The sequence below is a fragment of the Pseudophryne corroboree genome, unplaced genomic scaffold (genome assembly GCF_028390025.1).
Source record: "Pseudophryne corroboree isolate aPseCor3 unplaced genomic scaffold, aPseCor3.hap2 scaffold_841, whole genome shotgun sequence".
Taxonomy (NCBI): domain Eukaryota; kingdom Metazoa; phylum Chordata; class Amphibia; order Anura; family Myobatrachidae; genus Pseudophryne; species Pseudophryne corroboree.
In genome coordinates this window covers 52,872-124,960 of record NW_026970420.1, presented here as the reverse complement: position 1 = coordinate 124,960, position 72,089 = coordinate 52,872, and the positions used below count along the sequence as shown (strand labels likewise).

Here is a 72,089-nt window from a genome sequence, read left to right as displayed (position 1 = left end):
GGGCCCATAACCCAGAGGTAGGCAGATTGAAACTATCCTCTGCTATATGCATTTTTTATTGTTAATTAAAGTAATCCAAAACTGGGATTGATATTTTTGCTCTTTTATTTTTACTTAAAGTACAATAACTTTTACCATTTTAATTTGTTTTAATAGTATATTGACAGTATTGTTTTCTTTCAAAAATCCACTTAATTTTCTTTACCCTATTATTATAATGGTAATTGACAAAAACAAACTACATTGTCACCAGAAGAGCAATACAAAATGTACAAGTGATATATTAAAATCATCTTTCCAGCTTGAATTTCAATGATGCATTGGGGCAACGATTTTGTGAGAAACACCTTCACCCTTAAATAAAGATTTTCTTAATTCCTTACCTGTGTGCTAATTAGATATCACCTTGTTTTCACATTAAACAGACTTCCACATGCGAAAGCAGCAAGGATGCAGTGGCGTTAATGTTTCCTGGTGTCAACCTGTATTATTTCAGTAGACATTGAAATGAGGATGCATCTTGCTGCCTTTCCAATGAAGCAAGTTTAATTTAGTAATAGGTGAAAAACCATCCCTACAAAGATGTTAATCAGATACTTGGCTTTGTGGACACTTTTCAGAGAACAAATTTGTTAGCATAAAAATAAAGCCAGAAAATGAAGAGCTGTTTAATCACTCAATTGGATTTTTTTGCCAGCATATTTCTTTTTCTCTGCAACTCACTGCTAAATTGTGCTTCCTAGCTGTTTTTATAAAATCACTAAATCAAATCTAACTCTGATTACATCAGAGAAGGCCAGGTACCCTACACCATAACAGGGGGTTTGAAATTTTGACTTGTCTACTTAAAGATCACCAAAATCTGATAACAAGGTCAATTAAGTCCCTGGGTGGGATTGAACCACCAACCTTTTGGTTAATAGCCTCACACACTAACTGATTGCGCCACAGCGACACTTTGCAAAAGTACTTACTGACAAAGACTAATAAGCATTCATCTAGAACGATTCCTAGAAACATTTTAAAAAGTCAATAATGTGGAGAGTTTTTGTAAGATGTTTCTTCCATCAACCAATGAAGAAACACATTGGTACTTTCCCATGATGAGTGAGTGCTTCAGGATCTCTTGCACTTACATGTGCAGCAGAGTACTGTAATGGAAGCATGCTGGGTCCATAACCCAGAGGTAGGCAGATTGAAACTATCCTCTGCTATATGCATTTTTTTTGTTAATTAAAGTAATCCAAAACTGGGATTGATATTTTTGCTCTTTTATTTTTACTTAAAGTACAATAACTTTTACCATTTTAATTTGTTTTAATAGTATATTGACAGTATTGTTTTCTTTCAAAAATCCAATTAATTTTCTTTACCCGATTATTAAAATGGTAATTGACAAAAGCAAACTACATTGTCACCAGAAGAGCAATACAAAATGTACAAGTGATATATTAAAATCATCTTTCCAGCTTGAATTTCAATGATGCATTGGGGCAACGATTTTGTGAGAAAAATCTTCACCCTTAAATAAAGATTTTCTTAATTCCTTACCTGTGTGCTAATTAGATATCACCTTGTTTTCACATTAAACAGACTTCCACATGAGAAAGCAGCAAGGATGCAGTGGCGTTAATGTTTCCTGGTGTCAACCTGTATTATTTCAGTAGATATTGAAATGAGGATGCATCTTGCTGCCTTTCCAATGAAGCAAGTTTAATTTAGTAATAGGTGAAAAACCATCCCTACAAAGATGTTAATCAGATACTTGGCTTTGTGGACACTTTTCAGAGAACAAATTTGTTAGCATAAAAATAAAGCCAGAAAATGAAGAGCTGTTTAATCACTCAATTGGATTTTTTTGCCAGCATATTTCTTTTTCTCTGCAACCCACTGCTAAATTGTGCTTCCTAGCTGTTTTTATAAAATCACCGAATCAAATCTAACTCTGATTACATCAGAGAAGGCCAGGTACCCTACACCATAACAGGGGTTTTCGAAATTTTGACTTGTCTACTTAAAGATCAACAAAATCTGATAACAAGGTCAATTACGTCCCTGGGTGGGGTTGAACCACCAACCTTTTGGTTAATAGCCATACACACTAACTGATTGCGCCACAGCGACACTTTGCAAAAGTACTTACTGACAAAGGCTAATAAGCATTCATCTAGAACGTTTCCTATAAAAACTTTAAATAGTCAATAATCTGGAGAGTTTTTGTAAGATGTTTCTTCCATCAACCAATGAAGAAACACATTGGTACTTTCCCATGATGAGTGAGTGCTTCAGGATCTCTTGCACTTACATGTGCAGCAGAGTACTGTAATGGAAGCATGCTGGGTCCATAACCCAGAGGTAGGCAGATTGAAACTATCCTCTGCTATATGCATTTTTTTTGTTAATTAAAGTAATCCAAAACTGGGATTGATATTTGTGCTCTTTTATTTTTACTTAAAGTACAATAACTTTTACCATTTTAATTTGTTTTAATAGTATATTGACAGTATTGTTTTCTTTCAAAAATCCAATTAATTTTCTTTACCCGATTATTAAAATGGTAATTGACAAAAACAAACTACATTGTCACCTGAAGAGCAATACAAAATGTACAAGTGATATATTAAAATCATCTTTCCAGCTTGAATTTCAATGATGCATTGGGGCAACGATTTTGTGAGAAACATCTTCACCCTTAAATAAAGATTTTCTTAATTCCTTACCTGTGTGCTAATTAGATATCACCTTGTTTTCACATTAAACAGACTTCCACATGAGAAAACAGCAAAGATGCAGTGGCGTTAATGTTTCCTGGTGTCAACCTGTATTATTTCCGTAGATATTGAAATGAGGATGCATCTTGCTGCCTTTCCAATGAAGCAAGTTTAATTTAGTAATAGGTGAAAAACCATCCCTACAAAGATGTTAATCAGACACTTGGCTTTGTGGACACTTTTCAGAGAACAAATTAGTTAGCATAAAAATAAAGCCAGAAAATGAAGAGCAGTTTAATCACTCAATTGGATTTTTCTGCCAGCATATTTCTTTTTCTCTGCAACCCACTGCTAAATTGTGCTTCCTAGCTGTTTTTTTATAAAATCACTTAATCAAATCTAACTCTGATTACATCAGAGAAGGCCAGGTACCCTACACCATAAGAGGGGGTTTGAAATTTTGACTAGTCTACTTAAAGATCACCAAAATCTGATAACAAGGTCAATTACATCCCTGGGTGGGATTGAACCACCAACCCTTTGATTAATAACCAAACACACTAACCGATTGCGCCACAGAGACACTTTGCAAACTTACATACTGACAAAGGCTAATAAGCATTCATCTAGAACGTTTCCTAGAAAAACTTTAAAAAGTCAATAATCTGGAGAGTTTTTGTAAGATGTTTCTTCCATCAACCAACGAAGAAACACATTGGTACTTTCCCATGATGAGTGAGTGCTTCAGGATCTCTTGCACTTACATGTGCAGCAGAGTACTTCATTGGAAACATGCTGGGCCCATAACCCAGAGGTAGGCAGATTGAAACTATCCTCTGCTATATGCATTTTTTATTGTTAATTAAAGTAATCCAAAACTGGGATTGATATTTTTGCTCTTTTATTTTTACTTTAAAGTACAATAACTTTTACCATTTTAATTTGTTTTAATAGTATATTGACAGTATTGTTTTCTCTTAAAAAATCCACTTAATTTTCTTTACCCTATTTTTATAATGGTAATTGACAAAAACAAACTACATTGTCACCAGAAGAGCAATACAAAATGTACAAGTGATATATTAAAATCATCTTTCCAGCTTGAATTTCAATGATGCATTGGGGCAACGATTTTGTGAGAAACATCTTCACCCTTAAATAAAGATTTTCTTAATTCCTTACCTGTGTGCTAATTAGATATCACCTTGTTTTCACATTAAACAGACTTCCACATGCGAAAGCAGCAAGGATGCAGTGGCGTTAATGTTTCCTGGTGTCAACCTGTATTATTTCAGTAGACATTGAAATGAGGATGCATCTTGCTGCCTTTCCAATGAAGCAAGTTTAATTTAGTAATAGGTGAAAAACCATCCCTACAAAGGTGTTAATCAGAGACTTGGCTTTGTGGACACTTTTCAGAGAACAAATTTGTTAGCATAAAAATAAAGCCAGAAAATGAAGAGCTGTTTAATCACTCAATTGGATTTTTTTGCCAGCATATTTCTTTTTCTCTGCAACTCACTGCTAAATTGTGCTTCCTAGCTGTTTTTATAAAATCACTGAATCAAATCTAACTCTGATTACATCAGAGAAGGCCAGGTACCCTACACCATAACAGGGGGTTTGAAATTTTGACTTGTCTACTTAAAGATCACCAAAATCTGATAACAAGGTCAATTACGTCCCTGGGTGGGATTGAACCACCAACCTTTTAGTTAATCACCATACACACAGACTGATTGCGCCACAGCGACACTTTGCAAAAGTACATACTGACAAATGCTAATAAGCATTCATCTAGAACGTTTCCTAGAAACATTTTAAAAAGTCAATAATGTGGAGAGTTTTTGTAAGATGTTTCTTCCATCAACCAATAAAGAAACACATTGGAACTTTCCCATGATAAGTGAGTGCTTCAGGACCTCTTGCACTTACATGTGCAGCAGAGTACTGTAATGGAAGCATGCTGGGTCCATAACCCAGAGGTAGGCAGATTGAAACTATCCTCTGCTATATGCATTTTTTTTTGTTAATTAAAGTAATCCAAAACTGGGATTGATATTTTTGCTCTTTTATTTTTACTTAAAGTACAATAACTTTTACCATTTTAATTTGTTTTAATAGTATATTGACAGTATTGTTTTCTTTCAAAAATCCAATTAATTTTCTTTACCCGATTATTAAAATGGTAATTGACAAAAACAAACTACATTGTCACCAGAAGAGCAATACAAAATGTACAAGTGATATATTAAAATCATCTTTCCAGCTTGAATTTCAATGATGCATTGGGGCAACGATTTTGTGAGAAACATCTTCACCCTTTAATAAAGATTTTCTTAATTCCTTACCTGTGTGCTAATTAGATATCACCTTGTTTTCACATTAAACAGACTTCCACATGAGAAAGCAGCAAGGATGCAGTGGCGTTAATGTTTCCTGGTGTCAACCTGTATTATTTCAGTAGATATTGAAATGAGGATGCATCTTGCTGCCTTTCCAATGAAGCAAGTTTAATTTAGTAATAGGTGAAAAACCATCCAAGAGCTGTTTAATCACTCAATTGGATTTTTTTGCCAGCATATTTCTTTTTCTCTGCAACCCACTGCTAAATTGTGCTTCCTAGCTGTTTTTATAAAATCACTGAATCAAATCTAACTCTGATTACATCAGAGAAGTCTAAATACCTAACACCATAACAGGGGGTTTGAAATTTTGACTTGTCTACTTAAAGATCACCAAAATCTGATAACAAAGTCAATTACATCCCTGGGTGGGATTGAACCACCAACCTTTTGGTTAATAGCCATACACACTAACTGATTGCGCCACAGCGACACTTTGCAAAATTACATACTGACAAAGGCTAATAAACAATCATCTAGAACGTTTCCTAGAAAAACTTTAAAAAGTCAATAATCTGGAGTGTTTTTGTAAGATGTTTCTGCCATCAACCAATGAAGAAACACATTGGTACTTTCCCATGATGAGTGAGTGCTTCAGGATCTCTTGCACTTACATGTGCAGCAGAGTACTGCAATGGAAGCATGCTGGGCCCATAACCCAGAGGTAGAAAGATTGAAACTATCCTCTGCTATATGCATTTTTTTTGTTAATTAAAGTAATCCAAAACTGGGATTGATATTTTTGCTCTTTTATTTTTACTTAAAGTACAATAACTTTTACCATTTTAATTTGTTTTAATAGTATATTGACAGTATTGTTTTCTTTCAAAAATTCACTTAATTTTCTTTTCTGTGTGCTAATTAGATATCACCTTGTTTTCACATTAAATAGACTTCCACATGAGAAAGCAGCAAGGATGCAGTGGCGTTAATGTTTCCTGGTGGTAGTGGGGTACTGTGTTTGTGCTTTCCTCTGGTCAGCTCTGGTAAAAGTCAGATTTCTTTGTCTCAGATCTTCCTCTAGCCTTGTTCTTCTTTCGAGAGTTCCCTTGTGCTGCCTCAGTTGGATCTCCTTCACTTGACAGGGGGGTACCCGAGCAGCGACCCTCCCCAGCACTAGCCCAACTCCTACTTACCTGCCAGGTGAGATACTATGATCAGGAAGGTGCTTCTCCCAGGGAAAGGCTCACCCATTGCACTCTGGGTGTGCTGCTCCTGCGATTTCCCCAAATGTGGGAAACTTGACTGCATAATTTGTGTTTCCCCTGGTCGGCTCTCGTATAATTCAGATCTCTTTGTCTCAGGTCTCTCTCCAGCCTAGTTTGCTGTCTGTTTCCACTTCTCTTTTCTTAAACCGCTCCCTTCTATGCCCTTGTGCACCTTAATTAAATCTAACTCTGATTACGTCAGAGAAGGCCAGGTACCCTACACCATAAGAGGGGGTTTGAAATTTTGACTTGTCTACTTAAAGATCACCAAAATCTGATCACAAGGTCAATTACATCACTGGGTGGGAACCTTTTGGTTAATAGCCCATGTAAGTGCAAGAGATCCTGAAGCACTCACTCATCATGGGAATGTACCAATGTGTTTCTTACAAAAATTCTCCAGATTATTGACTTTTTAAAGTTTTTCTAGGAAACGTTCTAGATGAATGCTTATTAGCCTTTGTCAGTATGTACTTTTGCAAAGTGTCGCTGTGGCGCAATCAGTTAGTGTGTATGGCTATTAACCTAAAGGTTGGTGATTCAATCCCACCCAGGGACGTAATAGACCTTGTTATCAGATTTTGGTGATCTTTAAGTAGACAAGTCAAAATTTCAAACCCCCTCTTATGGTGTAGGGTACCCGGCCTTCTCTGATGTAATCAGAATTAGATTTGATTAAGTGATTTTATAAAAAACAGCTAGGAAGCACAATTTAGCAGTGGGTTGCAGAGAAAAAAAATTATGCTGGCAGAAAAGTCCAATTGAGTGATTAAACAGCTCTTCATTTTCTGATTTTATGTTTATGCTAACAAATTTGCTCTCTGAAAAGTGTCCACAAAGCCAAGTCTCTGATTAACACCTTTGTAGGAATGGTTTTTCACCTATTACTGAATTAAACTTGCTTCATTGGAAAGGCAGCAAGATGCATCCTCATTTCAATGTCTACTGAAATAATACAGGTTGACACCAGGAAACATAAACGTCACTGCATCCTTGCTGCTTCCTCATGGGGAAGTCTGTTTAATGTGAAAACAAGGTGATATCTAATCAGCACACAGGTAAGGAATTAAGAAAATCTTTCTTTATGGGTGAAGATGTTTCTCACAAAATTGTTGCACCAAGGCATCATTGAAATTCAAGCTGGAAAGATGATTTTAATATATCACTTGTACATTTTGTACTGCTCTTCTGGTGACAATGTAGATTGTTTTTGTCAATTACCATTTTAATAATCGGGTAAAGAAAATTAATTGGATTTTTGAAAGAAAACAATACTGTCAATATACTATTAAAACAAATTAAAATGGTAAAAGTTATTGTACTTTAAGTAAAAATAAAAGAGCAAAAATATCAATCCCAGTTTTGGATTACTTTAATTAATAAAAACAATGCATATAGCAGAGGATAGTTTCAATCTGCCTACCTCTGGGTTATGGACCCAGCATGCTTCCATTACAGTACTCTGCTGCACATGTAAGTGCAAGAGATCCTGAAGCACTCACTCATCATAGGAAAGTACCAATGTGTTTCTTCATTGGTTGATGGAAGAAACATCTTACAAAAACTCTCCACATTATTGACTTTTTAAAATGTTTCTAGGAAACGTTCTAGATGAATGCTTATTAGCCTTTGTCAGTATGTACTTTTGAAAAGTGTCGCTGTGGCGCAATCAGTTAGTGTATAAGGCTATTAACCAAAAGGTTGGTGGTTCAATCCCACCCAGGGACGTAATTGACCTTGTTATCAGATTTCGGTGATCTTTAAGTAGACAAGTCAAAATTTCAAACCCCCTCTTATGGTGTAGGGTACCTGGCCTTCTCTGATGTAATCAGAGTTAGATTTGATTAAGTGATTTTATAAAAAAAACAGCTAGGAAGCACAATTTAGCAGTGGGTTGCAGAGAAAAAGAAAAATGCTGGCAGAAAAATCCAATTGAGTGATTAAACAGCTCTTCATTTTCTGGCTTTATTTTTATGCTAACAAATTTGTTCTCTGAAAAGTGTCCACAAAGCCAAGTCTCTGATTAACACCTTTGTAGGGATGGTTTTTAACCTATTACTAAATTAAACTTGCTTCATTGGAAAGGCAGCAAGATGCATCCTCATTTCAATGTCTACTGAAATAATACAGGTTGACACCAGGAAACATTAACGCCACTGCATCCTTGCTGCTTTCTCATGTGAAAGTCTGTTTAATGTGAAAACAAGGTGATATCTAATTAGCACACAGGTAGGGAATTAAGAAAATCTTTATTTAAGGGTGAAGATGTTTCTCACAAAATCGTTACCTCAATGAATCATTGAAATTCAAGCTGAAAAGATGATTTTAATATATCACTTGTACATTTTGTATTGCTCTTCTGGTGACAATGTAGTTTGTTTTTGTCAATTACCATTTTAATAATAGGGTAAAGAAAATTAAGTGGATTTTTGAAAGAAAACAATACTGTCAATATACTATTAAAACAAATTAAAACAGTAAAAGTTATTGTACTTTAAGTAAAAATAAAAGAGCCAAAATATCAATCCCAGTTTTGGATTACTTTAATTAACAAAAAAAATGCATATAGCAGAGGACAGTTGCAATCTGCCTACCTCTGGGTTATAGGCCCAGCATGCTTCCATTGTAGTCCTTTGCTGCACATGTAAGTGCAAGAGATCCTGAAGCACTCACTCATCATGGGAAAGTACCAATGTGTTTCTTCATTGGTTGATGGAAGGAACATCTTACAAAAACTCTCCAGATTATTGACTTTTTAAAGTTTTTCTAGGAAACGTTCTAGATGAATGCTTATTAACCTTTGTCAGTATGTACTTTTGCAAAGTGTCTCTGAGGCGCAAACAGTTAGCGTGTTCAGTTGTTAACCAAAAGGTTGGTGGTTCAATCCCACCTAGGGACGTAATTGACCTCGTTATCAGATTTTGGTGATCTTTAAGTAGACAAGTAAAAATTTCAAACCACCTCTTATGGTGTAGGGTACCTGGCCTTCTCTGATGTAATCAGAGTTAGATTTGATTAAGTGATTTTATAAAAAAAACAGCCACGAAGCACAATTTAGCAGTGGGTTGCAGAGAAAAAGAAATATGCTGGCAGAAAAATCCAATTGAGTGATTAAACAGCTCTTCATTTTCTGGCTTTATTTTTATGCTAACAAATTTGTGCTCTGAAAAGTGTCCACAAAGCCAAGTATCTGATTAACACCTTTGTAGGGATGGTTTTTCACCTATTATTAAATTAAACTTGCTTCATTGGAAAGGCAGCAAGTGATGTCATCCAAGCAGTGGGTCAAAGTTGGCTTCAAACCTCGTCTGCTTATGAAAAGAGAAAAGGGGTATGCAGGGCATGGCGGCCTTTTGCGGTGCTTGGATGACCCCTAGTTCGCATTAAATAATGCAGTCGAGTTTCCCACATTTGGGGAAATCACAGGGGTCAGCATACCCAGAATGCAATGAATGAACCGCACCCTGGGAGAACAGTCTTCATGACCATGGTATCTCCTATGCAAAATAAGTATGATTTGGGATAGGGCTGGGGAGGGCCGCTGCTCAGGCACATCTCTGTCAAGTAAAGGAGATTCAACTGAGGCAGCACAAGAGAACTCTCATCTGGGGACAACAACTGCAGGGAGAACACATATTTTCAGATGAACATGGGAGGGCAGAAGGCTGCCTAATACTGAAGCACCCCCAAACAACAAACCAAATGCAACAACTAGTGCAAGCATTCCTGGGGGAAGGCCTGCAGCAGATGGATTTGCATATGGCGATGTCATCCAAGCAGTGGGTCAAAGTTGGCTTCAACCCTCGTCTGCATATGAAAAGAGAAAAGGGGCGTGCAGGGCATGGCGGCCTTTTGCGGCACTTGGATGACCCCTAGTTTGCATTAAACACCTCCACCCTCCGTCGGTGTGGGGCTCATGTTGGCTATGCCCCAGCCCCTGAAGCATTCAAGCTGATTTCTTGCAGCAGCTGGGCACTGTAACAGCTCCAGAGCTGCTCTGTAAGGCAAGTAAAAGGGTGTGGGCCCTGCAGCACTACCTGTAGTTCGCATTGTGCGAGACCCCTAGTTCGCATTAAACACCCCCACCCTCCTTCGGTGTGGGGCTCATGTTGGCCATGCCCCAGCCCCTGAAGCATTCACGCTGATTTCTTGCAGCAGCTGGGCACTGTAACAGCTCAAGAGCTGCTCTGTAAGGCAAGTAAAAGGGTGTGGGCCCTGCAGCACTACCTGTAGTTTGCATTGTGCATTGGAAGGCACAAAGTAAGCAGACGGGAGGAGAAGTCAGGATAGTGCACAAGGGTATAGACGGGAGGGGCTCAAGAAAAAAAGAAGTGGAAACAGACAGCAAACTAGGCTTCCAATGCACAATGCAAACTACAGGTAGTGCTGCAGGGCCCACACCCTTTTACTTGCCTTACAGAGCAGCTCTGGAGCTGTTTAATCACTCAATTGGATTTTTCTGCCAGCATAATTTTTCTCTTACGTCCTAGAGGATGCTGGGGACTCCGTAAGGACCATGGGGGATAGACGGGCTCCACAGGAGACATGGGCACTTAAAGAAAGACTTTAGATCTGGGTGTGCACTGGCTCCTCCCTCTATGCCCCTCCTCCAGACCTCAGTTTACTACTGTGCCCAGAGGAGACTGGGTGCTTTTCAGGGAGCTCTCCTGAGTTTCCTGACAGAAAGTATATTTGTTAGATTTTTTTATTTTCAGGGAGCCTGCTGGCAACAGACTCCCTGCATCGAGGGGCGGAGGGGAGAGATGCACACCTACTTCTGTGAGTTGATAGGCTCTGCTTCTTAGGCTACTGTACAGCATTAGCTCCAGAGGGATCGGTACGCAGGTCTCACCCTCGCCGTCCGTCCCAGAGCCGCGCCGCCGTCCCCCTCGCAGAGCCGGAAGATAGAAGCCGGGTGAGTATGAGAAGAAAAGAAGACTTCAGAGGCGGCGGAAGACTTCATGATCTTCACTGAGGTAACGCACAGCAGTAAAGCTGTGCTCCATTGCTCCCATACACCTCACACACGGCAGTCAGTGTAAGGGTGAAGGGCTCAGGGGGGACGCCCTGGGCAGCAATATAGACCTCTCTTTGGCAAAATAAATATATATGCAGCTAGGCACTGTATATATATATATAAGAGCCCCCGCCATTTTTTTACTATATTTGAGCGGGACAGAAGCCCGTCGCTGAGGGGGTGGGGCTTCTCCCTCAGCACTCACCAGCACCATTTTCTCCACAGCACCGCTGAGGGGAAGCTCCACGGACTCTCCCCTGCTTATACCACGGTAGAAAGAGGGTCTTAAAGAAGAGGGGGGCACATAATTAGGCGCATATATATATGGAAATACAGCGCTACTGGGTAAACATAAAATTATTGTGTTTTTTTCCTGGGTCATATAGCGCTGGGGTGTGTGCTGGCATACTCTCTCTCTCTGTCTCTCCAAAGGGCCTTGTTGGGGAACTGTCCTCAGATAAGAGGATTCCCTGAGTGTATGGTGTGTCGGTACACGTGTGTCGACATGTCTGAGGTAGAAGGCTCTCCTAGAGAGGAGCAGGAGCAAATTAATGTGGTATCTCCATCGACAACGCCGACACCTGACTGAATGGATATGTGAAATGTTTTAAGTGCTAATGTAAACTTATTACACAAGAGATTAGACAAAGCTGAAGCTAGGGAACAGTCAGGGAGTCAACCCATGCCTGTCCCTATGTCGCAGGGACCTTCGGGGTCTCAAAAGCGCCCACTATCCCAAATAGTTGACACAGATACCGACACGGATTCTGACTCCAGTGTCGACTACGATGATGCAAAGTTACAGCCAAAATTGGCTAAATGTATTCGATATATGATTATTGCAATAAAAGATGTTTTGCACATCACAGAGTCCCCTGTCCCTGACACGAGGGTACACATCTATAAGGGAAAGAAACCTGAGATAACCTTTCCCCCCTCACATGAGTTGAACGAATTATGTGAAAAAGCTTGGGAATCTCCAGACAAAAAGCTGCAGATTCCCAAAAGGATTCTTATGGCGTATCCTTTCCCGCCAATGGACAGGATACGGTGGGAATCCTCCCCAAAAAGGTAGCGCTGCCATCCCAGGATACGGCTACCATCAGGGACCATGCTGACCGCAAGCAGGAGGTTACCCTAAAGTCCATTTACACACATTCTGGTACCTTACTCAGACCGGCAATTGCGTCGGCCGGGGTTGTAGCGCGGTGGCAGCATGGACAGATACCTTATCAGCAGAGATTGAGACCCTAGATAAGGATGCTATGTTATTGACCATAGGGCATATAAAAGATGCTGTCCTATATATAAGAGATGCTCAAAGTGACATTAGTCTACTGGGTTCTAGAATAAACGCTATGTCAATTTCTGCTAGACGAGTCCTATGGACCCGGCAATGGACAGGTGATGCCGACTCAAAAAGGTATATGGAGGTTTTACCTTACAGGGGTGAGGAATTGTTTGGGGAAGGTCTCTCGGACCTAGTCTCCACAGCTACAGCTGGTAAATCAATTTTTTTGCCTTATATTCCCTCACAGCCTAAGAAAGCACCACATTATCAAATGCAGTCCTTTCGATCACAGAGAAACAAGAAAGTACGAGGTGTGTCCTTTCTTGCCAGAGGTAAGGGCAGAGGGAAGAAGCTGCACAACACAGCTAGTTCCCAGGAACAGAAGTCCTCCCCGGCCTCTACAAAATCCACCGCATGACGCTGGGGCTCCGCTAAAGGAGTCCGCCCAGTTGGGGGCACGTCTTCGAGTTTTCAGCCACATCTGGGTTCATTCGCAGGTGGATCCCTAGGCAATAGAAATTGTTTCTCAGGGTTACAAGCTGAAATTCGAAGAGGTGCCTCCTCGCCGGTTTTTCAAATCGGCCCTACCATCTTCTCCCCAGGAAAGGGAGATAGTGTTAAATGCAATTCACAAATTGTATCTTCAACAGGTGGTGGTCAAGGTTCCCCTGCTTCAACAAGGAAATGGAAATTATTCGACCCTGTTTGTAGTCCCAAAACCGGACGGTTTGGTCAGACCCATATTAAATTTAAAATCCCTGAACCTATACTTGAAAAGGTTCAAGTTCAAGATGGAATCGCTAAGAGCGGTCATCGCCAGCCTAGAAGGGGGGGATTTTATGATATCTCTGGACATAAAGGATGCATACCTTCATGTACTCATTTATCCACCTCATCAGGCGTACCTAAGATTTGCGGTACAGTATTGTCATTACCAATTTCAGACGTTGCCGTTTGGTCTCTCCAGAATTTTCTCCGAGAATTTTCACCAAGGTAATGACGGAAATTATGGTGCTCCTGCGAAAGCAAGGTGTCACAATTATCCCGTACTTGAACGATCTCCTCATAAAAGCGAGATCAAGAGAGCAGTTGCTGAACAGCGTATAACTTTCACTGAAGGTGTTACAGCAACACGGCTGGATTCTCAATATCCCGAAGTCGCAGTTGGTTCCTACGACTCGTCTGACTTTGCTTGGGCATTATTCTGGATACGGACCAGAAAAGGGTTTATCTTCCGATAGAAAAGGCCCAGGAACTCATGACTCTGGTCAGGAACCTATTGAAACCAAAACAGGTGTCAGTGCATCACTGCACTCGAGTCCTGGGAATGATGGTGGCATCATACGAGGCCATTCCCTTCGGCAGGTTCCATGCGAGGATCTTGCAATGGGACCTACTGGACAAGTGGTCCGGGTCACATCTACAGATTCATCAGTTGATCACCCTGTCCCCCAGGGCCAGGGTATCTCTCCTGTGGTGGCTGCAGAGTGCTCACCTTCTAGAGGGCCGCAGGTTCGGCATTCAGGACTGGATCCTGGTGACCACGAACGCGAGCCTCCGAGGTTGGGGAGCAGCCACACAGGGAAGAAATTTCCAAGGTCTTTGGTCAAGTCAGGAGACTTGTCTTCACATCAACATCCTGGAGCTAAGGGCCATATACAACGCCCTATGTCAAGCGGAGACCTTACTTCGCGACCAACCAGTTCTGATCCAGTCAGACAACGTCACCGCACTAGTTCATGTAAACCGCCAAGGCGGCACAAGGAACAGAGTGGCGATGGCGGAAGCCACCAGAATTCTTCGCTGGGCGGAGAATCATGTAAGCTGTCAAAGTCAGAAAAATATCACGATGCACACTGCCATATTTGCACCTCATATGTGTCCCTGCTGCGCATGCGTGCGCTCTCCCGTGCGTGCGCATACTCGCTGTTGCGGGCACCCGCAGGCGCACGGTATGCGCATTTACGGTAGAGATTGTGTGCGTCTAGCGGGCGACTCTTTCGTTACATATTTTCACCATATAATGCATTTTGTAGATTATGGTCCCTTTGATATATTCTGAAAGTTTAGTTAATGTAGTATGTTCCTGGACAGAGAGATCCCTCATTGTTTGATACGAAGGGTCAGACAGGAGTAATACAGTGGTGTTTAGTATCCATCGGAAGAGTATTTAATTAGCAATATTCCGGTGTTGGTTTGAAGCGGATCAATCGCTCGTGCGAATAGTTATGGACATAAGAAGTTTATGAACATTTACTGTATTTGCACTTACTTATCCATGCGGCGGGAAACCCAGTTTCCCTCCCACCTTAGCTGTTGGAAATAGTCACAGCCCACCTGTATGAATCAACCTATGACCTTTTGTTATAATGCGAAGACGAATTCCTGTGTCCAATGAACAATGAGATTGTAGGGACCATTGAATTGTATTGTGTGTGGGGCATAAATAGACAGGCCGATCACATCCAGCACTCACTCTTCATCGGTTATCATTGCTGAAAATCGGGAGCTGGATGTCCAGAGGCGCATGCGATCGTTTCCTTTGTGCGTAAGTTTTCTCCGTAATCATATTGTCTTTTCTTGTTATTATGGGCCATATCTTTCTCTCTCTCTCTTCTCTTTCTCTCATTTTCTCTTAAACGTACTTGTATTGTATTTACTGTGTAGTTACCTGGTTAGTTAGTCTATGTTATATTGTAGTGTATGACTTGTATTGTATTAATTCTTTTGCAAGTATAACATTCATAATATATATATTAGGCGTTGGACCCTAAGCACGGTATTTGTGTATTTCTTATAGTGTTAAGTATTCTCAGAGCGTCGGTGACGCTCGAACAGCTTTTGAGTTAATAAGGTTATACAGTGTTGCATTTACACCCTATCTCTACACTAAGGTTTTACAGCAAATTACATTGTTTGTGGTTTAGACATAAAGGTTTAACATTGTGAGCGTCGGCGCCGCTCGTGATCTCCTCGTGGTCTCGAGCGTCCGCTACGCTGATAGCGTAGCATTACGGTAGTCGCTCACCTATAAGTGTGCCCGATACCAACAGCGTATTCTCGTGAGCGTCTGTATCGCTTGAGCAGCCCGCTCCCGATACAGCGTCCGTTACGCTATAGCGAACCATTACGTTAGTCAGCAGCCAATAGCGTGCCTGCCTGTGATCTCTTGGCCGTGAGCGAACGTGACGCTTGAGCGTCTCGACCACGGCTAAGCGATTGTTACGCAACGAGCGTACCCTTACGGTACTCCATACGCAAATAGCGTACAGTGTTCTTAGACCTCACAAAGGGTTTTAAATAAGATAAATATTTAGCTTTATCAATTGGCGGCTCGTCCTGTCCTTCACATATCTCTGCTAGGTAATTTCAGCAGACATTATCCATCAGCAAAGGGCGGGAGATCATATTCTTCGCAGTGCTGACGGGATAAGCGTCTGTTTCGCTTAGTAAAGGGTGCTGAAGGAATCCGGGAACCGGAGGTAAGAACAACACACTAGTGTCTTTTAAAACTGTTTATTTCTATCTTGCGTACGCACACACGCATATCTGCATTTCTTTTTCATTCGTGTATTTTCATATATCACTCTCCTGTTTGCCATTTTATAATTGATAAAACGTGCTAAGAGAGATTTGTCGCTATTTCATAGTTAAAGTGTAAAAGTAATGCGTTAAGGGATAAAGTGTAAAGCACACACGCAGCTCTACCTAAAGGTAAAAGGAGAGATTGGTGTGTTGCACGGTAGACGACTGAGGATCATCTACATTGATAAAACGTGTTAGTTGTGTTACGGTGGACATTGGTTTTGTATACACGTGTCTCTAACAAAAGGCTGAGACTCGCGTACGCAAAGGCCGACGCACGCAGCGTAAATTATGCAACGGAGCGTCTGGGTACGCCCACGTAACTCAAATCACACGATAGTGTTGATTTTTAAATAGCACAATAAGCGATAAATAGCGCAATAAGCGATAAATATCGCAACAGGCGATAAATAGCGCAACAAGCGATAAATAGCGCAACAGGCGATAAATAGCGCAAATCTATTTTAAATCCGAAATTTAAATTAACAGATCCTTCTCCAAATTTACAACACATCTGGTCTAAAGAAAAATTTCTGCGCAGAAATAGAAATAGAAACAAAAGTGTGTATATGGTGAGTGAGTGTTTGTTTTTACAATTTTGGGGATTGAACCACAGAAATCATCGAGTTCTCGTGAAGTACATACGTGTAAGTGACATACGTGGTGGCTAGGGAGGCATCTCTGGTTAAACATAAAATTTGAGCATTAGAGTGTAGCAGACCAGGAGGTCATACTGTAACAGACCAGGAGGTCAGACCAGGAGGTCGCATAACAGACCAGGAGGTCCAAGTACAGCAGACAAGGAAGTCCGCTATAGAGACAAGGCACAACACCAAGAAGGGTTGGTGCGACACCCATATAGGCCATAAAAAGCTCAGGCTGAAGGAATTCGCAGCTGCTGAATGTCGATTCCACTGGTCGCTCCGTACATAAGATTAGTTGCTTATGTGCTGAACGATTGTACCGCACGTAATTGTGTGCATTAAGTTAGTCTGACCAGTACCATTTGTGTACAAACCCGGTCATAAAACTATTTGTACATTCTGACGTTATTTGTGTAATTTTTTATTTTCTGAAGGGAAGTTCGCTGGTCACTCAGGAATTGTCCAACAACCAATAGTTACTGGAAAGAGTAAGTGTTCTTCGGATATCTCTCGCATGTTCCAGTAAATAGAGGTTCATAGGGGCCCTGGGTCGAGTACGCCAGCGCTATATCAGTGTGTGGGCGTATTGGTCGGCGTGGGCGAGTGAGTGAGGTGCTCGGTAAACTTCACCGTCAACCTATCTTTTAATATTTTGGTTTTTTGTAAGGGTTCGCTGAAGACCCTGAGATAAAGGTCAGAGGTAGAGCAAGCAACACCTGCAAATTATGGGGGCCAGTTGTTCAGGAAGGGGGCGATCAACCTCGGTTCGGGTTGATTCAGTAAACCGACCAGTCGGGTCGGCAAGGTATGTAATGTGTGAAAAATATGGTTTACATACAGAAATTTTATGTGATGAATGGGAGAGAATGACAGTACATGACGGGGAGAAATTCCCAAGAGTAGGTAGCTTCAGCCCAGAAGTGTTAATGAATTTAAGGAGGAGGATATGTCTCATTAAATCAACAAAGAGACGAATCCAACATTATGATTATTTGCAGCTATGGCAACAGGAGGGTGAAATACAGAGAGGATTGGCTCTGGCGGCGGGATCTGGCCCTATCAGGAAACTGATAGCCACGGCCCCGCCGCCACCATACATATCAGGAGAGAAATTGGTTGCGGAGAATGACGCATCAGGGGGTAACAAACAGGCACTTAGCAACTGTATAAATGTTAAGGATAATGTTAATAAGTTAACCAATGCAAGCATTAACCCGTGCAAGTTGTACCCTGTTTTGAACTTTCCCCAGGAGTGTGATCAAGAGGACGAATCGGCAACAATATCGGCGCTCTCTCTAGCAGCCACTATATCAGAAACGACAGTAGGCACGGCCCAACCCATAAGATTAGTAACAAAGCCCCCTAGCGGAGGGACAGGTGAGGTCGTATCAACGGGTAAGTACGGCACCTTACACTATGCTGAAACCATTTCACCACAGGCTGTAGAATCTACACAGAATGATGTTAGTAGACTTAATCCTGTTAGGGTAATAGCTGTTCCAAATGGGAAAACTGACACATCAGGAGTCACTCCTATCAGGAACATTGCCATGTATATCCCATTTTCCAGAATGGAATTAAGGACCATAGTGTCTGAATTCCCTGACCCCAGAAAATACTTAGTTGCTAGCCAAAAATACATCAGAGACCTAGGAAACACTTTAGAGCCCAATAACAAAGACTGGCAGATATTGCTGAGGGCATGTTTACCCTCCAATGTCGACTCAGCTCAATTTTTAGCTGACTGTGGATTGGATCTGGATGTACCTCTTACAGATGTGTACAACAAAGATAACGTAAAAAGAATAAATTTACAGTTAAAGGAGTATTTCCCAGCTGTAGCCAAATGGAATAGAATTTTTTCCATTAAACAAAAAGAGACAGAAACAGCTGCTGATTATTTTCACCGGGCATTATTAGAAATGGCAAAGTACACTGGCATAGAGGACATTAGGACCAATGCAAACCATCAAGAAGTAGCAGTATCTGTGCTAATGGATGGTTTAAAAGAAGCATTAAAGACAAGGGTACAGACCACGCAACCATGTTGGCGAGGTCTGTCAGTGGCTACTTTGAGAGAGGCTGCTATTGATCACGACCGGAATATCACCAGACACAGGGAGTCGCAAGGTGATAAGTTAATGTCAGTAAGTATACAGGCCCTGACCACAAAACAGCCTGTGTTTATATCACCAAACCCTGTGGGTAAGTCAAATGTGGTAACATGTTATTTTTGTCATAAACAGGGACACATAGCACGAGACTGTAGAGCGAAAAATTCGCAAAGATCTTACCAACCCCCTAGACAACGACACGACACACGACATTGGGAGCAAGGTCCGCAGAGACGGAGTTATGAGCCACATGCAGGAGAAACAAAAAGATACCCCCCGAACAGAGACTGGCAAACTCCTGGCAGTTCCCATTTAACCCCTTCACAAGTAGTTGCTGCCAGCGGGATTCAGGGAGGTCACCATACCCAATAGGGGTGTAGCCATACCTGTAATCTGCAGCCAGTATAATTGATTGCAAGCCTTGGGAGTGAACCTGAAATTGCAATCAATGTAGCTGGTAAATCATTAAACTTTCTTGTAGACACAGGGGCGGCCAAATCAGTGATAAATTCGACAGTGGGCATGAGAACCACTGGTAAGACAATTCCAGCCATAGGGGTAACGGGAGTAGTCCAGCACTACCCTGTTAGCAAACCAGCCGAGATTACAGTAGGGCCTTTACATACCAAGCATTCCTTTTTGCTGGCTGCATCGGCACCGACTAATCTCCTGGGAAGAGACTTATTGTGTAAAATGGGGTGCGTCATTTATTGTACTCCTGAAGGTGTATTCTTGGACATACCTGAGAATCACGCTCAGGAAGTGCGAGACATGTTAGACTCCCCATCAAAATTAATGTCACATACCATTATGACAAATAGGACTCCATCCAAAGTAGAAGAAATGACATCCCAGATACCAGAGTCACTTTGGACTAAAGATGGACAGGACACTGGATTAATGGCAAACGTAGCTCCAGTAGTTGTACAAGTAAAAGATGGTAGGATAGCTCCAAAAATCCCACAGTACCCTCTGAAGCCAGAGGTGGAGTTAGGAGTGTATCCCGTAATAGAGCGCTTGCTACAACAGGGTATTCTGGTAAGAACGTCCAGCACTGCCAATAGTCCCATCTTCCCTGTGAAAAAGAGTGGGGGGAGGGGTTACCGGCTAGTGCAGGATCCAAGGGGGATCAACAAAATAGTTGAGAGTCAGTTCCCCGTAGTGCCAAATCCAGCTGTCATCCTTATGCAAATCCCTCCCACTGCGAAATTTTTCACTGTTATTGACCTCTGCTCCGCTTTCTTTTCGGTACCTCTGCACCCTGACAGCCAATATTTGTTTGCATTCACATACAGAGGAGTCCAATACACATGGACTCGATTACCACAAGGTTTCATAGACAGTCCAAGTATATTTTCCCAGGCTTTGCATGATTGTTTACAGTCTTTCCAACCAGAGAGTGGATCAGTATTAATACAGTACGTGGATGATCTACTACTGTGTTCTGATTCATTGGAAGCATCCCTGAAGGATACGAAACAGCTCCTGTTTCATCTTTCAGACACAGGACACAAGGTTTCCAAAGACAAGTTGCAATTATGCCAAACTAAGGTAAAATATTTGGGACACTGTCTAACACAAGGACTGAGACACCTGACCACTGATAGAATTCAAGCAATTAGAGACATGACTCTGCCAAAAACCCAGCAACAGATCAGAACATTTTTAGGAATGTGTGGGTATTGCCGTAACTGGATCCCAGGGTTTTCCATTCTAGCGTTACCTCTGCAGGAGATGGTCTCCTCAAACAAACCTGATCGGATTTCGCATACAGACGAGTCCGAGATGGCATTTGAGAGACTTAAACAGTGCCTAACGCAGGCACCAGCATTAGGTATGCCAGACTATGGGAAACCCTTTGAGCTGTACGGAACAGAAAGTGCTGGTTGCGCGGCAGGCGTCTTAACCCAAAAGCACGGTGATGCCAGCAGGCCAGTAGCATACTACAGCGCTCAGCTAGACACGGTAGCGCGATCCCTCCCCACATGCTTGCGAAGCGTCGCTGCGATAGCATTGCTAGTAACGAAAAGCGAAGATGTAGTGCTAGGTCACAACCTCACAATTCATACACCACATGCAGTGTCAGCCTTGCTAAATTCTGCCCAAACCAGGCACGTCTCATCAGCGCGGTTTACAAGATGGGAATTGGCACTAATGGCCCCCGTAAACATCACCATAAGGAGATGCAGTGCATTAAATCCTGCAACATATCTCCCAGGTGTGCCTGGACAGGCACAAAGGGTGGAGGATGAGAGTGGTGGGGAAGGAGAATTTAACACACAGGAGGACACACATGATTGTATGGAATATTTGACCCAAAATTTTACTGCAAGGCCTGACATCAGTGACAACCCGCTGGAAAATGTAGATCTAACTTTCTACACGGACGGTAGTTGTCACAGACAGTCAGACTCGGGAGACTTGTGTACTGGATACGCAGTCGTAGATGACCAAGGCACCATAGAAGCGGAACCGCTAGGCCCACCTCACTCAGCCCAGGTTGCTGAACTGGTCGCCCTAACCAGAGCATGTGAATTGGCTAAGGGCAAATCAGCCAATATCTACACCGACTCTAGATACGCATTCGGGGTAGTCCATGATTTCGGAGCCCTATGGCGCCTCAGAAATTTCATGACGGCAGCTGGTACACCGGTAGCGCATGCAGCTCACATCAAAAGGCTTCTAACAGCGATACAGGAACCCGACAGAGTGGCTGTTATCAAGTGTAAAGCACACACATATAGCCAGGACCCAGTATCACTTGGTAACAGCCGAGCAGACGAAGCAGCTAAGTTAGCAGCTGGTACCCCCAGACAGACAGACACCACACAACTGATGGTATTTAATACCATCAACACACAGAAGTTGTGTGAAATGCAAAATTTGTGTTCCACACAGGAAAAGGCATTCTGGAAGGCGAAGGGATATGGCCAGGAGTCCTCAGGACTCTGGACGGATGGACAAGGTAAACCGGTGGCCCCCAGAGCATATCTTCCATGTTTAGCTGAGGCAGCTCACGGGCTGACTCATCTGGGCAAGGAAGGAATGTGCAAGTTGGTAAGAGCATATTGGTGCGCCCCAGGATTTTCATCTCATGCAAGTAAGAGAGCAATGTCATGCCTTACCTGTTTGAGAAAGAATATCGGAAAGGCAATACCAACAGAACCATCTCATATCCCACCTGCAGGCGGTCCTTTCCAGGCAATACAGATTGACTTCATTCAATTACCCCCTTGTCGAAATTTGAAATATGTACTTGTTTGTATAGATGTGTTCTCAAATTGGGTTGAAGCATTCCCGGCGGCCACAAATACCGCTATGTTTACTGCTAAGAAAATTGTGCAGGAATTTGTATGTAGATATGGTATCCCTAGAATTATCGAAAGTGATAGGGGTACCCATTTTACAGGTGATGTCTTTCAAGGAATGTGTAAGTTGATGGGAATTGATAGCAAGCTGCACACTCCATACCGTCCACAGGCGAGTGCGAAGGTGGAAAGAGTGAATAGCACTATTAAAAATAATTTGAGCAAAGTTATGGCAGAAACAGGATTGACATGGCCAGAAGCTTTACCCATTGTACTGTACAGCATCAGAACCACTCCCAGGTCCCCTCTTAATCTGTCCCCTTTTGAAATCTTGTTTGGTCGACAACCGCATGTTATGATTAACCCTCAGGATGATTTGAAGTGTAACAATGAAGTGACTGTAAAGTACCTGGTTAATATGAGTAAACAGCTAAGGAATCAAAATAATAATTTGAAGTTGGTGATTCCTGATTTACCAGATAGTAATTGTCATGACATTGAACCTGGGGAGTATGTAATGATACGAAATTTTCTACGCTCAGGTTGCCTTATTGACAGATGGGAAGGACCATACCAAGTCTTATTGACTAGCACTACAGCATTGAAAGTTGCCGAGAGAGAGACTTGGGTTCATTCGTCCCATTGTAAGAAGGTTGCTGATCCAGAGAGGTCCCGTGATAAGGAACAGACGGTAGAGGACGTTGTATCACTGGAGTGTCTGTTCCAGGAGGACTGAGGCGGCACCTGAGCATTGAAAATCACAAGATCAAAAGCAGTTGTCGATTCCCTGTTCCCTTTTATTGTTTTTCTCCAACTTCCCATCCCCTCTCCCTCAAATTATTTTCCCCCCCCTTCTCATTCTTCTTCGTTTCCTCCTATAAGATGGACTTGCCCCAAGAGACTGTGATCCGGATTTTCCTGTTGACCATGATGTTGACCAGAGCAGTCTGTTCCGGCGAGAGTACCATGGAGGTCGAGAGAGGTTCTGGAATGGGTTCTGATGACAGAGATGGAGGCGTAGTTTTCCGAGAACAACATAATCAACAAGCAAAGGCGAGTATCAGAAAACGATCCGATAGCATTGACAATAGAAGGAATTGTGAAGGATTGTTAGCTGAAGAAAACTGTATCTGTAGGCTCTGTGACAACGTAGTCGAGGATGGGTGCATTAAGAAATGCCAATCCAGTTTTAATATCCACATGGACCGGCATCCCTTGAGTGACTATCACTCCTTAGTGGGTAGCGTGTTAAATCAAACAGATTGTTGGGTATGCTCTCAAGTACCTCAAGGTCATAGCAAATCAGGACTAGTACCATTTCCTTTAACGATAGGGGAGGTACTTGAGCTAAGTGGTGGGAGACCGGTGGACAGGAGGTTTAATATCTCCAGTCCTCCTAGTTTGAAGCTCCACCAATATCATGTGGATAGATCCCTCATATGTTTTAACATTTCCAATCCCCGAAAGCCGGGAAATTGGGAAGTGTCATGGAGTAACCAAACCATGACCTTTTCATATAGAGCAGATAGAATGCCGACAGATACAGAGCTTATACGCCACATAGCCAGTAGAGGAAAATCTTTCCGGTATAGGTATACCCTAGGAAGTAGGATTACGAGAGTTGGAGAGGTATCACCAGGATACTGTGCACATATCGTACAAGCTGATACGTGTACTAGACAGATGGGAGAATTAGGGTTAGGAGATTTCACATGGAAAATGTGTAATATGGTTATGTCCTACTCCGTCCCATATGTTCTCCCCGATGATGCATATTTCATATGCGGGAGGAAGGCGTATAAGTGGCTTGCCCCAAACTCTGAAGGATTGTGTTATATTGGAAAAGTATTGCCTGAGGTAATGACTGTATCACATGCCAAAATGAAAGACATACACCGTGTTGCCCAAACTCCTTATACTCACACCCATTACGAGCACGTAGTTAAACGGCACCTGATAGAAAGAACAGAGCACCCGGCCTCTGACATGATCCATGAATCCACCGGGATTCAGTTTCTACTTGCGTTAGACCTCACTCGCACCGCCAGAGGAGTGTTGAATTATAAATACATATCTGCGCTCGCAAATTTGTTAGACAATATCACAGAAATGTATGATGACACGTTTAGGTATACTGGAAGAGAACTTCAAGCTTATAAAACAGAACTAGTTCAGCATAGAATGATTCTCAATTATCTCACAGCAGTAACAGGTGGATATTGTGTCACACTGGCAACGCAGTACGGCGTGAAATGCTGCACATATATAACGAATAGTACCGAGGACCCGGTCGAGGTCATAGACCAAAAGATGGACGATATTCTCCAATTGAAGTGGGAATTTCGCAGGAGACACAATCTCACCCTTGCTGCTGTGAGTAATGAGCTGACTAGTTGGGTGTCATGGTTGAACCCGCGAAATTGGTTCTCCGGTTTAGGAGAATGGGCTCAAGGAGTTATAATGGATGTAGGGAAGTTTCTCCTATGTATCTTAGGTGTTATCATAACGATTGGCTTGATATTTAGATGCGGTCAGGCTTTAACGAAGTGCAAACGAAGTACCAGGGTGATGAGTTTAAGGAGTGAGGGAATTGTAATGCGATTTCTACGGTCCGTTTCTTTCACCTGTTTTTCCGTTTTCCTCTGAGGTAAAAAGACCCACTTGGACGAGGAATTTGATGAGCCGATATACAGACAACAGATGGATTAAAGAAGAAGTTTTGACAACCTTATACACAGATTTTTGATGAACTATGCCATAGATCCCCAGTTTCCCTAGAAATTTTAAAATTACTCTAGCCCAACACTTTTGTAAATCTATGGACATTGACAAAGCTTTTTGCTCGCACCTTATGGGCAAAAGCACAAAGAAGACTGCATTCAACAGACACCAAACAAGACCTCAATCGACGAATGTTCATTAACCTGACATAGAATACCACTGCATTTACCGTAACTATGTATTTTCTTCATCTCTACAACCTTCAGGTAATTACAAACATAGTATAGGGAATACAGGCACAGATATCAGCAATCACATATTCCCCCATTCATGTATCATCAACTAAAATGTGCTCCCCATTTTTGTTACAACCAAAATCCGAAAAAAGCTCGGTAAAGTTTGACAGCCCATCCACAGACCCGTACCACGGGATAAGAAGGAATTCAAATGTATACTTCGCAATACCTCAAAGCTTGATTTAAAACACGTACGGCACGATGATACATGACCCCCCAAACATGGATTCATACACACATGCTTCTGCTATCTCACTAGGTCATACCCTTTTCCTACCTTCTCCTCTCCTCCCCTACCCAACCATGTAAATGTATTAACCCCTGACATATATTTTTCTCTTTTTGAAATGTTTTAGGAAGTGGCAGTTATTGTTGACTGCCAAAGGGTGGACTGTCAAAGTCAGAAAAATATCACGATGCACACTGCCATATTTGCACCTCATATGTGTCCCTGCTGCGCATGCGTGCGCTCTACCGTGCGTGCGCATACTCGCTGTTGCGGGCACCCGCAGGCGCACGGTATGCACATTTACGGTAGAGATTGTGTGCGTCTAGCGGGCGACTCTTTCGTTACATATTTTCACCATATAATGCATTTTGTAGATTATGGTCCCTTTGATAGATTCTGAAAGTTTAGTTAATGTAGTATGTTCCTGGACAGAGAGATCCCTCATTGTTTGATACGAAGGGTCAGACAGGAGTAATACAGTGGTGTTTAGTATCCATCGGAAGAGTATTTAATTAGCAATATTCCGGTGTTGGTTTGAAGCGGATCAATCGCTCGTGCGAATAGTTATGGACATAAGAAGTTTATGAACATTTACTGTATTTGCACTTACTTATCCATGCGGCGGGAAACCCAGTTTCCCTCCCACCTGAGCTGTTGGAAATAGTCACAGCCCACCTGTATGAATCAACCTATGACCTTTTGTTATAATGCGAAGACGAATTCCTGTGTCCAATGAACAATGAGATTGTAGGGACCATTGAATTGTATTGTGTGTGGGGCATAAATAGACAGGCCGATCACATCCAGCACTCACTCTTCATCGGTTATCATTGCTGAAAATCGGGAGCTGGATGTCCAGAGGCGCATGCGATCGTTTCCTTTGTGCGTAAGTTTTCTCCGTAATCATATTGTCTTTTCTTGTTATTATGGGCCATATCTTTCTCTCTCTCTCTTCTCTTTCTCTCATTTTCTCTTAAACGTACTTGTATTGTATTTACTGTGTAGTTACCTGGTTAGTTAGTCTATGTTATATTGTAGTGTATGACTTGTATTGTATTAATTCTTTTGCAAGTATAACATTCATAATATATATTAGGCGTTGGACCCTAAGCACGGTATTTGTGTATTTCTTATAGTGTTAAGTATTCTCAGAGCGTCGGTGACGCTCGAACAGCTTTTGAGTTAATAAGGTTATACAGTGTTGCATTTACACCCTATCTCTACACTAAGGTTTTACAGCAAATTACATTGTTTGTGGTTTAGACATAAAGGTTTAACATTGTGAGCGTCGGCGCCGCTCGTGATCTCCTCGTGGTCTCGAGCGTCCGCTACGCTGATAGCGTAGCATTACGGTAGTCGCTCACCTATAAGTGTGCCCGATACCAACAGCGTATTCTCGTGAGCGTCTGTATCGCTCGAGCAGCCCGCTCCCGATACAGCGTCCGTTACGCTATAGCGAACCATTACGTTAGTCAGCAGCCAATAGCGTGCCTGCCTGTGATCTCTTGGCTGTGAGCGAACGTGACGCTTGAGCGTCTCGACCACGGCTAAGCGATTGTTACGCAACGAGCGTACCCTTACGGTACTCCATACGCAAATAGCGTACAGTGTTCTTAGACCTCACAAAGGGTTTTAAATAAGATAAATATTTAGCTTTATCAAAGCGCACTGTCAGCAGTGTTCATTCCGGGAGTGGACAACTGGGATGCAGACTTCCTCAGCAGACACGACCTACATCCAGGAGAGTGGGGACTCCATCAGGAAGTCTTCGCACAGATTGCAAGTCGGTGGGGACTGTTCCAGATAGACATGATGGCGTCCCGCCTCAACAAAAAGCTACAGAGGTATTGCAACAGGTCAAGAGACCCTCGGGCAGTAGCTGTAGACGCCCTAGTGACACCGTGGGTGTTCCGGTCGGTCTATGTATTTCCTCCTCTACCTCTCATACCCAAGGTGTTGATAATAGTAAGAAAAAGAGGAGTAAGAACAATTCTCATTGTTCCAGATTGGCCGCGAAGGACCTGGTATCCAGATCTGCAGGAAATGCTCACAGAAGATCCGTGGCCACTTCCTCTAAGACAGGACCTGTTGCAACAGGGGCCCTGTCTGTTCCAAGACTTACCGCGGCTGCGTTTGACGGCATGGCGGTTGAACGCCGGATCCTAGCGGAAAAGGGTATTCCAGATGAGGTCATTCCTACGCTAATAAAGGCTAGGAAGGACGTGACATCTAAACATTATCACTGTATATGGCGAAAATATGTTTCTTTGTGTGAGGCCAGGAATGCTCATACGTAAGAATTCCACCTGGGCCACTTCCTTCACTTCCTACAAACTGGAGTGAATTTGGGCCTAAAATTAGGCTCTATTAAGGTTCAGATTTTGGCCTTATCCATTTTCTTTCAAAAGGAATTGGCCTCTATTCCTGAAGTAAGTACAAACTTTTGTGAAGGGAGTACTGCATATTCAGCCTCCTTTTGTACCTCCGGTGGTCCCTTGGGACCTTAACGTGGTGTTAAGGTTATGGTTTGAACCACTTAAAATGGTGGAGTTTAAATATCTCACTTGGAAGGTGGTCATGTTATTAGCCTTGGCTTCCGCTAGGCGAGTGTCGGAATTAGCAGCTTTATCACATAAAATCCCCTATCTGGTTTTCCATATGGATAGAGCGGAATTGCAGACCCGTCCTCAATTCCTGCTAAAAGTGGACTCATCCTTTCATATGAACCAACCTATTGTGGTGCCTGTGGCTACGCGTGACTTGGAGGATTCCGAGTCCCTTGATGTGGTCAGGGCTTTGAAAATTTACGTGGCCAGAACGGCTAGAGTCAGAAAAACAGAAGCACTGTTTGTCCTGTATGCAGCCAACAAGATTGGCACCCCTGCTTCAAATCAGACTATTGCTCTCTGGATCTGTAACACGATTCAGCAGGCGCATTCTATGGCGGGATTGCCGTTGCCTAATTCAGTCAAGGCCCATTCCACTAGGAAGGTGGGCTCTTCTTGGGCAGCTGCCCGGGGGTCTCGGCACTACAGCTGTGCCGAGCTGCTACTTGGTCGGGTTCAAACACCTTTGCAAAGTTCTATAAGTTTGATACCCTGGCTGAGGAGGACCTCCTGTTTGCTCAATCGGTGCTGCAGAGTCATCCGCAGGAGCCCGTTTGGGAGCTTTGGTATAATCCCCATGGTCCTTACGGAGTCCCCAGCATCTTTTAGGACGTAAGAGAAAATAAGATTTTAAACCTACCGGTAAATCTTTTTCTCGTAGTCCGTAGAGGATGCTGGGTGCCCGTCCCAAGTGCGGACTACTTCTGCAAGACTTGTATATAGTTATTGCTTACATAAGGGTTATATGTTAGTTTTCATCGGTCTTGGACTGATGCTATGTTGTTTTCATACTGTTAACTGGGTAGTATATCACAAGTTATACGGTGTGATTGGTGTGGCTGGTATGAATCTTGACCTTGGATTAACAAAAATCCTTTCCTCGTACTGTCCGTCTCCTCTGGGCACAGTTTCTCTAACTGAGGTATGGAGGAGGGGCATAGAGGGAGGAGCCAGTGCACACCCAGATCTAAAGTCTTTCTTAAAGTGCCCATGTCTGCTGCGGAGCCCGTCTATCCCCCATGGTCCTTACGGAGTCCCCATCATCCTCTACGGACTACGAGAAAAAAAATTTACCGGTAGGTTTAAAATGTTATTTTTTTCTCTGCAACCCACTGCTAAATTGTGCTTCCTAGCTGTTTTTTATAAAATCACTTAATTAAATCTGGGAGAACAATCTTCATGACAATAGTATCTCCTATGCAAAATAAGTATGATTTGGGATAGGGCTGGGGAGGGCCGTTGCTCAGGCACATCTCTGTCAAGTAAAGGAGATTCAACTGAGGCAGCACAAGGGAACTCTCATCTGGGGACAACAACTGCAGGGAGAACACATATTTTCAGATGAACATGGGGTGGCAGAAGGCTGCCTAATACTGAAGCACCCCCAAACAACAAACCAAATGCAACAACTAGTGCAAGCATTCCTGGGGGATGGCCTGCAGCAGATGGATTTGAATATGGTGATGTCATCCAAGCAGTGGGTCAAAGTTGGCTTCAACCCTCGTCTGCATATGAAAAGAGAAAAGGAGCGTGCAGGGCATGGAGGCCTTTTGTGGTGCTTGGATGACCCCTAGTTCGCATTAAGCACCCCCACCCTCCTTCGGTGTGGGGCTCATGTTGGCCATTCCCCAGCCCCTGAAGCATTCAAGCTGATTTCTTGCAGCAGCTGGGCACTGTAACAGCTCCAGAGCTGCTCTGTAAAGCAAGTAAAAGGGTGTGGGCCCTGCAGCACTACCCGTAGTTTGCATTGTGCATTGGGAGGCACAAAGTAAGCAGACGGGAGGAGAAGTCAGGATAGTGCACAAGGGTATAGAAGGGAGGGGCTCAAGAAAAAAGAAGTGGAACCAGACAGCAAACTAGGCTGGAGAGAGACCTGAGACAAAGAGATCTGAATTACATGAGAGCCGACCAGGGAAAACTCAAATTATGCAGTCAAGTTTCCCACATTTGGGGAAATCGCAGGGGCAGCACACCCAGAGTGCAATGGGTGAGCCTTGCCCTGGGAGAAGCAACTTCATGATCATAGTATCTCACCTGGCAGGTAAGTAGGAGTTGGGCTAGAGCTGGGGAGGGTCGCTGCTCGGGCACCCCCCTGTCAAGTGAAGGAGATCCAACTGAGGCAGCACAAGGGAACTCTCGAAAGAAGAACAAGGCTAGAGGAAGATCTGAGACAAAGAAATCTGACTTTTACCAGAGCTGACCAGAGGAAAGCACAAACACAGTCCCCCACTACCACAAATAATGCAGTTGAGTTTCCCACATTTGGGGAAATCACAGGGGTCAGCATACCCAGAATGCAATGAATGAACCTAACCCTGGGAGAACAATCTTCATGACCATGGTATCTCCTATGCAAAATAAGTATGATTTGGGATAGGGCTGGGGAGGGCCGTTGCTCAGGCACATCTCTGTCAAGTAAGTTGCATTTGATTTGTTGTTTGGGGGTGCTTCAGTATTAGGCAGCCTTCTGCCCTACCATGTTCATCTGAAAATATGTGTTCTCCCTGCAGTTGTTGTCCCCAGATGAGAGTTCCCTTGTGCTGCCTCAGTTGAATCTCCTTTTGGAGAAGACCTCAATAAGATTGTAGCTGATCTGGCTACTGCTAAAACAGCTTGCCTACCTAGTATGACTCCTACCACGCAGAAGGCTAAAAGTACTTTTCTTGGCCCTTTCATCCTCCAGGTAAAGCGTACCCAAGGTCAGGCATACCCAAAGCAAGCTCATGTTTCCAGACCTGCCAAGCCCAGACTGAAGCAATCCTGGGCTGCCCATCAGCCTGCTTCCAAAACGGACAAGCCTGCCGCATGACGGTGCAGGCCTCCCTCTGGGGGATCCCAGGGTGGGGGGCCCGACTTCTAGGTTTGGCAAAGAAAGGTATAATTCTAAGCTAGAGAATTCTGTTTGGAGCTCACCTTGTACTTTGTGAAGAAATAATCAGCATTGTGGCTGAGCAGATACATGTAGTGTGTGGCTGCAAACTGCATGGATCTGCTGCGTTGTAATGCTGATTCTTTTTTTTTGCAAAGTACCAATAGCTTCATATAATGTTCACAATTTTTATGCAGGATCAAATAGCTCAATAGGTAGGGTGTTTGATTAGAATTCAACAGGTTATAGGTTTGAATCCTGGGTATGGTAGTTTGAGATGTGTTATTTAATAAAGTATGTTGTTCTGACTGCCGGCATCCTATCACCTGGGATATCATACTAAATAAATGGAGTTGATAACATTTTTTTTTTTTTTTTTAACTAGGGACAATTTCCAGATACTTCTCTTTATAACTGAGATTGCCCCCTGGAACTTCACATCAGTTGACAACTATGCATGAGTGGGCAGTGCTTGCCCTGGATCTGTCCACCCATTTATGTGCCGCCATAAAATAAAGCATGACTAACAGTTATCCTGGGCGTACACTACACAATTATCTGTCAGGCTATCTATCCAGTCTGGATGGATGGAATGAAAATCTGGTAATGTATAGGAGCAAATGTCAATTAACCATTTGCTCCCAAACACTAGAAAAGTGGTCAAAAATGGTCATTACACAAATTGGTTAAACCCAAAATTTAACCAATTTGTTTAGGGGACCATTTTTGTCCATTTTTTAGTGTTTGAGAGTAAATCGTTGATGGTCATTTGCTCACATAGATAACCGGATTTCTATTCCAACCAGCCAGTGTTGGAGAGATGGTCTGCCAGATTACATAATGCATACCAGAGCCATAACTAGACTTTTTGGTGCCCTGTGACAGAGAATTATATGCCCTCCCCCCCATTTTTGCAATATGGACAAAAGGCGCATGCCTTGTGGGGAAGGGGCATAACAAGATTGGTCTCAGAGAAAGCACATGAGATATGAAGATATATCTAGTATACTTGACACTCAATGGTTTGTGGTATTGCAGGGGTGCCCTCCTTAAATGCATATACAGTCACACATGGCATGTTTGTGTAAATGGCATATCAGCAGTCAGCACTAACTGGTGACATGCCATTTGTACAAGTAAGCCATGTGTGACTAATATATAAACATACTTTATTAAATAACACCTCAAACTATCATACCCAGGATTCAAACCTATAACCTGTTAAATTCTAATCAAACACCCTACCCATTGAGCTACTTGATCCTGCATCTATTCTAACCTCCAAAAACAGATTCAGTTGCATTTTCCAGCGTGTTTTGTTTGCGCCTTTGCAAATGTCTTACATCGACAAACTTATTTAGTACTATTTTGCAAATAGGGTTACATTGTCGCAACATTGTGTTCCCTGATTGCTTGATTTTTTAAATGCAAAAATTGATAAAGACACCTGATAATTGCTCTGTGGAGTCTTCTTTTGTGTCTACTTCTTATCTACATTTAATTCCCTACCTATAATCAAGGCATTTTTAAATGCTGGGTGCTGCCAGGACGTGAGGCCTACCTAGTCTTTAGATCTGAATTTGAATGTACTTGTGAACTAACTTAATTTCCTACTTCTAAACTCATTCCTAAATTCACTACTTACATTAATCCTGTAGTTGGGCAATTTGAGCCTTCAATTGTGGGCATTGTTTTGTGTCCAGACCAGCAGCTGGTGGTGTGCATTTGCTGGAAAGGCATCGAAGACCTCCGATATGCTGCATCTCCTGATGTGTGTCTGCCTCAAGTGGCTGTCAGCAAATGCATGCTAGACACCCCATTCCAAGCTGATTGTGACATCACGGAACATGCATCATAGAACAGGCATGCTAGAACATGGGTCTTCAACCTGCGACCCTCCAGCTGCTGTGGAACTACATATCCCAGCATGCCCTGCCTCAGTTTTAGCATACCTTAATAGCAAAACTGTGGCAGGGCATGCTGGGATGTGTAGTTTCACAGCAGCTGGAGGGCCACAGGATGAAGACCCATGTGCTAGAACCAAACCGCAGGTACATTGAATGCTAGCAAGCTGAATGTTTAAATCCTTTTTGTTCCGCAGCATTCCAATGCGGAAGATTCCATGGAACCAGAGATTATTCCATTGAGAAGGACATGCTGCCTGGATGACTGCACTGTGCAAATTAAATCACGGAGCCAGTTGGCTTGTGGGTGGCTCTGGTGACTGGGTGGTTGGGTGGGCGGTGTGTCGGAGGTGGAGCACATGCAAATGAATGTGTATCATCCAGCTAGTGAGAGAGAAAACTCATGCAGGAGTGTGCCTGCTTGTCAGTGAGTTATGCACCTTGCCAGACGTCAAATCTACATGGAGCAACTGGAGGGGACAAGAGCAGGTTTGGAAAATATACACAGAAGAGCATATATGCTGGCGCATTCTCCATGATTGTGTCAGCTTATGTTTTGGTGCACTGCACTTTCCTCCACTAAGTTTTAGCCATTTTGTTTAAACGCAAGTGTAGTTGCTTCTCGCTCTTTTGGCTGTGATATTGTATTGTGGTTGAAGAGTCTGCTGGAGGGATTGTTTTCTTCATTGGCGAGAGACTGAAGATATTCCAGGATGGAAGGCTTGGGAACACTATCCGTTTTTCAGTTGTGGAAGAGTTGAAAGACCGGATTGGACTACATTCTATAGTAAAGGGTATCTTTGTATTTATTAATCCTCCCTTTATATGTGTCTGTCTTTTAATAAAGCTTTGGGCTTGTGATTCCGTCACCCTCTTACACTCCACACCCATAGCCTTATTAACTATTGTATTGTTTAAATGTATAGTGCAGTTCATGATTTATAGTGTAGGCTGACCTGTACTGTAGTTCTTGAACTGTACTATACCGACAGCATTTGTATTGTGTTTTGGCTGTGCTGCAACACAGTACTTATGTGTGTAATGTTTATGTATGTTTTTTTGCTTCTTTATGTCAATAAAGACTGCTTTTTCAATCCAATATCTGAAAACAATCAATGTTTATCTTTGATGGCAATAGAAGTGGTATGATATTTGCTGCTTTTGAAAGGCAATATCTGATATGTCCCCTATCTGGGAACCATATATTAAATGGCTTTTCAGAAAAGGGAGATGGGAGAAGAGCTTTCAGTACTTGTAGGACCGATGCACATTTCCTATTCTAGCCTCCAAAAACAGATTCAGTTGCATTTTCCAGCGTGTTTTGGATGCGCCTTTGCAAATGTCTTACATCGACAAACTTATTTAGTACTATTTTGCAAATAGGGTTACATTGTTGCAACATTGTGTTCCCTAATTGCTTGATTTTTTAAATGCAACAATTGATAAAAACACCTGATAACTGCTCTGCGGAGTCTTATTTTGTGTCTACTTCTTATCTACATTTAATTCCGTACCTCTAATCAAGGCATTTTTAAATGCTGGCGGCTGCCAGGACGTGAGGCCTACCTAGACTTTAGATCTGAATTTGAATGTACTTGTGAACTAACTTAATTTCCTACTTCTAAATTCATTCCTAAATTCACTACTTACATGAATCCTGTAGTTGGGCATTTTGGGACTTCGATTGTGGGCATTGTTTTGTGTCCAGACCAGCAGCAGGTGGTGTGCATTTGCTGGAAAGGCATCGAAGACCTCCGATATGCTGCATCTCCTGATGTGTGTCTCCCTCAAGTGGCTGTCAGCAAATGCCTGCTAGACACCCCATTCCAAGCTGATTGTGACATCACGGAACATGCATCATAGAACAGGCATGCTAAAACATGGGTCTTCAACCTGCGACCCTCCAGCTGCTATGGAACTACACATCCCAGCATGCCCTGCCTCAGTTTTAGCATACCTTATAGCAAAACTGTGGCAGGGCGTGCTGGGATGTGTAGTTTCACAGCAGCTGGAGGGCCACAGGATGAAGACCCATGTGCTAGAGCCAAGCCGCAGGTACATTGAATGCTAGCAAGCTGAATATTTAAATCCTTTTTGTTCCGCAGCATTCCAATGCGGAAGATTCCATGGAACCAGAGATCCTTCCATTGAGAAGGACATGCTGCCTGGATGACTACACTGTGCAAATTAAATCACGGAGCCAGTTGGTTTGTGGGTGGCTCTGGTGACTGGGTGGTTGGGTGGGTGGTGTGTCGGAGGTGGAGCACATGCAAATGATTGTGTATCATCCAGCTAGTGAGAGTGAAAACTCATGCAGGAGTGTGCCTGCTTGTCAGTGGGTTATGCACCTTGCCAGACGTTAAATCTACATAGAGCAGCTGGAGGGGACAAGAGCATGTTTGCAAAATATAGATAGAAGAGCATATATGCTGGCGCATTCTCCATGATTGTGTCAGCTTATGTTTTGGTGCACTGCACTTTCCTCCACTAAGTTTTAGCCATTTTTGTTAAGCTCAAGTGTAGTTGCTTCTCGGCCTTTTGGCTGTGATCTTGTATTGTGGTTGAAGGGTCTGCTGGAGGGAGGGATTGCTTTCTTCATTGGCGAAAGACCAAAGATATTCCAGGATGGAAGGCTTGGGAACACTATCTGTTTTTCAGTTGTGGAAGAGCACAGAGGTCGGATTGGACTACATTCTATAGTAAAGGATGTCTTTCTATTTATTAAACCTCCCCTTATATGTGTCAGTCTTTCAATAAAGCTTCGGGCTTGTGATTCCCTCACCCTCTTACACTCCACACCCATAGCCTTATTAACTGTTGTATTATTGTACAGTTTAAATGTATAGTGCAGTTCATGATTTATAGTGTAGGCTGGCCTGTGCTGTAGTTCTTGAACTGTACTATACCATCAGCATTTCTATTGTGTTTTGGCTGTGCCGCAACGCGGTACTTATGTGTGTAATGTTTATGTATGTTTTTTTGCTTCTTTATGTGCATCGGTCCTACAAGTAATGAAAGCTCTTCTCCCATCTCCCTTTTCTGAAAAGCCATTTAATATATGGTTCCCAGATAGGGGACATATCAGATATTGGATTTCAAAAGCATCAAATATCATACCACTTTTATTGCCATCAAAGATAAACATTGATTGTTTTCAGATATTGGCTTGAAAAAGCAGTCTTTATTGACATAAAAAAAAACATACATAAACATTGCACACATAAATACAGTGTTGCAGCACAGCCAAAACACAATACAAATGCTGACGGTATAGTACAGTTCAAGAACTACAGCACAGGCCAGTCTACACTATAAATCATGAACTGCACTATACATTTAAAGTATACAATAATACAACAGTTAATAAGGCTATGGGTGTGGAGTGTAAGAGGGTGAGGGATTCACAAAACCGAAGCTTTATTGTAACACAGACACATATAAGGGGAGGGTCAATAAATAGAAAGATATCCTTTACTATAGAATGTAGTCCAATCCGACCTCTGTGCTCTTCCACAACTGAAAAACAGATAGTGTTCCCAAGCCTTCCATCCTGGAATATCTTTGATCTTTCGCCAATGAAGAAAACAATCCCTCCCTCCAGCAGACCCTTCAACCACGATACAAGATCACAGCCAAAAGGCCGAGAAGCAACTACACTTGAGCTTAACAAAAATGGCTAAAACTTAGTGGAGGAAAGTGCAGTGCACCAAAACATAAGCTGACACAATCATGGAGAATGCGCCAGCATATATGCTCTTCTATCTATATTTTGCAAACCTGCTCTTGTCCCCTCCAGCTGCTCTATGTAGATTTAACGTCTGGCAAGGTGCATAACCCACTGACAAGCAGGAACACTCCTGCATGAGTTTTCTCTCTCACTAGCTGGATGATACACAATCATTTGCATGCGCTCCACTTCCGACACACCACCCACCCAACCACCCAGTCACCAGAGCCACCCACAAGCCAACTGGCTCCGTGATTTAATTTGCACAGTGTAGTCATCCAGGCAGCATGTCCTTCTCAATGGAAGGATCTCTGGTTCCATGGAATCTTCCGCATTGGAATGCTGCGGAACAAAAAGGATTTAAATATTCAGCTTGCTAGCATTCAATGTACCTGCGGCTTGGCTCTAGCACATGGGTCTTCATCCTGTGGCCCTCCAGCTGCTGTGAAACTACACATCCCAGCATGCCCTGCCACAGTTTTGCTATTAAGGTATGCTAAAACTGAGGCAGGGCATGCTGGGATGTGTAGTTCCACAGCAGCTGGAGGGTCGCAGGTTGAAGACCCATGTTTTAGCATGCCTGTTCTATGATGCATGTTCCATGATGTCACAATCAGCTTGGAATGGGGTGTCTAGCAGGCATTTGCTGACAGCCACTTGAGGGAGACACACATCAGGAGATGCAGCATATCGGAGGTCTTCGATGCCTTTCCAGCAAATGCACACCACCTGCTGCTGGTCTGGACACAAAACAATGCCCACAATCGAAGTCCCAAAATGCCCAACTACAGGATTCATGTAAGTAGTGAATTTAGGAATGAATTTAGAAGTAGGAAATTAAGTTAGTTCACAAGTACATTCAAATTCAGATCTAAAGACTAAACACAAAACACAAAATAAGACTCCACAGAGCAATTATCAGGTGTCTTTATCAATTGTTGCATTTAAAAAATCAAGCAATTAGGGAACACAATGTTGCGACAATGTAACCCTATTTGCAAAATAGTACTAAATAAGTTTGTCGATGTAAGACATTTGCAAAGGCGCAAACAAAACACGCTGGAAAATGCAACTGAATCTGTTTTTGGAGGTTAGAAAAGATGCAGGATCAAGTAGCTCCATGGGTAGGGTGTTTGATTAGAATTCAACAGGTTATAGGTTTGAATCCTGGGTATGATAGTTTGAGGTGTTATTTAATAAAGCATGTTTATATATTAGTCACACATGGCTTACTTGTACAAATGGCATGTCACCAGTTAGTGCTGACTGCTGATATGCCATTTGCACTAAAACAAATTAAAATGGTAAAAGTTATTGTACTTTAAGTAAAAATAAAAGCTAAAATATCAATCCCAGTTTTGGATTACTTTAATGAACAAAAAAAAAATGCATATAGCAAAGGATAGTTTCAATCTGCCTACCTCTGGGTTATGGACCCAGCATGCTTCCATTACAGTACTCTGCTGCACATGTAAGTGCAAGAGATCCTGAAGCACTCACTCATCATGGGAAAGTACCAATGTGTTTCTTCATTGGTTGATGGAAGAAACATCTTACAAAAACTCTCCACATTATTGACTTTTTAAAATGTTTCTAGGAATCGTTCTAGATGAATGCTTATTAGCCTTTGTCAGTATGGACTTTTACAAAGTGTTGCTGTGGCGCAATCAGTTACTGTGTAAGGCTATTAACCAAAAGGTTGGTGGTTCAATCCCACCCAGGGACGTAATTGACCTTGTTATCAGATTTTGGTGATCTTTATGTAGACAAGTGAAAATTTCAAACCCCCTCTTATGGTGTAGGGTACCTGGCCTTCTCTGATGTAATCAGAGTTAGATTTGATTCAGTGATTTTATAAAAACAGCTAGGAAGCACAATTTAGCAGTGGGTTGCAGAGAAAAAGAAATATGCTGGCAAAAAAATCCAATTGAGTGATTAAACAGCTTTTCATTTTCTGGCTTTATTTTTATGCTAACAAATTTGTTCTCTGAAAAGTGTCCACAAAGCCAAGTTTCTGATTAACACATTTGTAGGGATGGTTTTTAACCTATTACTAAATTAAACTTGCTTCATTGGAAAGGCAGCAAGATGCATCCTCATTTCAATATCTACTGAAATAATACAGGTTGACACCAGGAAACATTAACGCCACTGCATCCTTTGTGCTTTCTCATGTGGAAGTCTGTTTAATGTGAAAACAAGGTGATATCTAATTAGCACACAGGTAAGGAATTAAGAAAATCTTTATTTAAGGGTGAAGATGTTTCTCACAAAATCGTTGCCCCAATGCATCATTGAAATTCAAGCTGGAAAGATGATTTTAATATATCACTTGTACATTTTGTATTGCTCTTCTGGTGACAATGTAGTTTGTTTTTGTCAATTACCATTTTAATAATCGGGTAAAGAAAATTAAGTGGATTTTTGAAAGAAAACAATACTGTCAATATACTATTAAAACAAATGAAAATGGTAAAAGTTATTGTACTTTAAGTAAAAATAAAAGAGCAAAAATATCAATCCCAGTTTTGGATTACTTTAATTAACAAAAAAAAAACGCATATAGCAGAGGATAGTTTCAATCTGCCTACCTCTGGGCTATGGACCCAGCATGCTTCCATTACAGTACTCTGCTGCACATGTAATTGCAAGAGATCCTGAAGCACTCACTCATCATGGGAAAGTACCAATGTGTTTCTTCATTGGTTGATGGAAGAAACATCTTACAAAAACTCTCCAGATTATTGACTATTTAAAGTTTTTCTAGGAAACGTTCTAGATGAATGCTTATTAGCCTTTGTCAGTATGTACTTTTACAAAGTGTCGCTGTGGCGCAATCAGTTAGTGTGTACAGCTATTAACCAAAAGGTTGGCGGTTCAATCCCACCCAGGGATGTAATTGACCTTGTTATCAGATTTTGGTGATCTTTAAGTAGACAAGTCAAAATTTCAAAAACCCCTGTTATGGTGTAGGGTACCTGGCCTTCTCTGATGTAATCAGAGTTAGATTTGATTCAGTGATTTTATAAAAACAGCTAGGAAGCACAATTTAGCAGTGGTTTGCAGAGAAAAAGAAATATGCTGGCAAAAAAATCAAATTGAGTGATTAAACAGCTCTTCATTTTCTGGCTTTATTTTTATGCTAACAAATTTGTTCTCTGAAAAGTGTCCACAAAGCCAAGTATCTGATTAACATCTTTGTAGGGATGGTTTTTCACCTATTACTAAATTAAACTTGCTTCATTGGAAAGGCAGCAAGATGCATCCTCATTTCAATATCTACTGAAATAATACAGGTTGACACCAGGAAACATTAACGCCACTGCATCCTTTGTGCTTTCTCATGTGGAAGTCTGTTTAATGTGAAAACAAGGTGATATCTAATTAGCACACAGGTAAGGAATTAAGAAAATCTTTATTTAAGGGTGAAGATGTTTCTCACAAAATCGTTGCCCCAATGCATCATTGAAATTCAAGCTGGAAAGATGATTTTAATATATCACTTGTACATTTTGTATTGCTCTTCTGGTGACAATGTAGTTTGTTTTTGTCAATTACCATTTTAATAATAGGGTAAAGAAAATTAAGTGGATTTTTGAAAGAAAACAATACTGTCAATATACTATTAAAACAAATTAAAATGGTAAAAGTTATTGTACTTTAAGTAAAAATAAAAGAGCAAAAATATCAATCCCAGTTTTGGATTACTTTAATTAACAAAAAAAAAATGCATATAGCAGAGGATAGTTTCAATCTGCCTACCTCTGGGTTAAGGGGCCCAGCATGCTTCCATTGCAGTACTCTGCTGCACATGTAAGTGCAAGAGATCCTGAAGCACTCACTCATCATGGGAAAGTACCAATGCGTTTCTTCATTGGTTGATGGAAGAAACATCTTACAAAAACTCTCCAGATTATTGACTTTTTAAAGTTTTCTAGGAAACGTTCTAGATGAATGCTTATTAACCTTTGTCAGTATGTAATTTTGCAAAGTGTCTCGGTGGTGCAATCGGTTAGTGTGTTTGGTTATTAACCAAAGGGTTGGTGGTTCAATCCCACCCAGGGATGTTATTGACCTTGTCATCAGATTTTGGTGATCTTTAAGTAGACAAGTCAAAATTTCAAACCCCCTCTTATGGTGTAGGGTACCTGGCCTTCTCTGATGTAATCAGAGTTAGATTTGATTAAGTGATTTTATAAAAGAACAGCTAGGAAGCACAACTTAGCAGTGGGTTGCAGAGAAAAAGAAATACGCTTGCAGAAAAATCCAATTGAGTGATTAAACAGCTCTTCATTTTCTGGCTTTATTTTTATGCTAACTAATTTGTTCTCTGAAAAGTGTCCACAAAGCCAAGTATCTGATTAACACCTTTGTAGGGATGGTTTTTCACCTATTACTAAATTAAACTTGCTTCATTGGAAAGGCAGCAAGTGATGTCATCCAAGCAGTGGGTCAAAGTTGGCTTCAACCCTCGTCTGCTTATGAAAAGAGAAAAGGGATATGCAGGGCATGGCGGCCTTTTGCGACGCTTGGATGACCCCTAGTTCGCATTAAACACCCCCACCCTCCTTCGGTGTGGGGCTCATGTTGGCCATGCCCCAGCCCCTGAAGCATTCAAGCTGATTTCTTGCAGCAGCTGGGTACTGTAACAGCTCCAGAGCTGCTCTGTAAGGCAAGTAAAAGGGTGTGGGCCCTGCAGCACTACCTGTAGTTTGCATTGTGCATTGGAAGGCACAAAGTAAGCAGACGGGAGGAGAAGTCAGGATAGTGCACATGGTTATAGAAGGGAGGGGCTCAAGAAAAGAGAAGTGGAAACAGACAGCATACTAGGCTGGAGAGAGACCTGAGACAAAGAGATCTGAATTATACGAGAGCCGTCCAGGGGAAACACAAATTATGCAGTCAAGTTTCCCACATTTGGGGAAATCGCAAGGGGCAGCACACCCAGAGTGCAATGGGTGAGCCTTGCCCTGGGAGAAGCACCTTCATGATCATAGTATCTCACCTGGCAGGTTAGTAGGAGTTGGGCTAGAGCTGGGGAGGGTCGCTGCTCGGGCACTACCTTTCAAGTGAAGGAGATCCAACTGAGGCAGCACAAGGGAACTCTCAAAAGAAGAACAAGGCTAGAGGAAGATCTGAGACAAAGAAATCTGACTTTACCAGAGCTGACCAGAGGAAAGCACAAACACAGTCCACCACTACCACAAATAATGCAGTCGAGTTTCCCACATTTGGGGAAATCACAGGGGTCAGCATACCCAGAATGCAATGAATGAACCTCACCCTGGGAAAACAATCTTCATGACAATAGTATCTCCTATGCAAAATAAGTATGATTTGGGATAGGGCTGGGGAGGGCCGCTGCTCAGGCACATCTCTGTCAAGTAAAGGAGATTCAACTGAGGCAGCACAAGGGAACTCTCATCTGGGGACAACAACTGCAGGGAGAACACATATTTTCAGATGAACATGGGGTGGCAGAAGGCTGCCTAATACTGAAGCACCCCCAAACAACAAACCAAATGCAACAACTAGTGCAAGCATTCCTGGGGGATGGCCTGCAGCAGATGGATTTGAATATGGTGATGTCATCCAAGCAGTGGGTCAAAGGTGGCTTCAACCCTTGTCTGCATATGAAAAGAGAAAAGGAGCGTGCAGGGCATGGAGGCCTTTTGTGGTGCTTGGATGACCCCTAGTTGGCATTAAGCACCCCCACCCTCCTTCGGTGTGGGGCTCATGTTGGCCATTCCCCAGCCCCTGAAGCATTCAAGCTGATTTCTTGCAGCAGCTGGGCACTGTAACAGCTCCAGAGCTGCTCTGTAAAGCAAGTAAAAGGGTGTGGGCCCTGCAGCACTACCCGTAGTTTGCATTGTGCATTGGGAGGCACAAAGTAAGCAGACGGGAGGAGAAGTCAGGATAGTGCACAAGGGTATAGAAGGGAGGGGCTCAAGAAAAAAGAAGTGGAACCAGACAGCAAACTAGGCTGGAGAGAGACCTGAGACAAAGAGATCTGAATTACATGAGAGCCGACCAGGGAAAACTCAAATTATGCAGTCAAGTTTCCCACATTTGGGGAAATCGCAGGGGCAGCACACCCAGAGTGCAATGGGTGAGCCTTGCCCTGGGAGAAGCAACTTCATGATCATAGTATCTCACCTGGCAGGTAAGTAGGAGTTGGGCTAGAGCTGGGGAGGGTCGCTGCTCGGGCACCCCCCTGTCAAGTGAAGGAGATCCAACTGAGGCAGCACAAGGGAACTCTCGAAAGAAGAACAAGGCTAGAGGAAGATCTGAGACAAAGAAATCTGAATTTTACCAGAGCTGACCAGAGGAAAGCACAAATACAGTCCCCCACTACCACAAATAAAGCAGTCGAGTTTCCCACATTTGGGGAAATCACAGGGGTCAGCATACCCAGAATGCAATGAATGAACCTAACCCTGGGAGAACAATCTTCATGACCATGGTATCTCCTATGCAAAATAAGTATGATTTGGGATAGGGCTGGGGAGGGCCGTTGCTCAGGCACATCTCTGTCAAGTAAGTTGCATTTGATTTGTTGTTTGGGGGTGCTTCAGTATTAGGCAGCCTTCTGCCCTACCATGTTCATCTGAAAATATGTGTTCTCCCTGCAGTTGTTGTCCCCAGATGAGAGTTCCCTTGTGCTGCCTCAGTTGAATCTCCTTTTGGAGAAGACCTCAATAAGATTGTAGCTGATCTGGCTACTGCTAAAACAGCTTGCCTACCTAGTATGACTCCTACCACGCAGAAGGCTAAAAGTACTTTTCTTGGCCCTTTCATCCTCCAGGTAAAGCGTACCCAAGGTCAGGCATACCCAAAGCAAGCTCATGTTTCCAGACCTGCCAAGCCCAGACTGAAGCAATCCTGGGCTGCCCATCAGCCTGCTTCCAAAACGGACAAGCCTGCCGCATGACGGTGCAGGCCTCCCTCTGGGGGATCCCAGGGTGGGGGGCCCGACTTCTAGGTTTGGCAAAGAAAGGTATAATTCTAAGCTAGAGAATTCTGTTTGGAGCTCACCTTGTACTTTGTGAAGAAATAATCAGCATTGTGGCTGAGCAGATACATGTAGTGTGTGGCTGCAAACTGCATGGATCTGCTGCGTTGTAATGCTGATTCTTTTTTTTTGCAAAGTACCAATAGCTTCATATAATGTTCACAATTTTTATGCAGGATCAAATAGCTCAATAGGTAGGGTGTTTGATTAGAATTCAACAGGTTATAGGTTTGAATCCTGGGTATGGTAGTTTGAGATGTGTTATTTAATAAAGTATGTTGTTCTGACTGCCGGCATCCTATCACCTGGGATATCATACTAAATAAATGGAGTTGATCAAATTTTTTTTTTTTTTTTAACTAGGGACAATTTCCAGATACTTCCCTTTATAACTGAGATTGCCCCCTGGAACTTCACATCAGTTGACAACTATGCATGAGTGGGCAGTGCTTGCCCTGGATCTGTCCACCCATTTATGTGCCGCCATAAAATAAAGCATGACTAACAGTTATCCTGGGCGTACACTACACAATTATCTGTCAGGCTATCTATCCAGTCTGGATGGTTGGAATGAAAATCTGGTAATGTATAGGAGCAAATGTCAATTAACCATTTGCTCCCAAACACTAGAAAAGTGGTCAAAAATGGTCATTACACAAATTGGTTAAACCCAAAATTTAACCAATTTGTTTAGGGGACCATTTTTGTCCATTTTTTAGTGTTTGAGAGTAAATCGTTGATGGTCATTTGCTCACATAGATAACCGGATTTCTATTCCAACCAGCCAGTGTTGGAGAGATGGTCTGCCAGATTACATAATGCATACCAGAGCCATAACTAGACTTTTTGGTGCCCTGTGACAGAGAATTATATGCCCTCCCCCCCATTTTTGCAATATGGACAAAAGGCGCATGCCTTGTGGGGAAGGGGCATAACAAGATTGGTCTCAGAGAAAGCACATGAGATATGAAGATATATCTAGTATACTTGACACTCAATGGTTTGTGGTATTGCAGGGGTGCCCTCCTTAAATGCATATACAGTCACACATGGCATGTTTGTGTAAATGGCATATCAGCAGTCAGCACTAACTGGTGACATGCCATTTGTACAAGTAAGCCATGTGTGACTAATATATAAACATACTTTATTAAATAACACCTCAAACTATCATACCCAGGATTCAAACCTAAAACCTGTTAAATTCTAATCAAACACCCTACCCATTGAGCTACTTGATCCTGCATCTATTCTAACCTCCAAAAACAGATTCAGTTGCATTTTCCAGCGTGTTTTGTTTGCGCCTTTGCAAATGTCTTACATCGACAAACTTATTTAGTACTATTTTGCAAATAGGGTTACATTGTCGCAACATTGTGTTCCCTAATTGCTTGATTTTTTAAATGCAAAAATTGATAAAGACACCTGATAATTGCTCTGTGGAGTCTTCTTTTGTGTCTACTTCTTATCTACATTTAATTCCCTACCTATAATCAAGGCATTTTTAAATGCTGGGTGCTGCCAGGACGTGAGGCCTACCTAGTCTTTAGATCTGAATTTGAATGTACTTGTGAACTAACTTAATTTCCTACTTCTAAATTCATTCCTAAATTCACTACTTACATTAATCCTGTAGTTGGGCATTTTGAGCCTTCAATTGTGGGCATTGTTTTGTGTCCAGACCAGCAGCTGGTGGTGTGCATTTGCTGGAAAGGCATCGAAGACCTCCGATATGCTGCATCTCCTGATGTGTGTCTGCCTCAAGTGGCTGTCAGCAAATGCATGCTAGACACCCCATTCCAAGCTGATTGTGACATCACGGAACATGCATCATAGAACAGGCATGCTAGAACATGGGTCTTCAACCTGCGACCCTCCAGCTGCTGTGGAACTACATATCCCAGCATGCCCTGCCTCAGTTTTAGCATACCTTAATAGCAAAACTGTGGCAGGGCATGCTGGGATGTGTAGTTTCACAGCAGCTGGAGGGCCACAGGATGAAGACCCATGTGCTAGAACCAAACCGCAGGTACATTGAATGCTAGCAAGCTGAATGTTTAAATCCTTTTTGTTCCGCAGCATTCCAATGCGGAAGATTCCATGGAACCAGAGATTATTCCATTGAGAAGGACATGCTGCCTGGATGACTGCACTGTGCAAATTAAATCACGGAGCCAGTTGGCTTGTGGGTGGCTCTGGTGACTGGGTGGTTGGGTGGGCGGTGTGTCGGAGGTGGAGCACATGCAAATGAATGTGTATCATCCAGCTAGTGAGAGAGAAAACTCATGTAGGAGTGTGCCTGCTTGTCAGTGAGTTATGCACCTTGCCAGACGTCAAATCTACATGGAGCAACTGGAGGGGACAAGAGCAGGTTTGGAAAATATAGACAGAAGAGCATATATGCTGGCGCATTCTCCATGATTGTGTCAGCTTATGTTTTGGTGCACTGCACTTTCCTCCACTAAGTTTTAGCCATTTTGTTTAAACGCAAGTGTAGTTGCTTCTCGCTCTTTTGGCTGTGATATTGTATTGTGGTTGAAGAGTCTGCTGGAGGGATTGTTTTCTTCATTGGCGAGAGACTGAAGATATTCCAGGATGGAAGGCTTGGGAACACTATCCGTTTTTCAGTTGTGGAAGAGTTGAAAGACCGGATTGGACTACATTCTATAGTAAAGGGTATCTTTGTATTTATTAATCCTCCCTTTATATGTGTCTGTCTTTCAATAAAGCTTTGGGCTTGTGATTCCGTCACCCTCTTACACTCCACACCCATAGCCTTATTAACTATTGTATTGTTCAAATGTATAGTGCAGTTCATGATTTATAGTGTAGGCTGACCTGTGCTGTAGTTCTTGAACTGTACTATACCGACAGCATTTGTATTGTGTTTTGGCTGTGCTGCAACACAGTACTTATGTGTGTAATGTTTATGTATGTTTTTTTGCTTCTTTATGTCAATAAAGACTGCTTTTTCAATCCAATATCTGAAAACAATCAATGTTTATCTTTGATGGCAATAGAAGTGGTATGATATTTGCTGCTTTTGAAAGGCAATATCTGATATGTCCCCTATCTGGGAACCATATATTAAATGGCTTTTCAGAAAAGGGAGATGGGAGAAGAGCTTTCAGTACTTGTAGGACCGATGCACATTTCCTATTCTAGCCTCCAAAAACAGATTCAGTTGCATTTTCCAGCGTGTTTTGGATGCGCCTTTGCAAATGTCTTACATCGACAAACTTATTTAGTACTATTTTGCAAATAGGGTTACATTGTTGCAACCTAATTGCTTGATTTTTTAAATGCAACAATTGATAAAAACACCTGATAACTGCTCTGCGGAGTCTTATTTTGTGTCTACTTCTTATCTACATTTAATTCCGTACCTCTAATCAAGGCATTTTTAAATGCTGGCGGCTGCCAGGACGTGAGGCCTACCTAGACTTTAGATCTGAATTTGAATGTACTTGTGAACTAACTTAATTTCCTACTTCTAAATTCATTCCTAAATTCACTACTTACATGAATCCTGTAGTTGGGCATTTTGGGACTTCGATTGTGGGCATTGTTTTGTGTCCAGACCAGCAGCAGGTGGTGTGCATTTGCTGGAAAGGCATCGAAGACCTCCGATATGCTGCATCTCCTGATGTGTGTCTCCCTCAAGTGGCTGTCAGCAAATGCCTGCTAGACACCCCATTCCAAGCTGATTGTGACATCACGGAACATGCATCATAGAACAGGCATGCTAAAACATGGGTCTTCAACCTGCGACCCTCCAGCTGCTGTGGAACTACACATCCCAGCATGCCCTGCCTCAGTTTTAGCATACCTTATAGCAAAACTGTGGCAGGGCATGCTGGGATGTGTAGTTTCACAGCAGCTGGAGGGCCACAGGATGAAGACCCATGTGCTAGAGCCAAGCCGCAGGTACATTGAATGCTAGCAAGCTGAATATTTAAATCCTTTTTGTTCCGCAGCATTCCAATGCGGAAGATTCCATGGAACCAGAGATCCTTCCATTGAGAAGGACATGCTGCCTGGATGACTACACTGTGCAAATTAAATCACGGAGCCAGTTGGTTTGTGGGTGGCTCTGGTGACTGGGTGGTTGGGTGGGTGGTGTGTCGGAGGTGGAGCACATGCAAATGATTGTGTATCATCCAGCTAGTGAGAGTGAAAACTCATGCAGGAGTGTGCCTGCTTGTCAGTGGGTTATGCACCTTGCCAGACGTTAAATCTACATAGAGCAGCTGGAGGGGACAAGAGCAGGTTTGCAAAATATAGATAGAAGAGCATATATGCTGGCGCATTCTCCATGATTGTGTCAGCTTATGTTTTGGTGCACTGCACTTTCCTCCACTAAGTTTTAGCCATTTTTGTTAAGCTCAAGTGTAGTTGCTTCTCGGCCTTTTGGCTGTGATCTTGTATTGTGGTTGAAGGGTCTGCTGGAGGGAGGGATTGCTTTCTTCATTGGCGAAAGACCAAAGATATTCCAGGATGGAAGGCTTGGGAACACTATCCGTTTTTCAATTGTGGAAGAGTTGAAAGACCGGATTGGACTACATTCTATAGTAAAGGATGTCTTTCTATTTATTAATCCTCCCCTTATATGTGTCAGTCTTTCAATAAAGCTTCGGGCTTGTGATTCCCTCACCCTCTTACACTCCACACCCATAGCCTTATTAACTGTTGTATTATTGTACAGTTTAAATGTATAGTGCAGTTCATGATTTATAGTGTAGGCTGGCCTGTGCTGTAGTTCTTGAACTGTACTATACCGTCAGCATTTCTATTGTGTTTTGGCATTGCCGCAACGCGGGTACTTATGTCTGTAATGTTTATGTATGTTTTTTTGCTTCTTTATGTGCATCGGTCCTACAAGTACTGAAAGCTCTTCTCCCATCTCCCTTTTCTGAAAAGCCATTTAATATATGGTTCCCAGATAGGGGACATATCAGATATTGCCTTTCAAAAGCATCAAATATCATACCACTTTTATTGCCATCAAAGATAAACATTGATTGTTTTCAGATATTGGCTTGAAAAAGCAGTTTTTATTGACATTAAAAAAACATACATAAACATTACACACATAAGTACAGTGTTGTAGCACAGCCAAAACACAATACAAATGCTGACGGTATAGTACAGTTCCAGAACTACAGCACAGGCCAGCCTACACTATAAATCATGAACTGCACTATACATTTAAACTATACAATAATACAACAGTTAATAAGGCTATGGGTGTGGAGTGTAAGAGGGTGAGGGATTCACAAAACCGAAGCTTTATTGTAACACAGACACATATAAGGGGAGGGTCAATAAATAGAAAGATATCCTTTACTATAGAATGTAGTCCAATCCGACCTCTGTGCTCTTCCACAACTGAAAAACAGATAGTGTTCCCAAGCCTTCCATCCTGGAATATCTTTGGTCTTTCGCCAATGAAGAAAACAATCCCTCCCTCCAGCAGACCCTTCAACCACGATACAAGATCACAGCCAAAAGGCCGAGAAGCAACTACACTTGAGCTTAACAAAAATGGCTAAAACTTAGTGGAGGAAAGTGCAGTGCACCAAAACATAAGCTGACACAATCATGGAGAATGCGCCAGCATATATGCTCTTCTATCTATATTTTGCAAACCTGCTCTTGTCCCCTCCAGCTGCTCTATGTAGATTTAACGTCTGGCAAGGTGCATAACCCACTGACAAGCAGGCACACTCCTGCATGAGTTTTCTCTCTCACTAGCTGGATGATACACAATCATTTGCATGCGCTCCACTTCCGACACACCACCCACCCAACCACCCAGTCACCAGAGCCACCCACAAGCCAACTGGCTCCGTGATTTAATTTGCACAGTGTAGTCATCCAGGCAGCATGTCCTTCTCAATGGAAGGATCTCTGGTTCCATGGAATCTTCCGCATTGGAATGCTGCGGAACAAAAAGGATTTAAATATTCAGCTTGCTAGCATTCAATGTACCTGCGGCTTGGCTCTAGCACATGGGTCTTCATCCTGTGGCCCTCCAGCTGCTGTGAAACTACACATCCCAGCATGCCCTGCCACAGTTTTGCTATTAAGGTATGCTAAAACTGAGGCAGGGCATGCTGGGATGTGTAGTTCCACAGCAGCTGGAGGGTCGCAGGTTGAAGACCCATGTTTTAGCATGCCTGTTCTATGATGCATGTTCCATGATGTCACAATCAGCTTGGAATGGGGTGTCTAGCAGGCATTTGCTGACAGCCACTTGAGGGAGACACACATCAGGAGATGCAGCATATCGGAGGTCTTCGATGCCTTTCCAGCAAATGCACACCACCTGCTGCTGGTCTGGACACAAAACAATGCCCACAATCGAAGTCCCAAAATGCCCAACTACAGGATTCATGTAAGTAGTGAATTTAGGAATGAATTTAGAAGTAGGAAATTAAGTTAGTTCACAAGTACATTCAAATTCAGATCTAAAGACTAAACACAAAACACAAAATAAGACTCCACAGAGCAATTATCAGGTGTCTTTATCAATTGTTGCATTTAAAAAATCAAGCAATTAGGGAACACAATGTTGCGACAATGTAACCCTATTTGCAAAATAGTACTAAATAAGTTTGTCGATGTAAGACATTTGCAAAGGCGCAAACAAAACACGCTGGAAAATGCAACTGAATCTGTTTTTGGAGGTTAGAAAAGATGCAGGATCAAGTAGCTCCATGGGTAGGGTGTTTGATTAGAATTCAACAGGTTATAGGTTTGAATCCAGGGTATGATAGTTTGAGGTGTTATTTAATAAAGTATGTTTATATATTAGTCACACATGGCTTACTTGTACAAATGGCATGTCACCAGTTAGTGCTGACTGCTGATATGCCTTTTGCACTAAAACAAATTAAAATGGTAAAAGTTATTGTACTTTAAGTAAAAATAAAAGCTAAAATATCAATCCCAGTTTTGGATTACTTTAATGAACAAAAAAAAAATGCATATAGCAAAGGATAGTTTCAATCTGCCTACCTCTGGGTTATGGGCCCAGCATGCTTCCATTGCAGTACTCTGCTGCACATGTAAGTGCAAGAGATCCTGAAGCACTCACTCATCATGCGAAAGTACCAATGTGTTTCTTCATTGGTTGCTGGAAGAAACATCTTACAAAAACTCTCCAGATTATTGACTTTTTAAAGTTTTTCTAGGAAACGTTCTAGATGAATGCTTATTAATCTTTGTCAGTATGTACTTTTTGCAAAGTGTCTCTGTGGCGCAATCGGTTAGTGTGTTCAGCTATTAGTCAAAAGGTTGGTGGTTCAATCCCACCCAGGGACGTAATTGACCTTGTAATCAGATTTTGGTGATATTTAAGTAGACAAGTCAAAATTGCAAACCCCCTCTTATGGTGTAGGGTACCTGGCCTTCTCTGATGTAATCAGAGTTAGATTTGATTAAGTGATTTTATAAAAAAAACAGCTAGGAAGCACAATTTAGCAGTGGGTTGCAGAGAAAAAGAAAAATGCTGGCAGAAAAATCCAATTGAGTGATTAAACAGCTCTTCATTTTCTGGGTTTATTTTTATGATAACAAATTTGTTCTCTGAAAAGTGTCCACAAAGCCAAGTATCTGATTAACATCTTTGTAGGGATGTTTTTTCACCTATTACTAAATTAAACTTGCTTCATTGGAAAGGCAGCAAGATGCATCCTCATTTCAATATCTACGGAAATAATACAGGTTGACACCAGGAAACATTAACGCCACTGCATCTTTGCTGTTTTCTCATGTGGAAGTCTGTTTAATGTGAAAACAAGGTGATATCTAATTAGCACACAGGTAAGGAATTAAGAAAATCTTTATTTAAGGGTGAAGATGTTTCTCACAAAATCGTTGCCCCAATGCATCATTGAAATTCAAGCTGGAAAGATGATTTTAATATATCACTTGTACATTTTGTATTGCTCTTCTGGTGACAATGTAGTTTGTTTTTGTCAATTACCATTTTAATAATCGGGTAAAGAAAATTAATTGGATTTTTGAAAGAAAACAATACTGTCAATATACTATTAAAACAAATTAAAATGGTAAAAGTTATTGTACTTTAAGTAAAAATAAAAGAGCAAAAATATCAATCCCAGTTTTGGATTAATTTAATTAACAAAAAAAAATGCATATAGCAGAGGATAGTTTCAATCTGCCTACCTCTGGGTTATGGACCCAGCATGCTTCCATTACAGTACTCTGCTGCACATGTAAGTGCAAGAGATCCTGAAGCACTCACTCATCATGGGAAAGTACCAATGTGTTTCTTCATTGGTTGATGGAAGAAACATCTTACAAAAACTCTCCACATTATTGACTTTTTAAAATGTTTCTAGGAATCGTTCTAGATGAATGCTTATTAGCCTTTGTCAGTATGTACTTTTGCAAAGTGTCGCTGTGGCGCAATCAGTTAGTGTGTAAGGCTATTAACCAAAAGGTTGGTGGTTCAATCCCACCCAGGGACTTAATTGACCTTGTTATCAGATTTTGGTGATCTTTAAGTAGACAAGTCAAAATTTCAAACCCCCTGTTATGGTGTAGGGTACCTGGCCTTCTCTGATGTAATCAGAGTTAGATTTGATTCAGTGATTTTATAAAAACAGCTAGGAAGCACAATTTAGCAGTGGGTTGCAGAGAAAAAGAAATATGCTGGCAGAAAAATCCAATTGAGTGATTAAACAGCTCTTCATTTTCTGGCTTTATTTTTATGCTAACTAATTTGTTCTCTGAAAAGTGTCCACAAAGCCAAGTATCTGATTAACATATTTGTAGTGATGGTTTTTCACCTATTACTAAATTAAACTTGCTTCATTGGAAAGGCAGCAAGATGCATCCTCATTTCAATATCTACTGAAATAAAACAGGTTGACACCAGGAAACATTAACGACACTGCATCCTTGCTGCTTTCTCATGTGGAAGTCTGTTTAATGTGAAAACAAGGTGATATCTAATTAGCACACAGGTAAGGAATTAAGAAAATCTTTATTTAAGGGTGAAGATGTTTCTCACAAAATCGTTGCCCCAATGCATCATTGAAATTCAAGCTGGAAAGATGATTTTAATATATCACTTGTACATTTTGTATTGCTCTTCTGGTGACAATGTAGTTTGTTTTTGTCAATTACCATTTTAATAATAGGGTAAAGAAAATTAAGTGGATTTTTGAAAGAAAACAATACTGTCAATATACTATTAAAACAAATTAAAATGGTAAAAGTTATTGTACTTTAAGTAAAAATAAAAGCTAAAATATCAATCCCAGTTTTGGATTACTTTAATGAACAAAAAAAAAATGCATATAGCAAAGGATAGTTTCAATCTGCCTACCTCTGGGTTATGGGCCCAGCATGCTTCCATTGCAGTACTCTGCTGCACATGTAAGTGCAAGAGATCCTGAAGCACTCACTCATCATGCGAAAGTACCAATGTGTTTCTTCATTGGTTGCTGGAAGAAACATCTTACAAAAACTCTCCAGATTATTGACTTTTTAAAGTTTTTCTAGGAAACGTTCTAGATGAATGCTTATTAGTCTTTGTCAGTATGGACTTTTTGCAAAGTGTCTCTGTGGCGCAATCGGTTAGTGTGTTCAGCTATTAGTCAAAAGGTTGGTGGTTCAATCCCACCCAGGGACGTAATTGACCTTGTGATCAGATTTTGGTGATATTTAAGTAGACAAGTCAAAATTGCAAACCCCCTCTTATGGTGTAGGGTACCTGGCCTTCTCTGATGTAATCAGAGTTAGATTTGATTAAGTGATTTTATAAAAAATCAGCTAGGAAGCACAATTTAGCAGTGGGTTGCAGAGAAAAAGAAAAATGCTGGCAGAAAAATCCAATTGAGTGATTAAACAGCTCTTCATTTTCTGGCTTTATTTTTATGATAACAAATTTGTTCTCTGAAAAGTGTCCACAAAGCCAAGTATCTGATTAACATCTTTGTAGGGATGGTTTTTCACCTATTACTAAATTAAACTTGCTTCATTGGAAAGGCAGCAAGATGCATCCTCATTTCAATATCTATGGAAATAATACAGGTTGACACCAGGAAACATTAACGCCACTGCATCTTTGCTGTTTTCTCATGTGGAAGTCTGTTTAATGTGAAAACAAGGTGATATCTAATTAGCACACAGGTAAGGAATTAAGAAAATCTTTATTTAAGGGTGAAGATGTTTCTCACAAAATCGTTGCCCCAATGCATCATTGAAATTCAAGCTGGAAAGATGATTTTAATATATCACTTGTACATTTTGTATTGCTCTTCTGGTGACAATGTAGTTTGTTTTTGTCAATTACCATTTTAATAATCGGGTAAAGAAAATTAATTGGATTTTTGAAAGAAAACAATACTGTCAATATACTATTAAAACAAATTAAAATGGTAAAAGTTATTGTACTTTAAGTAAAAATAAAAGAGCAAAAATATCAATCCCAGTTTTGGATTACTTTAATTAACAAAAAAAATGCATATAGCAGAGGATAGTTTCAATCTGCCTACCTCTGGGTTATGGACCCAGCATGCTTCCATTACAGTACTCTGCTGCACATGTAAGTGCAAGAGATCCTGAAGCACTCACTCATCATGGGAAAGTACCAATGTGTTTCTTCATTGGTTGATGGAAGAAACATCTTACAAAAACTCTCCACATTATTGACTTTTTAAAATGTTTCTAGGAATCGTTCTAGATGAATGCTTATTAGCCTTTGTCAGTATATAGTTTTGCAAAGTGTCGCTGTGGCGCAATCAGTTAGTGTGTAAGGCTATTAACCAAAAGGTTGGTGGTTCAATCCCACCCAGGGACTTAATTGACCTTGTTATCAGATTTTGGTGATCTTTAAGTAGACAAGTCAAAATTTCAAACCCCCTGTTATGGTGTAGGGTACCTGGCCTTCTCTGATGTAATCAGAGTTAGATTTGATTCAGTGATTTTATAAAAACAGCTAGGAAGCACAATTTAGCAGTGGGTTGCAGAGAAAAAGAAATATGCTGGCAGAAAAATCCAATTGAGTGATTAAACAGCTCTTCATTTTCTGGCTTTATTTTTATGCTAACTAATTTGTTCTCTGAAAAGTGTCCACAAAGCCAAGTATCTGATTAACATATTTGTAGTGATGGTTTTTCACCTATTACTAAATTAAACTTGCTTCATTGGAAAGGCAGCAAGATGCATCCTCATTTCAATATCTACTGAAATAATACAGGTTGACACCAGGAAACATTAACGCCACTGCATCCTTGCTGCTTTCTCATGTGGAAGTCTGTTTAATGTGAAAACAAGGTGATATCTAATTAGCACACAGGTAAGGAATTAAGAAAATCTTTATTTAAGGGTGAAGATGTTTCTCACAAAATCGTTGCCCCAATGCATCATTGAAATTCAAGCTGGAAAGATGATTTTAATATATCACTTGTACATTTTGTATTGCTCTTCTGGTGACAATGTAGTTTGTTTTTGTCAATTACCATTTTAATAATCGGGTAAAGAAAATTAATTGGATTTTTGAAAGAAAACAATACTGTCAATATACTATTAAAACAAATTAAAATGGTAAAAGTTATTGTACTTTAAGTAAAAATAAAAGCTAAAATATCAATCCCAGTTTTGGATTACTTTAATGAACAAAAAAAAAATGCATATAGCAAAGGATAGTTTCAATCTGCCTACCTCTGGGTTATGGGCCCAGCATGCTTCCAGTGCAGTACTCTGCTGCACATGTAAGTGCAAGAGATCCTGAAGCACTCACTCATCATGCGAAAGTACCAATGTGTTTCTTCATTGGTTGCTGGAAGAAACATCTTACAAAAACTCTCCAGATTATTGACTTTTTAAAGTTTTTCTAGGAAACGTTCTAGATGAATGCTTATTAGTCTTTGTCAGTATGTACTTTTTGCAAAGTGTCTCTGTGGCGCAATCGGTTAGTGTGTTCAGCTATTAATCAAAAGGTTGGTGGTTCAATCCCACCCAGGGACGTAATTGACCTTGTGATCAGATTTTGGTGATATTTAAGTAGACAAGTCAAAATTTCGAAAACCCCTGTTATGGTGTAGGGTACCTGGCCTTCTCTGATGTAATCAGAGTTAGATTTGATTCAGTGATTTTATAAAAACAGCTAGGAAGCACAATTTAGCAGTGGGTTGCAGAGAAAAAGAAATATGCTGGCAAAAAAATCCAATTGACTGATTAAACAGCTCTTCATTTTCTGGCTTTATTTTTATGCTAACAAATTTGTTCTCTGAAAAGTGTCCACAAAGCCAAGTATCTGATTAACATCTTTGTAGGGATGGTTTTTCACCTATTACTAAATTAAACTTGCTTCATTGGAAAGGCAGCAAGATGCATCCTCATTTCAATATCTACTGAAATAATACAGGTTGACACCAGGAAACATTAACGCCACTGCATCCTTGCTGCTTTCTCATGTGGAAGTCTGTTTAATGTGAAAACAAGGTGATATCTAATTAGCACACAGGTAAGGAATTAAGAAAATCTTTATTTAAGGGTGAAGATGTTTCTCACAAAATCGTTGCCCCAATGCATCATTGAAATTCAAGCTGGAAAGATGATTTTAATATATCACTTGTACATTTTGTATTGCTCTTCTGGTGACAATGTAGTTTGCTTTTGTCAATTACCATTTTAATAATCGGGTAAAGAAAATTAATTGGATTTTTGAAAGAAAACAATACTGTCAATATACTATTAAAACAAATTAAAATGGTAAAAGTTATTGTACTTTAAGTAAAAATAAAAGAGCAAAAATATCAATCCCAGTTTTGGATTACTTTAATTAACAAAAAAAAAATGCATATAGCAGAGGATAGTTTCAATCTGCCTACCTCTGGGTTATGGACCCAGCATGCTTCCATTACAGTACTCTGCTGCACATGTAAGTGCAAGAGATCCTGAAGCACTCACTCATCATGGGAAAGTACCAATGTGTTTCTTCATTGGTTGATGGAAGAAACATCATACAAAAACTCTCCACATTATTGACTTTTTAAAATGTTTCTAGGAATCGTTCTAGATGAATGCTTATTAGCCTTTGTCAGTATGTACTTTTGCAAAGTGTCGCGGTGGCGCAATCAGTTAGTGTGTAAGGCTATTAACCAAAAGGTTGGTGGTTCAATCCCACCCAGGGACTTAATTGACCTTGTTATCAGATTTTGGTGATCTTTAAGTAGACAAGTCAAAATTTCAAACCCCCTGTTATGGTGTAGGATACCTGGCCTTCTCTGATGTAATCAGAGTTAGATTTGATTCAGTGATTTTATAAAAACAGCTAGGAAGCACAATTTAGCAGTGGGTTGCAGAGAAAAAGAAAAATGCTGGCAGAAAAATCCAATTGAGTGATTAAACAGCTCTTCATTTTCTGGCTTTATTTTTATGCTAACTAATTTGTTCTCTGAAAAGTGTCCACAAAGCCAAGTATCTGATTAACATATTTGTAGGGATGGTTTTTCACCTATTACTAAATTAAACTTGCTTCATTGGAAAGGCAGCAAGATGCATCCTCATTTCAATATCTACTGAAATAATACAGGTTGACACCAGGAAACATTAACGCCACTGCATCCTTGCTGCTTTCTCATGTGGAAGTCTGTTTAATGTGAAAACAAGGTGATATCTAATTAGCACACAGGTAAGGAATTAAGAAAATCTTTATTTAAGGGTGAAGATGTTTCTCACAAAATCGTTGCCCCAATGCATCATTGAAATTCAAGCTGGAAAGATGATTTTAATATATCACTTGTACATTTTGTATTGCTCTTCTGGTGACAATGTAGTTTGTTTTTGTCAATTACCATTTTAATAATAGGGTAAAGAAAATTAAGTGGATTTTTGAAAGAAAACAATACTGTCAATATACTATTAAAACAAATTAAAATGGTAAAAGTTATTGTACTTTAAGTAAAAATAAAAGCTAAAATATCAATCCCAGTTTTGGATTACTTTAATGAACAAAAAAAAATGCATATAGCAAAGGATAGTTTCAATCTGCCTACCTCTGGGTTATGGGCCCAGCATGCTTCCAGTGCAGTACTCTGCTGCACATGTAAGTGCAAGAGATCCTGAAGCACTCACTCATCATGCGAAAGTACCAATGTGTTTCTTCATTGGTTGCTGGAAGAAACATCTTACAAAAACTCTCCAGATTATTGACTTTTTAAAGTTTTTCTAGGAAACGTTCTAGATGAATGCTTATTAGTCTTTGTCAGTATGTACTTTTTGCAAAGTGTCTCTGTGGCGCAATCAGTTAGTGTGTTCAGCTATTAATCAAAAGGTTGGTGGTTCAATCCCACCCAGGGACGTAATTGACCTTGTGATCAGATTTTGGTGATATTTAAGTAGACAAGTCAAAATTGCAAACCCCCTCTTATGGTGTAGGGTACCTGGCCTTCTCTGATGTAATCAGAGTTAGATTTGATTCAGTGATTTTATAAAAACAGCTAGGAAGCACAATTTAGCAGTGGGTTGCAGAGAAAAAGAAATATGCTGGCAGAAAAATCCAATTGAGTGATTAAACAGCTCTTCATTTTCTGGCTTTATTTTTATGCTAACTAATTTGTTCTCTGAAAAGTGTCCACAAAGCCAAGTATCTGATTAACATATTTGTATGGATGGTTTTTCACCTATTACTAAATTAAACTTGCTTCATTGGAAAGGCAGCAAGATGCATCCTCATTTCAATATCTACTGAAATAAAACAGGTTGACACCAGGAAACATTAACGACACTGCATCCTTGCTGCTTTCTCATGTGGAAGTCTGTTTAATGTGAAAACAAGGTGATATCTAATTAGCACACAGGTAAGGAATTAAGAAAATCTTTATTTAAGGGTGAAGATGTTTCTCACAAAATCGTTGCCCCAATGCATCATTGAAATTCAAGCTGGAAAGATGATTTTAATATATCACTTGTACATTTTGTATTGCTCTTCTGGTGACAATGTAGTTTGTTTTTGTCAATTACCATTTTAATAATAGGGTAAAGAAAATTAAGTGGATTTTTGAAAGAAAACAATACTGTCAATATACTATTAAAACAAATTAAAATGGTAAAAGTTATTGTACTTTAAGTAAAAATAAAAGCTAAAATATCAATCCCAGTTTTGGATTACTTTAATGAACAAAAAAAAAATGCATATAGCAAAGGATAGTTTCAATCTGCCTACCTCTGGGTTATGGGCCCAGCATGCTTCCATTGCAGTACTCTGCTGCACATGTAAGTGCAAGAGATCCTGAAGCACTCACTCATCATGCGAAAGTACCAATGTGTTTCTTCATTGGTTGCTGGAAGAAACATCTTACAAAAACTCTCCAGATTATTGACTTTTTAAAGTTTTTCTAGGAAACGTTCTAGATGAATGCTTATTAGTCTTTGTCAGTATGGACTTTTTGCAAAGTGTCTCTGTGGCGCAATCGGTTAGTGTGTTCAGCTATTAGTCAAAAGGTTGGTGGTTCAATCCCACCCAGGGACGTAATTGACCTTGTGATCAGATTTTGGTGATATTTAAGTAGACAAGTCAAAATTGCAAACCCCCTCTTATGGTGTAGGGTACCTGGCCTTCTCTGATGTAATCAGAGTTAGATTTGATTAAGTGATTTTATAAAAAATCAGCTAGGAAGCACAATTTAGCAGTGGGTTGCAGAGAAAAAGAAAAATGCTGGCAGAAAAATCCAATTGAGTGATTAAACAGCTCTTCATTTTCTGGCTTTATTTTTATGATAACAAATTTGTTCTCTGAAAAGTGTCCACAAAGCCAAGTATCTGATTAACATCTTTGTAGGGATGGTTTTTCACCTATTACTAAATTAAACTTGCTTCATTGGAAAGGCAGCAAGATGCATCCTCATTTCAATATCTATGGAAATAATACAGGTTGACACCAGGAAACATTAACGCCACTGCATCTTTGCTGTTTTCTCATGTGGAAGTCTGTTTAATGTGAAAACAAGGTGATATCTAATTAGCACACAGGTAAGGAATTAAGAAAATCTTTATTTAAGGGTGAAGATGTTTCTCACAAAATCGTTGCCCCAATGCATCATTGAAATTCAAGCTGGAAAGATGATTTTAATATATCACTTGTACATTTTGTATTGCTCTTCTGGTGACAATGTAGTTTGTTTTTGTCAATTACCATTTTAATAATCGGGTAAAGAAAATTAATTGGATTTTTGAAAGAAAACAATACTGTCAATATACTATTAAAACAAATTAAAATGGTAAAAGTTATTGTACTTTAAGTAAAAATAAAAGAGCAAAAATATCAATCCCAGTTTTGGATTACTTTAATTAACAAAAAAAATGCATATAGCAGAGGATAGTTTCAATCTGCCTACCTCTGGGTTATGGACCCAGCATGCTTCCATTACAGTACTCTGCTGCACATGTAAGTGCAAGAGATCCTGAAGCACTCACTCATCATGGGAAAGTACCAATGTGTTTCTTCATTGGTTGATGGAAGAAACATCTTACAAAAACTCTCCACATTATTGACTTTTTAAAATGTTTCTAGGAATCGTTCTAGATGAATGCTTATTAGCCTTTGTCAGTATATAGTTTTGCAAAGTGTCGCTGTGGCGCAATCAGTTAGTGTGTAAGGCTATTAACCAAAAGGTTGGTGGTTCAATCCCACCCAGGGACTTAATTGACCTTGTTATCAGATTTTGGTGATCTTTAAGTAGACAAGTCAAAATTTCAAACCCCCTGTTATGGTGTAGGGTACCTGGCCTTCTCTGATGTAATCAGAGTTAGATTTGATTCAGTGATTTTATAAAAACAGCTAGGAAGCACAATTTAGCAGTGGGTTGCAGAGAAAAAGAAATATGCTGGCAGAAAAATCCAATTGAGTGATTAAACAGCTCTTCATTTTCTGGCTTTATTTTTATGCTAACTAATTTGTTCTCTGAAAAGTGTCCACAAAGCCAAGTATCTGATTAACATATTTGTAGTGATGGTTTTTCACCTATTACTAAATTAAACTTGCTTCATTGGAAAGGCAGCAAGATGCATCCTCATTTCAATATCTACTGAAATAATACAGGTTGACACCAGGAAACATTAACGCCACTGCATCCTTGCTGCTTTCTCATGTGGAAGTCTGTTTAATGTGAAAACAAGGTGATATCTAATTAGCACACAGGTAAGGAATTAAGAAAATCTTTATTTAAGGGTGAAGATGTTTCTCACAAAATCGTTGCCCCAATGCATCATTGAAATTCAAGCTGGAAAGATGATTTTAATATATCACTTGTACATTTTGTATTGCTCTTCTGGTGACAATGTAGTTTGTTTTTGTCAATTACCATTTTAATAATCGGGTAAAGAAAATTAATTGGATTTTTGAAAGAAAACAATACTGTCAATATACTATTAAAACAAATTAAAATGGTAAAAGTTATTGTACTTTAAGTAAAAATAAAAGCTAAAATATCAATCCCAGTTTTGGATTACTTTAATGAACAAAAAAAAAATGCATATAGCAAAGGATAGTTTCAATCTGCCTACCTCTGGGTTATGGGCCCAGCATGCTTCCAGTGCAGTACTCTGCTGCACATGTAAGTGCAAGAGATCCTGAAGCACTCACTCATCATGCGAAAGTACCAATGTGTTTCTTCATTGGTTGCTGGAAGAAACATCTTACAAAAACTCTCCAGATTATTGACTTTTTAAAGTTTTTCTAGGAAACGTTCTAGATGAATGCTTATTAGTCTTTGTCAGTATGTACTTTTTGCAAAGTGTCTCTGTGGCGCAATCGGTTAGTGTGTTCAGCTATTAATCAAAAGGTTGGTGGTTCAATCCCACCCAGGGACGTAATTGACCTTGTGATCAGATTTTGGTGATATTTAAGTAGACAAGTCAAAATTTCGAAAACCCCTGTTATGGTGTAGGGTACCTGGCCTTCTCTGATGTAATCAGAGTTAGATTTGATTCAGTGATTTTATAAAAACAGCTAGGAAGCACAATTTAGCAGTGGGTTGCAGAGAAAAAGAAATATGCTGGCAAAAAAATCCAATTGACTGATTAAACAGCTCTTCATTTTCTGGCTTTATTTTTATGCTAACAAATTTGTTCTCTGAAAAGTGTCCACAAAGCCAAGTATCTGATTAACATCTTTGTAGGGATGGTTTTTCACCTATTACTAAATTAAACTTGCTTCATTGGAAAGGCAGCAAGATGCATCCTCATTTCAATATCTACTGAAATAATACAGGTTGACACCAGGAAACATTAACGCCACTGCATCCTTGCTGCTTTCTCATGTGGAAGTCTGTTTAATGTGAAAACAAGGTGATATCTAATTAGCACACAGGTAAGGAATTAAGAAAATCTTTATTTAAGGGTGAAGATGTTTCTCACAAAATCGTTGCCCCAATGCATCATTGAAATTCAAGCTGGAAAGATGATTTTAATATATCACTTGTACATTTTGTATTGCTCTTCTGGTGACAATGTAGTTTGCTTTTGTCAATTACCATTTTAATAATCGGGTAAAGAAAATTAATTGGATTTTTGAAAGAAAACAATACTGTCAATATACTATTAAAACAAATTAAAATGGTAAAAGTTATTGTACTTTAAGTAAAAATAAAAGAGCAAAAATATCAATCCCAGTTTTGGATTACTTTAATTAACAAAAAAAAAATGCATATAGCAGAGGATAGTTTCAATCTGCCTACCTCTGGGTTATGGACCCAGCATGCTTCCATTACAGTACTCTGCTGCACATGTAAGTGCAAGAGATCCTGAAGCACTCACTCATCATGGGAAAGTACCAATGTGTTTCTTCATTGGTTGATGGAAGAAACATCATACAAAAACTCTCCACATTATTGACTTTTTAAAATGTTTCTAGGAATCGTTCTAGATGAATGCTTATTAGCCTTTGTCAGTATGTACTTTTGCAAAGTGTCGCGGTGGCGCAATCAGTTAGTGTGTAAGGCTATTAACCAAAAGGTTGGTGGTTCAATCCCACCCAGGGACTTAATTGACCTTGTTATCAGATTTTGGTGATCTTTAAGTAGACAAGTCAAAATTTCAAACCCCCTGTTATGGTGTAGGATACCTGGCCTTCTCTGATGTAATCAGAGTTAGATTTGATTCAGTGATTTTATAAAAACAGCTAGGAAGCACAATTTAGCAGTGGGTTGCAGAGAAAAAGAAAAATGCTGGCAGAAAAATCCAATTGAGTGATTAAACAGCTCTTCATTTTCTGGCTTTATTTTTATGCTAACTAATTTGTTCTCTGAAAAGTGTCCACAAAGCCAAGTATCTGATTAACATATTTGTAGGGATGGTTTTTCACCTATTACTAAATTAAACTTGCTTCATTGGAAAGGCAGCAAGATGCATCCTCATTTCAATATCTACTGAAATAATACAGGTTGACACCAGGAAACATTAACGCCACTGCATCCTTGCTGCTTTCTCATGTGGAAGTCTGTTTAATGTGAAAACAAGGTGATATCTAATTAGCACACAGGTAAGGAATTAAGAAAATCTTTATTTAAGGGTGAAGATGTTTCTCACAAAATCGTTGCCCCAATGCATCATTGAAATTCAAGCTGGAAAGATGATTTTAATATATCACTTGTACATTTTGTATTGCTCTTCTGGTGACAATGTAGTTTGTTTTTGTCAATTACCATTTTAATAATAGGGTAAAGAAAATTAAGTGGATTTTTGAAAGAAAACAATACTGTCAATATACTATTAAAACAAATTAAAATGGTAAAAGTTATTGTACTTTAAGTAAAAATAAAAGCTAAAATATCAATCCCAGTTTTGGATTACTTTAATGAACAAAAAAAAATGCATATAGCAAAGGATAGTTTCAATCTGCCTACCTCTGGGTTATGGGCCCAGCATGCTTCCAGTGCAGTACTCTGCTGCACATGTAAGTGCAAGAGATCCTGAAGCACTCACTCATCATGCGAAAGTACCAATGTGTTTCTTCATTGGTTGCTGGAAGAAACATCTTACAAAAACTCTCCAGATTATTGACTTTTTAAAGTTTTTCTAGGAAACGTTCTAGATGAATGCTTATTAGTCTTTGTCAGTATGTACTTTTTGCAAAGTGTCTCTGTGGCGCAATCAGTTAGTGTGTTCAGCTATTAATCAAAAGGTTGGTGGTTCAATCCCACCCAGGGACGTAATTGACCTTGTGATCAGATTTTGGTGATATTTAAGTAGACAAGTCAAAATTGCAAACCCCCTCTTATGGTGTAGGGTACCTGGCCTTCTCTGATGTAATCAGAGTTAGATTTGATTCAGTGATTTTATAAAAACAGCTAGGAAGCACAATTTAGCAGTGGGTTGCAGAGAAAAAGAAATATGCTGGCAGAAAAATCCAATTGAGTGATTAAACAGCTCTTCATTTTCTGGCTTTATTTTTATGCTAACTAATTTGTTCTCTGAAAAGTGTCCACAAAGCCAAGTATCTGATTAACATATTTGTAGTGATGGTTTTTCACCTATTACTAAATTAAACTTGCTTCATTGGAAAGGCAGCAAGATGCATCCTCATTTCAATATCTACTGAAATAATACAGGTTGACACCAGGAAACATTAACGCCACTGCATCCTTGCTGCTTTCTCATGTGGAAGTCTGTTTAATGTGAAAACAAGGTGATATCTAATTAGCACACAGGTAAGGAATTAAGAAAATCTTTATTTAAGGGTGAAGATGTTTCTCACAAAATCGTTGCCCCAATGCATCATTGAAATTCAAGCTGGAAAGATGATTTTAATATATCACTTGTACATTTTGTATTGCTCTTCTGGTGACAATGTAGTTTGTTTTTGTCAATTACCATTTTAATAATCGGGTAAAGAAAATTAATTGGATTTTTGAAAGAAAACAATACTGTCAATATACTATTAAAAAAAATTAAAATGGTAAAAGTTATTGTACTTTAAGTAAAAATAAAAGCTAAAATATCAATCCCAGTTTTGGATTACTTTAATGAACAAAAAAAAAATGCATATAGCAAAGGATAGTTTCAATCTGCCTACCTCTGGGTTATGGGCCCAGCATGCTTCCAGTGCAGTACTCTGCTGCACATGTAAGTGCAAGAGATCCTGAAGCACTCACTCATCATGCGAAAGTACCAATGTGTTTCTTCATTGGTTGCTGGAAGAAACATCTTACAAAAACTCTCCAGATTATTGACTTTTTAAAGTTTTTCTAGGAAACGTTCTAGATGAATGCTTATTAGTCTTTGTCAGTATGTACTTTTTGCAAAGTGTCTCTGTGGCGCAATCGGTTAGTGTGTTCAGCTATTAATCAAAAGGTTGGTGGTTCAATCCCACCCAGGGACGTAATTGACCTTGTGATCAGATTTTGGTGATATTTAAGTAGACAAGTCAAAATTTCGAAAACCCCTGTTATGGTGTAGGGTACCTGGCCTTCTCTGATGTAATCAGAGTTAGATTTGATTCAGTGATTTTATAAAAACAGCTAGGAAGCACAATTTAGCAGTGGGTTGCAGAGAAAAAGAAATATGCTGGCAAAAAAATCCAATTGACTGATTAAACAGCTCTTCATTTTCTGGCTTTATTTTTATGCTAACAAATTTGTTCTCTGAAAAGTGTCCACAAAGCCAAGTATCTGATTAACATCTTTGTAGGGATGGTTTTTCACCTATTACTAAATTAAACTTGCTTCATTGGAAAGGCAGCAAGATGCATCCTCATTTCAATATCTACTGAAATAATACAGGTTGACACCAGGAAACATTAACGCCACTGCATCCTTGCTGCTTTCTCATGTGGAAGTCTGTTTAATGTGAAAACAAGGTGATATCTAATTAGCACACAGGTAAGGAATTAAGAAAATCTTTATTTAAGGGTGAAGATGTTTCTCACAAAATCGTTGCCCCAATGCATCATTGAAATTCAAGCTGGAAAGATGATTTTAATATATCACTTGTACATTTTGTATTGCTCTTCTGGTGACAATGTAGTTTGCTTTTGTCAATTACCATTTTAATAATCGGGTAAAGAAAATTAATTGGATTTTTGAAAGAAAACAATACTGTCAATATACTATTAAAACAAATTAAAATGGTAAAAGTTATTGTACTTTAAGTAAAAATAAAAGAGCAAAAATATCAATCCCAGTTTTGGATTACTTTAATTAACAAAAAAAAAATGCATATAGCAGAGGATAGTTTCAATCTGCCTACCTCTGGGTTATGGACCCAGCATGCTTCCATTACAGTACTCTGCTGCACATGTAAGTGCAAGAGATCCTGAAGCACTCACTCATCATGGGAAAGTACCAATGTGTTTCTTCATTGGTTGCTGGAAGAAACATCTTTAAAATTTTCATTCTAGTGTCTTTCGTTTGGGAGAAAAATGCAAAGGTACAATACAGTTTTTCCTTGCCGATATCTCTCTTTTGCAAAGAGATAGGCATTGGAAAATTCAGGGCTATAACGTGTAGATGAAGCACTAACAGGAGGCTTTTAAATTTTCATTCTAGTGTCCTTCGTTTGGGAGAAAAATGCAAAGGTACAATACAGCTTTTCCTTGCCGATATCTCTCTTTTGCAAAGAGATAGGCATTGGAAAATTCAGGGCTATAACGTGTAGATGAAGCACTAACAGGAGGCTTTTAAATTTTCATTCTAGTGTCCTTCGTTTGGGAGAAAAATGCAAAGGTACAATACAGCTTTTCCTTGCCGATATCTCTCTTTTGCAAAGAGATAGGCATTGGAAAATTCAGGGCTATAACGTGTAGATGAAGCACTAACAGGAGGCTTTAAAATTTTAATTCTAGTGTCCTTCGTTTGGGAGAAAAATGCAAAGGTACAATACAGCTTTTCCTTGCCGATATCTCTCTTTTGCAAAGAGATAGGCATTGGAAAATTCAGGGCTATAACGTGTAGATGAAGCACTAATAGGAGGCTTTAAAATTTTCAATCTAGTGTCCTTCGTTTGGGAGAAAAATGCAAAGGTACAATACAGCTTTTCCTTGCCAATATCTCTCTTTTGCAAAGAGCTAGGCATTGGAAAATTCAGGGCTATACCGTGTAGATGAAGCACTAACAGGAGGCTTTAAAATTTTAATTCTAGTGTCTTTCGTTTGGGAGAAAAATGCAAAGGTACAATACAGCATTTCCTTGCCGATATCTCTCTTTTGCAAAGAGATAGGCATTGGAAAATTCAGGGCTATAACGTGTAGATGAAGCACTAACAGGAGGCTTTAAAATGTTCATTCTAGTGTCTTTCGTTTGGGAGAAAAATGCAAAGGTACAATACAGCTTTTCCTTGCCGATATCTCTCTTTTGCAAAGAGATAGGCATTGGAAAATTCAGGGCTACAACGTGTAGATGAAGCACTAACAGGAGGCTTTAAAATTTTCATTCTAGTGTCCTTCGTTTGGGAGAAAAATGCAAAGGTACAATACAGCTTTTCCTTGCCGATATCTCTCTTTTGCAAAGAGATAGGCATTGGAAAATTCAGGGCTATAACGTGTAGATGAAGCACTAATAGGAGGCTTTAAAATTTTCATTCTAGTGTCCTTCGTTTGGGAGAAAAATGCAAAGGTACAATACAGCTTTTCCTTGCCGATATCTCTCTTTTGCAAAGAGATAGGCATTGGAAAATTCAGGGCTATAACGTGTAGATGAAGCACTAACAGGAGGCTTTAAAATTTTCATTCTAGTGTCTTTCGTTTTGGAGAAAAATGCAAAGGTACAATACAGCTTTTCCTTGCCGATATCTCTCTTTTGCAAAGAGCTAGGCATTGGAAAATTCAGGGCTATAACGTGTAGATGAAGCACTAACAGTAGGCTTTAAAATTTTCATTCTAGTGTCCTTCGTTTGGGAGAAAAATGCAAAGGTACAATACAGCTTTTCCTTGCCGATATCTCTCTTTTGCAAAGAGCTAGGCATTGGAAAATTCAGGGCTATAATGTGTAGATGAAGCACTAACAGGAGGCTTTAAAATTTTCATTCTAGTGTCTTTCGTTTGGGAGAAAAATGCAAAGGTACAATACAGCTTTTCCTTGCCAATATCTCTCTTTTGCAAAGAGCTAGGCATTGGAAAATGCAGGGCTATAACGTGTAGATGAAGCACTAACAGGAGGCTTTACAATTTTCATTCTAGTGTCTTTCGTTTGGGAGAAAAATGAAAAGGTACAATGCTGCTTTTCCTTGCCGATATCTCTCTTTTGCAAAGAGCTAGGCATTGGAAAATTCAGGGCTATACCGTGTAGATGAAGCACTAACAGGAGGCTTTAAAATTTTCATTCTAGTGTCTTTCGTTTGGGAGAAAAATGCAAAGGTACAATACAGCATTTCCTTGCCGATATCTCTCTTTTGCAAAGAGATAGGCATTGGAAAATTCAGGGCTATAACGTGTAGATGAAGCACTAACAGGAGGCTTTAAAATGTTCATTCTAGTGTCTTTCGTTTGGGAGAAAAATGCAAAGGTACAATACAGCTTTTCCTTGCCGATATCTCTCTTTTGCAAAGAGATAGGCATTGGAAAATTCAGGGCTATAACGTGTAGATGAAGCACTAACAGGAGGCTTTAAAATTTTCATTCTAGTGTCCTTCGTTTGGGAGAAAAATGCAAAGGTTCAATACAGCTTTTCCTTGCCGATATCTCTCTTTTGCAAAGAGATAGGCATTGGAAAATTCAGGGCTATAACGTGTAGATGAAGCACTAACAGGAGGCTTTAAAATTTTCATTCTAGTGTCTTTCGTTTGGGAGAAAAATGCAAAGGTACAATATAGCTTTTCCTTGCCGATATCTCTCTTTTGCAAAGAGCTAGGCATTGGAAAATTCAGGGCTATAACGTGTAGATGAAGCACTAACAGTAGGCTTTAAAATTTTCATTCTAGTGTCCTTCGTTTGGGAGAAAAATGCAAAGGTACAATACAGCTTTTCCTTGCCAATATCTCTCTTTTGCAAAGAGCTAGGCATTGGAAAATTCAGGGCTATAACGTGTAGATGAAGCACTAACAGGAGGCTTTATAATTTTCATTCTAGTGTCTTTCGTTTGGGAGAAAAATGCAAAGGTACAATACAGTTTTTTACTTGCCGATATCTCTCTTTTGCAAAGAGATAGGCATTGGAAAATTCAGGGCTATAACGTGTAGATGAAGCACTAACAGGAGGCTTTAAAATTTTAATTCTAGTGTCTTTCGTTTGGGAGAAAAATGCAAAGGTACAATACAGCTTTTCCTTGCCGATATCTCTCTTTTGCAAAGAGATAGGCATTGGAAAATTCAGGGCTATAACGTGTAGATGAAGCACTAACAGGAGGCTTTAAAATTTTCATTCTAGTGTCCTTCGTTTGGGAGAAAAATGCAAAGGTACAATACAGCTTTTCCTTGCCGATATCTCTCTTTTGCAAAGAGATAGGCATTGGAAAATTCAGGGCTATAACGTGTAGATGAAGCACTAACAGGAGGCTTTAAAATTTTCATTCTAGTGTCTTTCGTTTGGGAGAAAAATGCAAAGTTACAATACAGCTTTTCCTTGCCGATATCTCTCTTTTGCAAAGAGATAGGCATTGGAAAATTCAGGACTATAACGTGTAGATGAAGCACTAACAGGAGGCTTTAAATTTTTCATTCTAGTGTCCTTCGTTTGGGAGAAAAATGCAAAGGTACAAGACAGCTTTTCCTTGCCAATATCTCTCTTTTGCAAAGAGCTGCGCATTGGAAAATTCAGGGCTATGTCGTGTAGATGATGGCCTAACAGGAGGCTTTAAAATGTTCTTTCTAGTGTCCTTCGTTTGGGAGAAAAATGCAATGGTACAAGACAGCTTTTCCTTGCTAATATCTCTCTTTTGCAAAGAGCTGCGCATTGGAAAATTCAGGGCTATGTCGTGTAGATGATGGCCTAACAGGAGGCTTTAAAATTTTCTTTCTAGTGTCCTTCGTTTGGGAGAAAAATGCAATGGTACAAGACAGCTTTTCCTTGCCAATATCTCTCTTTTGCAAAGAGCTGCGCATTGGAAAATTCAGGGCTATGTCGTGTAGATGATGGCCTAAAAGGAGGCTTTAAAATTTTCTTTCTAGTGTCCTTCGTTTGGGAGAAAAATGCAATGGTACAAGACAGCTTTTCCTTGCCAATATCTCTCTTTTGCAAAGAGCTGCGCATTGGAAAATTCAGGGCTATGTCGTGTAGATGATGGCCTAACAGGAGGCTTTAAAATTTTCTTTCTAGTGTCCTTCGTTTGGGAGAAAAATGCAAAGGTACAAGACAGCTTTTCCTTGCCAATATCTCTATTTTGCAAAGAGCTACGCATTGGAAAATTCAGGGCTATGTCGTGTAGATGATGGCCTAACAGGAGGCTTTAAAATTTTCTTTCTAGTGACCTTCGTTTGGGAGAAAAATGCAAAGGTACAAGACAGCTTTTCCTTGCCAATATCTCTCTTTTGCAAAGAGCTGCGCATTGGAAAATTCAGGGCTATGTCGTGTAGATGATGGCCTAACAGGAGGCTTTAAAATTTTCTTTCTAGTGTCCTTCGTTTGGGAGAAAAATGCAAAGGTACAAGACAGCTTTTCCTTGCCAATATCTCTCTTTTGCAAAGAGCTACGCATTGGAAAATTCAGGGCTATGTCGTGTAGATGATGGCCTAACAGGAGGCTTTAAAATTTTCTTTCTAGTGTCCTTCGTTTGGGAGAAAAATGCAATGGTACAAGACAGCTTTTCTTTGCCAATATCTCTCTTTTGCAAAGAGCTGCGCATTGGAAAATTCAGGGCTATGTCGTGTAGATGATGGCCTAACAGGAGGCTTTAAAATTTTCTTTCTAGTGTCCTTCGTTTGGGAGAAAAATGCAAAGGTACAAGACAGCTTTTCCTTGCCAATATCTCTCTTTTGCAAAGAGCTACGGATTGGAAAATTCAGGGCTATGTCGTGTAGATGATGGCCTAACAGGAGGCTTTAAAATTTTCTTTCTAGTGTCCTTCGTTTGGGAGAAAAATGCAAAGGTACAAGACAGCTTTTCCTTGCCAATATCTCTCTTTTGCAAAGAGCTACGCATTGGAAAATTCAGGGCTATGTCGTGTAGATGATGGCCTAACAGGAGGCTTTAAAATTTTCTTTCTAGTGTCCTTCGTTTGGGAGAAAAATGCAATGGTACAAGACAGCTTTTCCTTGCCAATATCTCTCTTTTGCAAAGAGCTGCGCATTGGAAAATTCAGGGCTATGTCGTGTAGATGATGGCCTAACAGGAGGCTTTAAAATTTTCTTTCTAGTGTCCTTCGTTTGGGAGAAAAATGCAAAGGTACAAGACAGCTTTTCCTTGCCAATATCTCTCTTTTGCAAAGAGCTGCGCATTGGAAAATTCAGGGCTATGTCGTGTAGATGATGGCCTAACAGGAGGCTTTAAAATTTTCTTTCTAGTGTCCTTCGTTTGGGAGAAAAATGCAAAGGTACAAGACAGCTTTTCCTTGCCAATATCTCTCTTATGCAAAGAGCTACGCATTGGAAAATTCAGGGCTATGTCGTGTAGATGATGGCCTAACAGGAGGCTTTAAAATTTTCTTTCTAGTGTCCTTCGTTTGTGAGAAAAATGCAAAGGTACAAGACAGCTTTTCCTTGCCAATATCTCTCTTTTGCAAAGAGCTGCGCATTAGAAAATTCAGGGCTATGTCGTGTAGATGATGGCCTAACAGGAGGCTTTAAAATGTTCTTTCTAGTGTCCTTCGTTTGGGAGAAAAATGCAATGGTACAAGACAGCTTTTCCTTGCCAATATCTCTCTTTTGCAAAGAGCTGCGCATTGGAAAATTCAGGGCTATGTCGTGTAGATGATGGCCTAACAGGAGGCTTTAAAATTTTCTTTCTAGTGTCCTTCGTTTGGGAGAAAAATGCAAAGGTACAAGACAGCTTTTCCTTGCCAATATCTCTCTTTTGCAAAGAGCTACGCATTGGAAAATTCAGGGCTATGTCGTGTAGATGATGGCCTAACAGGAGGCTTTAAAATTTTCTTTCTAGTTTCCTTCGTTTGGGAGAAAAATGCAATGGTACAAGACAGCTTTTCCTTGCCAAGAGCTGCGCATTGGAAAATTCAGGGCTATGTCGTGTAGATGATGGCCTAACAGGAGGCTTTAAAATTTTCTTTCTAGTGACCTTCGTTTGGGAGAAAAATGCAAAGGTACAAGACAGCTTTTCCTTGCCAATATCTCTCTTTTGCAAAGAGCTGCGCATTGGAAAATTCAGGGCTATGTCGTGTAGATGATGGCCTAACAGGAGGCTTTAAAATGTTCTTTCTAGTGTCCTTCGTTTGGGAGAAAAATGCAATGGTACAAGACAGCTTTTCCTTGCCAATATCTCTCTTTTGCAAAGAGCTGCGCATTGGAAAATTCAGGGCTATGTCGTGTAGATGATGGCCTAACAGGAGGCTTTAAAATTTTCTTTCTAGTGTCCTTCATTT

At 40.4% G+C, this 72,089-nt stretch overlaps 7 non-coding genes and 1 pseudogene across 7 annotated transcripts; 1 reads left to right on the top strand and 7 right to left on the bottom strand.

The window, feature by feature from the left end:
- Positions 1 to 6,244: 6,244 nt before the first annotated feature.
- Positions 6,245 to 6,407, top strand: LOC135042913 (U1 spliceosomal RNA). Its single transcript, XR_010235969.1, has one exon. It is a non-coding gene; the product is annotated as a U1 spliceosomal RNA (small nuclear RNA).
- A 3,252-nt stretch (positions 6,408 to 9,659) lies between these two features.
- On the bottom strand, positions 9,660 to 9,838 carry LOC135042863 (U1 spliceosomal RNA; annotated as a pseudogene).
- Positions 9,839 to 30,021: 20,183 nt separating this feature from the next.
- On the bottom strand, positions 30,022 to 30,184 carry LOC135042927 (U1 spliceosomal RNA). The gene has a single exon (XR_010235982.1). It is a non-coding gene; the product is annotated as a U1 spliceosomal RNA (small nuclear RNA).
- Positions 30,185 to 30,336: 152 nt separating this feature from the next.
- LOC135042857 (U1 spliceosomal RNA) lies at positions 30,337 to 30,500 on the bottom strand. The gene has a single exon (XR_010235917.1). It is a non-coding gene; the product is annotated as a U1 spliceosomal RNA (small nuclear RNA).
- Positions 30,501 to 41,491: 10,991 nt separating this feature from the next.
- Positions 41,492 to 41,655, bottom strand: LOC135042905 (U1 spliceosomal RNA). Its single transcript, XR_010235961.1, has one exon. It is a non-coding gene; the product is annotated as a U1 spliceosomal RNA (small nuclear RNA).
- Positions 41,656 to 41,805: 150 nt separating this feature from the next.
- LOC135042893 (U1 spliceosomal RNA) lies at positions 41,806 to 41,969 on the bottom strand. Its single transcript, XR_010235949.1, has one exon. It is a non-coding gene; the product is annotated as a U1 spliceosomal RNA (small nuclear RNA).
- Positions 41,970 to 42,643: 674 nt separating this feature from the next.
- LOC135042926 (U1 spliceosomal RNA) lies at positions 42,644 to 42,806 on the bottom strand. The gene has a single exon (XR_010235981.1). It is a non-coding gene; the product is annotated as a U1 spliceosomal RNA (small nuclear RNA).
- A 152-nt stretch (positions 42,807 to 42,958) lies between these two features.
- Positions 42,959 to 43,122, bottom strand: LOC135042887 (U1 spliceosomal RNA). Its single transcript, XR_010235943.1, has one exon. It is a non-coding gene; the product is annotated as a U1 spliceosomal RNA (small nuclear RNA).
- Between the last annotated feature and the right edge of the window lie 28,967 nt (positions 43,123 to 72,089).